Source organism: Gorilla gorilla, chromosome 14, assembly GCF_029281585.2.
Source record: "Gorilla gorilla gorilla isolate KB3781 chromosome 14, NHGRI_mGorGor1-v2.1_pri, whole genome shotgun sequence".
NCBI lineage: Eukaryota > Metazoa > Chordata > Mammalia > Primates > Hominidae > Gorilla > Gorilla gorilla.
This window is the reverse complement of record NC_073238.2, coordinates 85,478,850-85,550,938: the sequence shown is the minus strand read 5'-3', so window position 1 is coordinate 85,550,938 and position 72,089 is coordinate 85,478,850.

The window sequence follows — 72,089 nt, the reverse complement described above, 5'->3', positions numbered from 1 at the left end:
GGCACCTGTGTTGGTGCCTGGACCTTCCCGCCCTGCTGCAGTAGCCATTGTGCCTGGCTGTGTGTAGTGGCTGAAACCAGCGCTCATTCACTCACACGCCCTTTGCCACTCTGTGCCTGGCTCTCACCCTTGGCAAACATGGGATCTGGGCCAGTAGTGAAAGTCGAGCTCAGCCTTCCAGGCTGAGTGGGTGAATTAGCCCAGTGGCTGGAGCAAGCCTCAGGCAGAGGTGCCTCCAGCCACAGAAGTTTCTGGCTGGTGAAGTGACACCCTAAGGATCCTGTGGCATTATTATTTATCAATTAAACTAAATTTTTAAAAATTGAAAATCATTCTGTTGCACTCATTAATTATGTACATGGTATTTATTTGGGATGGGAAGACATAAAAAGAAGCTTCATTTCTATGGATCACCATGGTACAGAATGAAGACAGAGGTTACTGAGATAATGTACATTTTCTAAAAATTTGCAGAAACTTTAGGAATGGCTTTGGACCTTTTGAGAATTTTCTTATTTCCTTTGGCTGTCATCTGGATTATTGGGTAGCTACACAGTTAATTAAAGCTTCTTATGACAAATTAGATGCATGTGAAAACCTATACACATTTACTTTATAGGGAAATGGATTTTACATAAATAGGTAATTTATTTATAGGTAATTTGACCCTTTTCTCCAGATGCATTGAAGATTTTTTATTTAGTGTTGACCTTGGATAATCTGATGACTATATAGCTTGGGAATGTTTATCTTGTATAGTATCTAGCAGGTGTTCTCTGAACTCCTTGTATATGGATGTCTACCTCTCTAGAGATATTAGGGAAGTTTTCTTCAATTATTTTCCTAAATATGTTTTCCAGGTGTCTTACTTTGTTTTCTTCTCTATCAGGAATGCCTATAAATTGTAGATTTGTTTGTTTTATGTAATCCCACATTTCTTGAAGGCTTTGTTCATTTTGAAAGATTATTTTCTCTTTATTTTTGTTCGATTGGGTTAATTTTAAATACCAACTTTCAGACTCTGAAATTCTTTCTTCCGTTTGGTCTAGATTATTGTTAACGCTTTCATCTGTATTTGGAAATTCCTTCAGTGAGCTTTTCATTTTCAGAAGTTCTTTCTCTATTTTTTTCTTAAAAATATTTATATTTTCCTTCTTTATTTGGGTTCCTTTCATGGTTTCTTTGTGTTGATTTTCAACCTTCTCTTGGATCTCATTAAGCTTCTTTGCAATCCATGCTTTAAGTTTTTTATGCGTAATTTCTAAGTTTTCATTTTGCTTAGGGTCCATTGCTAGAGAGCTAGTGAAATCCTTTGGTGATGTCTCGTTTATATTTTTCATGGTGTCAGAATTCTTATGCTGGTTCCTTCTCATCTAGGAAGATGTTTTTTTCTTTTTTTTCAGGTTTTTTTTTTTCTCTCATATATATCCCCTCCTCCAGGAGGTGTGAGTATACAGTAAGTTGGTTAGGGTCTTTTGGCTTTGCTTCTATAGCCCTGTGCACTTCCATCAGCATGTTTTATATTGGCCTATGCAGTTTGACCTGAAGGCCAGTAGGTGGCTGTATGGGTAAAACCAGCTGAGGCACAAGCAGCTAGATATGTATTCAATTTTTGTTTACTGTGAAATGCTGTCTTTGTTTCAGGTGATGGGCTGGTCAGTGGAGTGCCCAGTACCCTGAACTTCCTGGTCAACAGTTGAGGGGGGCACAAATGAGCAGAGCTGGATTCCCGGCTTGCCCACGGATACCTCAATGACTAGTACAGCACCAACTCTGAACTGGTCTGGCTAAGGGAGCCCTGGTGAGATGCACCAAGGTCTCTGCAGGGGATTGAAGGGCTACACCAGCTGTATGTCCTAGATCGGCAGGAATGAGATCAGCTTCTCTATTACACCCCTATTCCAGTGCCCATTCCAGTGTTCAGATGCACACTCTTGTCTATCTCCAGGCCACTGTGTAGCTGAGCACCAAGGAAAATGTCTGTTTCATGGCTCTCTATAGGAGTCAGTGGTTTCCAGGTGGAACCTCTTCAATCCTCCTAATACAGACAGATTTATGGCTCACCTGTTCTGCCAAGGGGTAATGCTGCTGCTTTGTGTAGGGAAGGGGAGGGGCTCCACCTTTAGGCTGATGTGAGTTGTGATGGTGGGTCCACCCAACCTGTGGCCCCTGTTGGTGGTGGTCAGGTGCCAGCAGTGGCGGGCTGGGCTGAGATAATTTCCCAATTCCCAGGCCACTAGGTGGCTCACTGGATGGTGTGTACAAGTCTGAAATGGGCTGGACCAGGATCATGTCAGCCTAGATTTTGGGTACTGACTGTGACAGCGATGGCTGGGCTGGTTCCCAAGTCACCAGCAGAATTCTCAGGGAGGGACAGGAAGAGGCTCAGGTGATGGGCCTCATCTGGGGCAGTGGAGAGTGGCTGTGGGGCCTGTGGCTCACTCACACTTCCTTCCCACAGAAGTGGCACTGGACTTCACTGTTGAGGGTGCACAAAGGTGCCTGGTGTCCCTATGCCCTTCTTGGCCCATGGGCAGCAGGGGAAGAGGCAGCAGTGTCGGATGCTGCGCAGGGTGTATTGGCAGCCTCTGGGAGTTGGCAGCCTCTGGAAGTTTAGCTGCAGCTGCAGTGCTTAGGCAAGGGCAGGGCAAGTGCACTGTGGGTGCACTTGGGGACTCATTGCCAAAGTAGGCACGCCCCAGGCAGGGAATCCGGATCCAGTGCTGTGTATTGGTCTGCTCCCTGTGCATTGCACCGTGGCTGCAGGTTCTGCGTTAGGCAGCATGGAAGTGTCCTGGCTCCTCATGTCCCCCCGGCTTTTGGGTAGCAAGGGCAAAGGCAGAGGCAGAAGCCTTGGTGACAGTGACTGGGAAGGGCCTAGCAGAAACCTCTGGGAGTTGTGCTGTCAGAGCAATGCTGAGGAATAACAAAATGGCTACTTTATAGACAGAGCAGCCTGAGGGCTGCTGGTTGCCCATTTTTATGTTTATTTCTTGATTACACGCTAAACAGTGGCTGCATTTTCAGGTGGGGACAGGGTGGCTGCACAGCACCGGGGGTCCTGTAGCTGAAGCAGTCAAACCCTGCCTGAGAGAGCACAGCAAAAGCCTTGGCTTCCCACTCCTCCACACCACGACTGCCGAGTCAGCCTTTGGGGGGGGGGGGGAGGTCCCTGGAAGTGCCCCACCTGCCTGTTCCTTCCCTGGCCTGCAGATGGTGGGGGCAAACACAGCAGTGGTGGAAGCGACGGAGGGCCTATCTGTGGCCTCTGGATGTTGATCTGGAGCTGCGGTGTTCAGGCAGTGAAGGGCTGCTGCGCTGGGGGACGTGGTTGTGGGGGTGGGTACCCATTTGGCTGGACACAGTGGAGGCAGGGGATTCTGCCTTGCATTGTTTGCCTGCTCCTTTATACCATGGCCAGGTGGACGAAGATGCCCGGCTTTCATTCCTTTTGATCCCCAAGCAACAGCTGGTGCCAGGTTGCTTGGGGATCAAAAGCCTGCTGGATTCCACGTCGGCTGGAGCAGTACCTCTCATCAGTCTGAAGCACCTCCCTCTTTCAGTCCGGAGAAACTGGGGGATCGATGATGCTCTCCAGTGACTAGGATTGTAAAGGTCCATGTTGGAGTTGCAGAACTCCTGGTGTTCCTGGAAAGGGGTCCCGATCCACACCCAAAGAGACGGTTCTTGGATCTCGTGTAAGAGAGAGCTCAGGGCGAGTCCCTGAAGTTAAAGTAGTTTAATTTAGAAGGTAAAGGAATAACAAAATGGCTACTTCATAGACAGAACAGACTGAGGGCTGCTGGTTGCCTATTTTTATGTTTATTTCTTGATTACATGCTAAACAAGCGGTGGATTATTCATGCCTCCCCTTTTTAGACCACAAAGGGTAACTTCCTGATGTTGCCATGGCATTTGTAAGCTGTCATGGCACTAATGGTAGTGTAGCAGTGACGACGATCAGAAGTCACTCTCAGTGCCATCTTGGTTTTGATGGGTCTTGGCTGGGGTCTTTACTGCAAACTGTTTTGTCAGCAAGGCTTTCATGACCTGTATCTTGTGCCGACCTCCTATCTCATCCTGTGACTTAGAATGCATAACCCGTCTGGGAATGCAGGCCAGCAGGTCTCAGCCTTATTTCTGTCAGTGTGTATTTAAGATGGAGTTGCTCTGGTTCAAACGCCTCTGACACGGGGGCCTGTCACTCACTCATCCTTTCCCCTTATTAGGAAGCCTTTCCTGGCTTCATGTAGCTCCCAGCTGGGCAGTCTGCCCGGCTTCACTCTCTTCTGCTCCACATGGTTCCTGTTGCTCCTCTGGTGAATTTCAGAGTGCTTTCGTCAAGGATTCCCTTGAAGTGTTAGTATTTATTTGCTATTTTAACTCCTCTCCGTGAGAGAGGCACCCACTAGCTGCTTCTAGTCAGCCATCATGAACTGGAACCTATTAACTGCACATTTGTTCAAGTTGTTTCTCTTGGATAGGATAAAGAAGAACAGGATAAAGATGAGTAGGATAAAGTTGTTTCTCTTTATCCTACGCTTTACTATGCTTATGTACAAACAAAAATATTAATATTTTACCTCTTTTATAAGGCTTTACTTGATCTGGTTTCTGTCTATTTCTGCAGACTCCTTGCTAATCAGTTTTTCTTTCCCTGTTGGCTGATATCTCACACTGACCTTACTTTAGCCAACCTATGTTTTACTTCAGAGATTCCATGAAGGTTGTTTCTCTTTCCTCACATTACCAATTGTCTCTTACTTGCCCGTTACATTTTGGCTGAGATATCATTTTCTTAGGGAAACTTTTCTGATTACCCAGACTTAGTCATATCTCCCTGATATATGTCCTTATGATTTTTTAAAAAGTTCATAGCTAGTTAATACTGAAACAGTTATTTGATTAATATATGCTTCCAACTTTAAGCATGATTAAGACAAGAAGACATGATTGGTTTGCTCTTCATTTTATGTCCGACATCTGTATCGGGACTCTTCTTGATATTTGTTGAATAGAAGAATCCTAAATAAACAATTGTTATGGCTAGCATAAACTAAATAATTTTATATTTACAACTTGTAACTTACAACATATTTAAAATATTACAGAAATACTGTCAATCATGTGATGAGATAATGGGAAGGAATTGAAAATGTACATTAAGCAAACAATAACTCAGTATATGGTTTTAACATTTAATATAATTTCTTCCTTATCCCTGTGGAGCAAAATTGCAGACATTTTCAAAGATAAATACATTACATTTAAAAGAGACTATATCTCATTATTAAATAAATAATGTTAATATTTAAATTTTCTTTTAACTATATCTTGATGTCTTGTATTAATGAACTTTACATGTAAGATAAAACTGGGTTTATGTAACAACTTTTTCTCTTAATAGTTGGTGAGTAGCAAAAGTAATGATTCATGACTTCTAAATCTAGGATAGAAAAAGCAATGTCTCTTGGTCCTGGCTATCTTGGGATATTTACCCTTTAGACTAGCCACCGTGCTGTGAGACAGCTAGTTCATAAGTTGAGGTTCCACTAAGGGATCTGCTGAGGTCTCAGGTGGCATCCAGATTAAACTGAAAAAATATATGTCAGGAAACTTTTGAGATGACGTAAGCTCCAGCTGCTGTCTGACTGCAACTGCATGAGGAAATCTGAGCGAGAACTGGCTACTTGAGTCTATTTAACCCACAAACCCACAGAACCATGAAACATAAAAATAATAAATGATTATCACTGTTTAATGCCACTTGGTTTGAGGATGGTTAACAGAAACTTAGTCATTATCAAAGGAAGCGCTGGTGAAATCATAGACACTGCATTACATTATCCAAACTATAGTAAATACAGAGAAAAACAAAATAACCTCAATAACCAGTGGGGCAATAAGTGTTATCATAGAAGTGTAATTAAAGTTCAAGAAAGGGGAGAAGAAATATTTGAAATAATAATGGATAAACAAAGCCGTATTAGTCTGTTCTCACACTGCTGATAAAGTCATACCTCAGAATGGGCAATTTACAAAATAAAGAGGTTTAATGGACTTGCAGTTCCACATGGCTGGGGAGGCCTCACAATCACGGGGGAAGGCAAGGAGGAGCAAGTCACATCTTACATGAATGGCAGCAGGCAAAGAGAGAGAAGCAAAAGTGGAAATGCCTTATAAAACTATCAGATCTTGTGAGAGTTATTCACTACCAAGAGACCAGTATGAGGAAAATGCCCCCACGATTCAGTTATCTCCCACCAGGTCTCTCCTACAAGATACGGGAATTATGAGATTACAATTCAAAATGAGATTTGGATGGGGACACAGAGCCAAACCATATCAATAGCCAATTTTGCTTTCCGTGACAAATTTACACATCCAAGAAGCTCACCAAACCTGAAGCAGGATTAACTAATTAATTAATTAAAAACACTTCAAGCACATAGCAAATTTCTGATAATCCACTGATAAAGAGACAAATCTTAAAAGAAGCTAGAGTAAGAGAAATCATTATACATGGAGAAACAAGAAAAAGAATTACAGCAGATATCTTATCAGAAATTATGTATGTCCAAGGATATTTTTCACCGTAGTGAAAAACAAAACAAAAGAAAACAAAAGCTTGACAATTTAAAATTAAATACTAAAAATATATTATAGAAATGATGATAAAACAAGCCCTTTCCAAACAAGCAAAGGCTGAGAGAATTAATCACTAGCAGAACTGCACTACAGGGAAATTTAAAATAAGTTCTTCATGATGGAAAATGTAAATCTGAATACAGTGTATGCAAAGCATTAAAGAGTGTCTGATATGGTAAGTATGTGAAGAGCAGAAAAATGCATTTTCCTAATTTTTAAATCTCTTTTAAAGATAATTGGCTGTTTAAAGCAATAATAATGTACTGTGGTGTTTATCACATATGTGGAAGGAAAACATGTGACAACAAAAGCACATTAAAAGCGGCAAGAAGAAGAAATGCAAGAGTATTGTTTTAAGGTTCTCAGCGAATAGATTATGTGACACATTATTTGAAGATAGGCAGTGATAAATTAAAGATATATTCACAAATCATATAATAACCAATAACAACATAAAATAACGTATATAGCCAAAAGGGCAGTTTTGAAAACAACATCAAATCATAAAAATAATCAACAAGAAGGCAGAAAAAAAAGGGAAAAAGAAGCGATAAAAGAATTAGGACAAATAGAAAACAAGGAACAAGATGTATTGAAACCCAACAATATCAGCAAATCCAGTAAATGCAAATGCCATAAATATTCCAATTAAGAGGCAAAGATGGTACCATATTAGGTAGATGCATAAGATTTAACTGTATCCTATTTGTAAGAAACTCATTTAAAATATAAAGTCACATTATAAATAGAAGGATAGAAAACTAACTACCATGCAATAATAACTTAAAAAATTTGAGTACCTATGTTAATATCAGCCAAAATAAACCACAATTAAGAAATATCTGAAATAAAGTACAATGTTTCATAATGACAAGGAAGTCAATTCATCAAGAAAGTATAATCCTAAATATATATTAACCTAATAAGAGAAGTTCAAAATATATGAAGCAAAAGTTGATAGAGCTTAAAATAAAAAGGGATAAATCTACAATTATAGCTTCAGTTTCAACACTCTTAGTGATAGGGCAAGTAGACAGAAAATCATCAAGGATACATAAGATTCAAGGAGCATTGTCAATCAGCTTTACCTATCGGGATATTTATGGAATATTCCACACTCCAAAAGCAGAAGATGCTTTTTTTTAGGTGCACGAAGAATAATAAAACATGGATTACATATTCAGGGATATGTAAAAATTTCAATACGGATGAATAAATTATTTAAAATATGTTCTCTAACAAAAGTGAAATAACTGGAATACACAATAAAAATATATTTGAAAAAAATCCCAAATTATGTAGAAATCAAAGAAGACACCTTTAAGTAACCCGTACATGACAGAAGAAATTATAAAGAAAATTAGGAAATATTTACTATCAAATAAAAATAAAAACACAACATAGCAAATTTTGCCGGATTCAATTAAAGTTCTAAAGTAGTGTTTCAGAGTGAAATTTATAGATTTCAGTTTTATATTATAAAATAGCTGTTTAACTCAATGGAATAAATAGCTACCTTAAAAACTAGAACCCCCCCCCCCCCCAAAAAAAAGAGATTTTCACCCCAAGGCAAATAGAATGAAATATGTAATGTTATGACCAAAATTTATAAAATAGAAAATAGAAAAACAGCAGAGAAGAATCAATGATGTTAAAGCTGGCATTTGAAATAAAATCAATACAACCAATAAATCTATAGGCATATGAATGGATGTGAACTAAAAAGTTAGAGAGAGGGAGAGGGAGAAGAAAAAAGAGATGGAGAGAGGAGGAGAGAGAGAGAGAGAAGGAAGAAAGCTACCATAAATATCTTACTGATATTTAAAAATAATAAGGGGATATTATAATTTTATATCAATACCTTGAACATGTTGAATTAAATATTTAAATGCCTTGAAAGACACAAACTATCAAAGCTTACTCATGAAGAAATAGATAATTTAAATAGCTCTATATTTAGATGATAATACTTCCTTCTTCAAATTCCACCGGAGTATACTCTTCTAATAATTGATCCCTGTGTGCTCATAGTAAACTGGAAATAATCGATCCTCTTTGCAGTGGAAAGATTCCCACATAACCCCTATCCACAGATGTATCTGTCTATTTAGTTTATTTTGAACTACAATTTGCACTTGAAAAATAAAACTACCTTTAATACGATCATTCTTTTGGCATATCATCGTTCCTTTTCCATTCTAATATTTTCTGTAGTGAAGATTTGAAATAACTACTAGTATGATAAATTATTTTCTTAAATTAGGAAATATAATGTGATCTTGAAATTTCAAACTGTAAATCCATGTTTCAAATAATGTTTTTAAGTTGTATGTTTTAAGTGGTATGGGTCTAATTAGTATATAAGGCAGATGGTCTTTTGGCAGTACACCAAAGTTATAATTTAAATAAAGACTGTTTGAAAATCCTAGTTTGATCCTGTTCTGTTTTCTGTGGCATATGCTTCTTCTGATGGAAGATCAGAATATGTGATAAAGTGAATGATAAATAAGGACATATGGTATACATCTGTCCACTTTTAATGAAGTCCAAGTGTTTAATAATTGTGTGTAAATGCTTCAATTAATCCTAAACTTAGCAGGGTATTCTAGTCCTCACTTTTTTTGGTTGTTTCATAATTATGAAGTTATTTTAGTAACTGTTTTCTTCAGTTATTTTTTCAATAAAACTGCTCTCCACATTCTGGTAGATAATACAACAGAGTGTTTCATCTTGAGGACAGCAAAGTCAGAAAGCTTGGGTTCATATGCTCCACCCAGCAAATCTTCATTGAATCTATGTTGTTCTTTAAAATGCTACTTAAAAAATTTGAGTACCTATGTTAATATCAGCCAAAATAAACCACAATAACTCTTGGTAATATGTTGGTGATTAAATAAAATAATGCATGTTAAGGATTTAGCAGAGTACATTACTACCAATATTAATTAACTATTATTATATTATCATTATAGTTACTATTAATATTCTGTCACAAAAGGACATCGGTTGTATTTCAAGTAGTTTTTTGGTTTTATTTATTGATAAAAATTGTATATATTTATCAAGTACAGCATGTTATTTTGAAATAGCCGTATATTGTGGGATGATTAACTGGAACTAATTAGCATATGCATAGCTTCACAACTTTTTGTGGGGAAAACTCATAAAGTTTACTCTATTAATTAACAATTTGTAAGCAAACAATACATTGTTATTAACTACAATTATTGTGTTGTACAATAACTCTCCCAAACTTATTCCTCTTGTCTAACTGAAATGTAGTATCCTTTGACCAACATCTCCCCAACTCCCTCATCCCTATCTAGCCCATGGTAACCACTATTCTACTCTCTTCAAGTAGTTATGTCAAATATTTGCGGTCATTTATACCAAAACCTTGTTAGACATTTTTCCTAGGTTAGAGTGAACCTTTAGTTTTTCAAAAGATCAACAGTTCCTAAGTAGCAGTGACTACTGCAGCTTCACAGTGGCTTTGCCAACATTGCATATATTCAGCCTACCAAAAAATAACATGACCAATGGTCTTTAGTTAGTTTGTTATGTTAACAGCATAAGCCTGATCAGCATGATGTCAGTCAGTTGTGTCAACAAAGGATGACACTAACCTAGAGGGGTCAGATAATTGACACCATGAGCAATGGGTTGTTTCATCACTAAGGAGCCAATTCAAGACTACAGTGAAGTGGTTTCATACCTTCTATTCTACCTTAGTGAGTCAAGACTAAAATTTCCATGCCTCACTAGCACCAGAAAGGTGGATGAGAAATTGTCTCATGGGAGTCTTCTGTAAGAGACAGAGTCTCCCACGAAATAGAGAGGTAGATGAGAAATGTTCCTATGATAGTTCTTCACAAGACTGCCTACCTTGACATGTTCCAGGGAGAATCAAAAGCATCTACCAAGAATTAGGTGAGGGTGCAGTGGAGCTTTGCTTCTATGGCTTATATGGAGGCAAATAGGTTGCCACCATGCCATGGCAGACATTCACTTACATGTCTATGAATAATTTTTCCTTTTTTTGTATGAAAATAACAATATCTTTAGAAGATTATTTTTGGTTGAAATCTTATCTGTGTTTTAGGTTATTTTTTCTCTGCTGCCACTGCCACCACCACTACCAAATACATCACCACCACCACCACCATCATCACATAAATGTTTATATCATTCACTACCTTCCAGATACAATTATCAACACCATTTCATTATTACAACAGACCTATGTGGTTGGTATTTTTAAAATTCTCAAACTATAGGTGAGAAAAATGACACATAAAAGACATTAAGTCATGATGTATGAATGCCAATATGCAGTCTTTCTTTTCAGAAAAAAATATTCTTTTGAGATTCCTCAACTTTGATGAGGCATTAGTTCTACCTCTGGATTAACTGCCTTAAAAGCATATAGCCCTGTAATTAACTAGCCACACCAACTAGCTAATGAGGGAGGAGAAAACTTTTATTTTATCTTCGTGGTTTAGAAAAGCATGTTACTTAGAGGCCTGTCTGATGGGCAGACTATTCTTTCAATTCTTTAAATCCATGTGCACACTATAGTTATTTTTTCACATCTTGCTCAAGACCAGCAGAAACCTTACAACTTAAACTACATTATTTTTTCTTTTCTTAGTATTGCTTTTTATGAATTGCACTTGGCCTTTATATTATTGACCTTTTTTGAAATCTCTTATTAAAGAACTCTGCGAAACTCTTTGCTATAATTATGAGTCCTGTTAAGACTATTGCTTATATGTTGTTTTATCATCTTTTCATAAGCATATGAGAGAAATTTCTGCTTCCCATCATAGATAGTTTGCCCTTTTTTGAGTAACTAGTTTATTTCTCCTTCTGCTAATTGTGAATAATGCAATTCAGGCTTTCCAAACACCTTTTAAGGAAAATCTATTCTAGATATTGTTAATAGGTGCCTGGGGATTAAAACAAAACAAGTTATCCTTCTTGCTAACAAATGTGTTGGTTTAACAAAGAAACCAAGTTAATATCGGTTATTTCTTCTCCAGATTTGTCAAGCCTTTGTTATATATAAACTTGAATCTCCTAAAGTAGAGTATGTGTGTTGAAAATAAAAGTTGGCCTGTCCAAAGTACTTTTCTTCTTAGAGTTTCAGCGAATATTTTTGAAACTAACTTTATTGACCGTATTTTTCTTTAACCTAACCACTAGAAAAGTTAAAATGTTTTTTAACCTAACTGCTGCCTGATTAATTACTACATAGCCTTATACATTTTCTAATATTTGACTTAATTATAGTCAAATATTCCACCTAAGTTATAGTCAAATATTAGGACATGTATAAGGCTACATAGTAATCATGGCTTCCTATTTTTATTGTTGCTTTGCTCTGAGTTTCTCAAATAATTATTCTCAACTACAATTTATTTTTACCTTATATGACATACTTCAATACCTTAAATTCATTTTTCCAAATAAAAAATAAATGAATGATAGTATCATAAATGCTGAACTGATAATGTTGCTCTAATTACAGAACTGTATATATACTTATTATTACTTGTAGCCACCTGGAACTCACAACAGCACAATAATTGTTACATAGTTTTGGGTTTTTTTAAGTGGAGTTTCATTATCTGGAATATTGTGGAAATTGTTTTAAGTTTTAGACTTCACCTAAACTGTAGCATTGAGCCGAGTGGAGAAAAAGTAATTTTTTTTCTAATTTTTTAATATCATAATCAGATTCTGTAACAAGTATGCGTTATTAGGGCAATTGAATTATCTTAAACATTTTCAACTGCTACCACAAGTTCACAAAATTAGCCTCAGGCACTAAAAAACTTAAAAGCCAGTCTGATGCTGTTTCTTACAAATATTCTTTGAATTTTATGACTTGTCTCCCACATGAGGCGTAATAGTTTCAATGTTCCAATTAGTACTTGTGTATATTGCTATTACTTTGTCTCTTTAATCACATTATTAAGACTGTTACGGAGATTCCTTATAGAATCACACTTTATAATAGTGTTTCTGATTTGAATATGTCCTTTTTTATGTTGTCTGATTCTGAAACATCATAAACTCTTTTTATGGGTCCTTTGATAGTAGTCACTTTCCTTCTTTATGCTTCATTAGAACTTACAGTACTAAGTAATAAAGAAATTTCCTGAAGCTTTAGAGTTTTAGCATCAAGGAAAAAAAAATTGAAATTCCTTTCTCTTGTGTTTTTATGCTGGGACAAATAAAGGTATTTTTGAACCTATACTGTTTTTGACTACTTTACTGAATGTATACAACAAATTCTGCTGAATTGATATTTGCTTATGTGTTTTAAAACTTGAACCTAATTGTCATGTACTCTGGTAGTTCTTAAGACTCTCTCCTCTGTAAATCAATTTTTTATAAACCAATGGGTATTATTTTTTAAATAAATCCTTTAAGTATTACATACTGACATGCAAATAACATAATAGGGGACATGAAAGCATGATACCTAATGCCTCCTACTTCAAGATATTAGACTAGAGTAGTCTCAGTCTTTAATACCATCATTTCCCTTGAAAAGAAGAAGTTGGATAATTAAAAATGGAAAAATTTTGCAAAATATTTGTTAGATATCTTGACCCATATGAACTCAGAAATAGTTTCATAAAACCCTTTCCCAAAATAGAGAATTTTAGTCTTAGTTTTAAACCTTCAAATGCATAGCCAGTCATCTGGAGCAGGCCTCATACAGACTCCAACATGGACTTATTCTAATATATGCAAGAACATCTTTAAAGTCTTAGGTACATTTTGGTTTAATTTTGACTATCAAGAGCAGAATGATAAAAATTCTTTCTTTACCATTTAATTTCTTTCTGTATTTTAACCTTTCAAATACTTACATTAAAATAATTTTAGGCCAGGCACAGTGGCTCATGCCTGTAATCCCAGCACTTTGGGATGCCAAGGTGGGTGCATCACAAGGTCAGAGTTTGAGACCAGCCTGGCCAACTTGCTGAAACCCCGTCTTTACTAAAGATACAAAAATTAGCCAGGTGTGGTGGTGCGTGCCAGTAATCCCAGCTACTCAGGAGGCTGAGGCAGGAGAACTGCTTGAACCTGGGAGGCGGAGGTTGCAGTGAGCCAAGATTGTGCCATTGCACTCCAGCTTGGGTGACAGGGTGACACTGCATCTCAAAAAAATAAAAACTCATAATAATAATAATAATTTTTAAAATAGCTGCGTGACTCCCATTAATAAAAGAGACGCTTCTGAAAATCCCATCATCTTTACAATCACAATAGACATGCAGATTGATTTTGATGATCATAAGTCTTTTAGAATAGTACTTGGTACTGTTTTCTCTCTGCTTCCTTCCATTACTTTGAGTAGAGCTTGACATAGGATTGCCAGATTTAGCGTATAAATATACAGAATACTCAGTTAAAATTGCATTTCAGAAAAACAGCAAATAACATTTTAGTTATGTCCCATGAAATATTTGGGACACACTAATACTAAAAATAGGTATTTTTTTTCAAATGCAAATTTAACTGGGCATCTGGTAACCCTAACTTGGCACAGAAAGAGCACAGAATAAATATTAATGGCTTAAGTTCTCCAGGTGGAAAAGCGTGAGTGGAGTTAAAGCTGCTGTATAAGTGCTTTCTAGTTTGCCAAGACAGTTGGATTATCCTTGCCACTCTATTTCCATGTTAGCCGATGTAATTGAGAGTATACTCAAAAGTCACTTTAGTCTTAAAACTTTAATCTTAAAATCGGACATTTGAAATCTAAAGCGATAACTTTTATGACATTCACTTAAATTAAGACAGGAATCATACAGAGAATAATAGCCCTGGCCAATGTCAAAAATACTTGATCTCAGCCAGAGACATGCTCAGCTTCAGCTGAGCAAGTGGACTGTGAAGTTATACCTGTGGTATAAGAAGGAGAGGCAAGGACCACCAGAGGCATAGCATACAGTTGTAGAACAGTCAAGACACAGCTCATCATCAGAGAGCAACTTCAAAAAAGAAAATCCAACCAGTTAACATCAGTAAGAATAAAGAAAACCACCAAGAGCTGTGGTTTGTAAGTGTGGTTTTATGTTCATTTAAAGAGGTGAGAAAGTCTATTTTTAAAAAGCAGATCGATGCTATAGTGGAGGAGTTAAAATTACACTTGCCTGGCCCCACCACAGGATATACTATTTTAATGTATCTAGGACCACGTTATTTTTTTTCAGCTTTATTGAAGTATATTTGACAAATTAAAAAAAAAGTACACATTTAAGTTGTCCAAAGTTGTTTTGGTACACATATGCATTTTGAAATAATCACCACAAGGTAGTTAACATATTTATCACCTCACGTAGTTCCATTTATTTTATTTTATTTTACCTTATTATTGTTATTATTATTATTATTATTATTATTATTATTATTATTATTATTATTTTGGAGATGGCATCTCAATCTGTTGCCCAGGCTGGAGTGTAGTGGCCAGAACATGGCTCACTGCAGCCTCAGCTTCCTGGACTCAATCAATCTTGCTGCCTCAGCCTCCTAAGCATCTGGGACCACAAGCATGCACCACCACTCCCAGCTAATTTTTGTATTTTTTATACAGACGAGGTCTCACTATATTGCCAAGGCTAGTCTTGAAATACTGGACTCAAGTCATCCTCCTGCCTTAGCCTCCCAAAATGTTGAAATTACAAGTGTGAGCCACGGTGCCAGGCTACCATTTTTTTTCTTTTCTTTTTTCTTTCTTTCTTTTTTATTTGATTTTATGTTACTTATTTTATTTTATTTTATTTTATTTTATTTTGAGACAACAGGAGTTTCACTCTTGTTGCCCAGGGTGGAGTGCAATGGCACTATCTCCACTCACTGCAACCTCCGTCTCCCGGGTTCAAGCAATTCTCTTGCCTCAGCCTCCTGAGTAGCTGGGATTACAGGCGCCCACCACTATGCCCAGCTAACTTTTGTATTTTTAGTAGAGATGAGATTTCACCATGCTATCCAGGCTGGTCTTGAACTCCTGACCTCAGGTGATCCACCCGCCTCAGCCTCCCAAAGTGCTGGGATTACAGGCGTGAGCCACCGCACCCAGCCCCATTTTTTTCTTTTTTGTGATAGGAACACTTAGATTAAGTGTTAGCAAATATAAATTTATAATACAGTATTGTTAACTACAATCACATTGCTATACCTTAGATCCCCATGTATTCATTTTGTATAAGTGAAACTTTTTACCCTTTGATTAACATTTCCCCATTTCTTCCTTCCCAACTCTGGATAACTTGTGTTACGAGTTTCACTATATATGAAACGGTGCTAATCGCTGATTTTCAGGGAAATGCAAATAAAAACTACATTGAGATATCACCTCACACTTGTTAGAAAAACTAGTATGAAAACCTAAAAGATAACACATGTTGGCAAGGATGTGGAAAAAAAGAAACGGTGGCTGCACACCATCGGTGGGAATGTAAATTGGTTGGCCATTATGAAAAGTGGTATGGAAGCTCCTCAAAAAACCAAAAGTAGGACAGCTATCATTTATTAAAGCACCAAAGGGGGTCCACTTGTGTAATCGTTGTCAAGACCTCTGGAAATATCCACTCTGTTTAGAATATTTTAATAGGAGTATAATTTTTTGTACATCCCATAAATGTGTAGGATATATATATATATATATATATATATATACACAGACACACATATATATACATATATTTAGACACACAAACACACACCATACATGTGAGGTAAAGATTTACTATTTATAATATTTTTCTCCACTTGTAGTTTTAGGAAGAATTTATTTGTATCAGGTCAGGATCTTTCTCCAAGCATTATCCATAGACAAGAGGGATGAATGAAATATGGTCTGAGTTCTTGCATGCACTCCAGTGAGTTTATTTTACAATGGCAGGTGAATTTTACTTTGACTGTTACAGGGTTTTACATTTCTGACCCTTTCTCTCATTGGTTGATAGATGCTACTCTATTCTTATTTAGCTTCTAATGTTAGAGAAGAGAACATTAAAGTTTAATGCGATTTCCTTTGTTAGTAAGTTTTTCTTTCTGCCTAAGAAGCTGTAAGAAATTCTCTTTATACTCAGATTTCAGGAGTTACAAAAGGTTGCATTATAACAATTTTAAAATTTTCTATGTTTAATTGTGAATATGTATTACCTTACAAATGGTCTTTTAGGTAATATTTATGTGCTCAAGCTAGCAAAGAAAATTCTATCTAATCTAAATATACCGTAAGTAATTTAGAATAAATGCTCAATGAGAAGAATGAGTGTTCCCTGAGAAGGTCAGCAGGGCACTGAGAATAGTCCATATATGGTTGTACCTAACTTGGGAGATTCACCACTGCCCATTGTTTGTGCCTTGAAGTTGAGAAAATTATTTTGTTTGTGACCCAAAGTTGACCCCACACTGGATAATGCTTCAATCTGAAAAGATAAAACAGAATATAAACATAATAATTAATAATAAGTAAAAGAATAAATGGAAACACAAATTGTTGGAATTAGTTTAGCTGTCATATGTTTCTCCCTGTAGACAAAACACATTTAAAGCCACATTATCAGAATATAATATAGTTAACATCAATTCACTTAAGAATTAAAAATATTATTTATTGAAACTCTGCCTTGTGTCAGATACTTTCCCAGGTGAAAGGTATACACTAACGAAGATAGGCATGATTGCTGCCATCAAGAAGCTTATATTCTAGTGGAAAGTACAGATATTTTACAAATAGCAATAAACAGGGAGATAGATCGATAAATGAATGTCGTATTACTAGTACAAAGAGGCTTACAGGTTTTGGAGATCATAGAACATGGGGACATAACATAGTTTGGAGACAAAAGTATTCATGTCCTGAGAAGATGGTGTTCAAGCTAAGGTCTGAAAATGGTTAATTGGGTGAAAAGTTTAGAAGAAGCACATTTGAAAGAGAAAACTGCTTATGTGCAAACACCAAGGTAAGGAAGAATTTGGCTTTCAAGTCACTGAAAGAAGGCTCCTAAGGAAAATATCCCTTTCCTTGTATTAAAACAAAACAAAACAAAACAAAAACAAAAATGACAAAAATACTATAAATGCTTGATAGAGTATAAACTGTGCAGGGGCAAAAATGAAAGTGAAGAGACCAGGAATAAAAGGGAAAAAAGCCTATGCAAGTTAGAGTAGGGTTATATTAGAGCAGAGGAAGAGACATGAAAAGCTTTAGATCTATTTGGAAATGGAAAGCACAGAATGTAGAAAGTAAAGCAGATGAGAAAGGCAGATTGTATAAAGATTTTAAGTTTGGGCAAGCTAATGTGCGAATGTAATATAAATGTAGAAATGTTAAATAAGCATTTGAATATATTGCTTGAAACTTAGAAGTAAGATATGACCTAGCAACACAACTTCAGCACCACTGGTATAAAATGACATCTACACCCATGAGGACAGCCAAGATTTTCTAGTGAGTCAATAGAGAGTGAGAAATAAAGAGAGTTCAGGACTAAACCAGAGGAAACTTTAAAAGGTGGTAAAAGAAGTAGCTAGCAAAGGGGACTAGGAAGGAAAAGAAATGTAAGAGAGAAACAAGAAAAATGTTGGAAAAGTAGATTTTGTAAAAAGTGTAATGTATGCTTACAGAAAACTAAAGAGAATTGACATTATTTGAAGAATAAATTAATCTTTAATATGTTAATCATTACTATGAACTATAACTATATTATCGCAAGTTGTGATATATATATATAAATTGTGTTCCATGTTTAGTGTGAATATAACTTAATGACTAATAATTAATTGCTAAAATCAGTATAGATTGGGTTGATTGGTGAATTGAGTGATAGATGAAATAGAGACTATGTGTGTGGAATACTTTTTTAAAAAGCTATGGTAAAAACAAAAAAATATGCAGAGAAGAAAGAAAATGAAATGAATTTGGAGGACAAGTGTGTGCTCTTTTTCAAAATGAAAGATATTGTAGCCAGTTTAGATATTAGTTAAAATTTTCCAGTAGAGAAAACCAGTTTTTAAAATACAGAAGAGAACAAAAATGAGCAATTTAAAAGTGGATGGGATTTGCGGTGATGTGGACGTTAGAAAAGAGTTCACTCTCTGTGAGTAGAGGGAAAAATATGATGGAAAAGGTTACCAAAATGGCTTATATCTCTGACAGAAAATGAGAAATTTGAATTCTATGCCTATGTTTTCTGTTTTGTTTTTGTTTTTCTATTTCCTTAGCAGAGTATGAAGTTACGAGAGATATTCTGAGGAAAGGAGGGAGAATGAACTTGAGAAGTTAAAAAGTAGAGAATAAAATATTGCAGCGAATGAGAGAAGAAACTTACAAGAGAATTTTATTAAAATCTTAGGAAAACATTGAATGTCCATTTTAGGATGATGATCACGAATGTACAAAACTTCCAAAATTCCCAATTTTCTGATTTTATCAGAGAAGAGGGTCTTTTGGCTTCCATCAAGGTCATAGTGTTCCTGGCAGATATGTGATGAGGGGAGAAAAACAAGGAAGCTAAAGCTGTATGTGAAACGAGTGATTCAAATAAAGACCTGTATTGGAATGCCACTTTCACTGCTGGGAAAAAAAAACAAAAAAGGAGAAACTGTTAGTGGGTTAAGTAAGACAGAATTTTTTGTGAAAGTGTCAAACAAAGTCAGTCCATAGTTCATATCACAAGTTTTTTAGCGGTACGGATGAAAGTTTTCTAGCTCTTTATTTTGCCAACCTCAACATCAGTTTCTAAAGTCTAGGAGGTATGCCAGCTGCCACCATCACATCTACCTTCTAGCCACAAGGAAAGGGAAAAAAAGCAAAAAGAACATCTAATCCTTTCCAAATCCAAAATTGTCCCAATCCAAAATTTGAAATCATCACTTCTGTTCCATTGCACAGAACACATTTATATGACCAAATCTAGCTGCAAGAGAGCTTAGAATATATAATCTCTTTCTTATTGTCCTTATACCTAGCTATAACTATTACCAGTGACGAACGGGGAAACTAGTAGTCTCTGTCATAAGCACTATGGAGTATATGCTGAAAACATAGGAGACAAGAGAAAGGAGAGGATACTATCTAGGTAACAACTTTCTCATGTATTTACCTCACTTTTCTTTAGAGCAAAGTGTTCAGCAAATAACATACATTTCAAGTATGAATATTGCGCAGTGAAGGATTACCTCAGTGGGTTTGGAGTGCTCAAATCTGCACATTCTGAAGAAAATAATAAATTAGAAATGACATTTATATTGGATTCAAAAGGAGTATGATAAATTCAAAATAAGTATCAAATTTGGTGTATTATTATGAGTTTTTAAAATCATAACATGTTATGATTTTAAATCATTTTAAATCATTAAAATTTATTTAACAATAAAACCATGGATTAGTCCATAACAGGACTAAATTATGAGAACATGATCTAGCTTCAAAAGTTAATGAAAATATAATTAGTATTACTTGTGCCACATGTAGCTGAAAAGAGTTGTAAATCCTATTAATCCTTCTTAGTTCACAAATTATTGACCTGATAGGCAATAATCTCTTAGCTTTATTGTGTCAATTTAGCTTAAGCATTTGAACATTGTCTTGAGCTAAAAATTCTTCCTTATTACTTCAGTGTTTTGAAGAAACAAAGATAATTTGAAAATAAAGAACAGATAACTCCACAGGAAAAAAACTTTATAAAAATATATGTAAGTATATGAATATACATATATTGATATACACACAAATATATGATGTAAGAAACAAGATATGTGAATATAAACTCTTTGAATTCAAAATGAAGAAATTCTATCAAAAATACTTTTGAATTCCTGAGTATAATGGAATTATACTTATTAAAGTATACTTATAATTATTAAAATATATTAGGCATTAATACATACAATAATTAAGATTTTTATTTATTATATTATATTAGAAGTATATATACACTTTGGAAATTTCTTCAGCATATTCCAGTCAGTTAAACAGAGTGTAATATGGAAGTGACATATTGCAGTGAAATTAATACAAACTTGGGGTGAAGGTGTTAGGTTTATATTCTAGGGGTCTTTACTACCATCTGGATAATTTTGGTTGTATTTTAAATCTTCAATATTTTTATAATATCTCATCTGTAAAATTTGGTTGATAACAGACACCACACCTTTTGGTTGTGTGGCATGACTTACTGCCTCAAACTATCAGTGAAAACTAGTTGAGTCTGAATCTGTTAAGGAGTGCTGCTCTATATTTTTTGAATGTTCACTTAACCTTTAGAGTGGAGCTCCTGACTTGCTACTCTTGACGCTTCTCATCTTGTATCAGGATGTGTTTTTCAATGTTATGTTAACTTGTTGGGTTCTGTGCTTTAAATGCCATTCAGCTACTCATACATGTATGTATAATATCTCTATATCTCTATATCTCTATATTTATATATATTAGCATTTCTCTTTAAACTCACTAATAAAATATGATCTTGAAAGTAACATTTACTTAACCTCATTTGTCGTTAGGCCTTACAATGAAAACTTTTTAATTAAGAGACATAGCATAATGTTCATTAGTTGAATCTGTTTATAGTAATGAACCCACATCTAACACTTTTAAATACGTTGACTCACACAAATAGACTGTGATAATACTCATTTAACTTAGGATGAAAATGAATCTAGAAATATAAGTGATCACTAATATACTCTATAATTTTATCACACCGTAAGCATAGACTTTTATTAGCTTCAATTGAAGGGTGAATTAGAACTCTCTGAGTTACAAAATACAGGAATCCTTCTCAGGCTAACTTATGCTGAAGAAGAAATTAATAAAGTCAGGTAAAAGCAAGTTCACAAAACTATCATTACCATCGAGGGACAAATATTAGAGATAATTCTGATTGGCACAATCACTGTGCCTAAAAAAAGTTATCACTGCTGGATTGGTGATTAGCCAGGCCTGGACCGTATACTGTTCCCTGCGGCTCTCTTTACTGAAGAGAATATATAAAGAATAAGAGAAAAATTACAGTCACAAGTGAACGCAGATTGAAAAAACAAATGTGTCCTATTCATGGGAAGTCACCTGTCATGTAATATTTCAATGATGTTGAATAAACAACATGTGGCATTTTATCTTCTTTATCAAATTGGAAATTATATTCTTTGGAAACTGGAGTAATGAGCACCCATATAATTACTATATTAGATTTCGATTGCTGTCATAACAAATTGCTACAAATATAGTGCTTTAAACAACACTTAAGTATTTTCTTATGGTTTCTGTAGGTCAGAAGTCTAAAATGGTGTGACTGGTTTCTCTGCTCAGATTCTCATCAGACTAAAATTAAAGTTTAGGCAGGACTGTGGCCCCTGAATGAGACTTAGGGGTCTCTTCCAAACTCACTGGTTGCTAAATTTATTTATTTCTCACATCTTCCACATGTTTCCTTCCATTACACTCTCCTGTCAACCCCCCTTTCTGACTGCTTTCCAATAAAACTATAATTATATCGTTTATTTGTTTTGAAGTGCCCATTTGATCACAATGGTGTTTATGACAAAATTTAAACTCCCTGGCTTAGTCTATGAGATTATTAATAATCTAAGTATGCATTATTTTTCTAGCATGGAGTAGTGCTAATTCCTCCAGTGATACCCTTTATACAGGTGTAGGTGTCTATGTAACTGTTTGCATGTGCTAAAAGTGACAGAATCTCCTATTCTTTACTATTTTAGCACATGGACTTAAGGACTGAATGCAATCTCTTACCTACTTGTGGATAATTTGCACATACCATTGAAAACTTAAGTCAAAATGTGATTTTTGCCTTTTTGGTGCCTGCTATCTATATTACAATCAAACAAACAAACAAACAAAACAAAAAAACCTTAATTATTTTCATAGGCTTACTCACTTATTTCTATTATTGATGTATCTATTTGGTCTTCCTTGTTGCCCCTTAGGTTATCATTTCATATGAAACTTGGTTTCACCAGTACCTAGCCTAATAGGTATTTTTAAAATGTTAATTGAATTAATAAAAAAAATAAAAGTAGTATGGAGGCTGTGGCAGGAGAATCGCTTGAACCCGGGAGGCGGAGGTTGCGGTGAGCCAAGATCACACCATTGCACTCCAGCCTGGGCAACAAGAGCGAAACTCTGTCTCAAAAAAAAAAAAAAAAAAAAAAAAAAAAAAAAAAGAGTTGTATATGTATCAGCATGCCCATTTCCTATAGACAAGCTTTCAGGGCCAAATTAAATGATTTTGGTTGGAAAAGTGTGATAATAAAGGCTCCCCCAAAGATGATTAGATACTAATCATCACAACCTATGGATATGTTACCTTAAAAAGAGATTTAGCAGATATGATTAAGTTAAGGACCTTGAGATGAGGAGATCATTCTCAATTATTAAAATTGGGCCCAATATAATCACAAGAGCCCTTATAAGGGGAAGATAATGGAATCAAAGAAGAAAGAGATGTTACCAAAGAACCAGAGGTTGGAGTGAAGAGTGATACACTTTGAACACTGGGGAACCATGAGGCAAAGACTGCAGGCAGCCTTTACAAGTTGGAAAGGTGTATGGAAGTGGATTTTCCCCCAAAACCTTTAGAAAGATTGAAGCCCTGCCAATTTCTTGAGGTTAGACATCTGCTAGTAGACTTTTGTTGTTTTAAACCCATAGATTTGTGGTAATTTGTACATAGGCAATATATAATTAATATAAAGTAATTATAAGATGTAGAAAGTTACCTGACAATATGCCTACATCTAATCCCATTGACAGTAAAAAATACTTTCTATGTTCATGTTTACAGCAAGCATGGTCTTGCCCTGGAGACTTGAAAAATAAGTCCCATGAGCTAAGACACCACCTGCTTTAGACAATTCCGAATACCCAGTGTAAACATTTCTTCCTTGATTCCCTATATCATTTTACTTTTCATTTCAAAAATGTAATTATATTATTTCTTTGCTTAGACTATAATCAAGCTCAGTTTGTAAAAGTCAAATACTCTTGTTGTGGGAGGCAAAGTAAAATTTTTGTTTATTTTATCAGATATCAGTGTTATCCTCCAAATCAGAGTTTTGGAGTTACCTTTCTTACGCTTTTATGAGATATAACAAGTTGCATTATTAAATGGGTTACCTCTCTAATTATCAGAGTTATGACACATCATTTTCCACTTTTAAAACCATATGCATGTAGATGCTGTGGTTCTCCATTGATATCAGTATTTGTGGATTAAAATGCATGTTTTTAAAAAAATGAAGGAAATATGTAGAATCTTTGAGAGCAGGATAGTGTCCATGAATTTTTGTTTCAGATTTTAATTTTCTCGAATGATGTCAAGAATTTTACACTTCAATCTTTGCTCTCCTTGTTTTAGTTTGAGCTTATAATTTCTTGTTTATTAGGGAGAATTCTCACCATCACATAAATAAAGAACTATTAAAAATACATGAAACAGTCATTACATGAATAACATTCATAACTTCTCTTAAAATTTCTATGCCATGAAAGCTGTATTGGTTGTGTCTTTTGTAAGAATTAAAGTTGGTTTCAAAAAGCAAATGATAGATGATGACAAGGTTGAAGTATGGCAATACTAGGGCATCTTTTTGTTACATTGATATGCATTGAATGTGTGCCCTCTCAACTGTCATTTTCCTCATCTCATCATTTTCATTGCTTCCATTTTTTATAATAAATTCTCTACATATTCTTAGTCTGTTTCAATCCACCTTAATCCAATACGTTTGTGACTGTAAGAAGTTGTCATTTGAGGACACAGAGAGATGATGTCCATAAAAGGATATTTTTCCAGTGGTATAATTAACAATCTCATATGCACATCTCTAATAATTTTTTTAATAGCTGAAGTAAAATTTGTTCCAAAAAAGATAGAAATATAATTATAATTTTGTATTCAAATTATTTAATAAAATAGATTGTAGTATTCAGTCTGATCATCCACATGGGCAATAAGGATTAAACTAGCACTTCAGAAAGTTACTCCAGTTCTTAAAATTTTGGATGTTTAAACATTTTTATCGATAATTCTTACTAATGTTTAAAGTATTTAGTATTATTTATTTAGACCAATACTTACGGATCTACTCATTCTTTTAATATATTTAGAATGGGTAAAATTGTGAAAAATATATTTAGAATGTGTAAAAATTACAATATATTAAGAATGTATAAAATTGAATAGATGGTTGTTAAGGAATATAAAATTGTATACAAACTTCATAAACAGAATACACTAGCATTCCCAAATTTCTGATAATGAGTCTAGAAAATTTGCGTTTAAATTGTATATTGAAGCAATATTCTGCTAATGCTTTTGTATTATTTTGTCATTCGTCAGAAGAAATGTCAGCTCACTGAACAATGAACATTTAGGTATCTATCATAGTTCCACATGACCAACTTAATTTTGTTTGAAACTAAATATAATTTAAAGCCTAAGAATCAAATACATAATCAGACACCAAGTCATATACTCAGTTTTGTATTTCAATTATTAAGCATTTACTTTTTTTTTTTTCTGGGATAGGAATTTGCTCAGCCTCCCAGACTAGAGAACAGTGGCATGGCCATAGCTCACTACAGCCTTGAACTCCTGGGCTCAAGCTATCCTCCCGCCTCAGCCTTTCTTTCTTTCTTTTCTTTTGTCTTGTCTTTTTTTGTTTGTTTGTTTTCGAGACGGAGTCTCTATCGCCCAGGCTGGAGTGCAGTGGCGCGATCTCGGCTCACTGCGAACTCTGCCTCCCGGGTTCACGCCATTCTCCTGCCTCAGCCTCCTGAGTAGCTGGGACTCCAGGTGCATGCCTATACTTTTAGTAGAGAGGGGGTTTCACTGTGTTAGCCAGGATGGTCTCGATTTCCTGACCTCGTGATCCGCCTGCCTCGGCCTCCCAATTCAGCCTTTCAAATAGCTAGGACTACAGGCACATGCCACCATCCCCAGCTAAAAAAGCATTAAAAGTATTTACTTTAACATATGAATCTTTATTGTCCTTAGAGGTGAAGCAACATTACCTGTTGACCTTCCTCTCAGCCCCCATGTACTACTAAAAACACCACACAGAAGCTGCTTTCTACTTCCCAAATGCTCTCTGGGTGATTTACATATACTACATCTTTTAATCCTCACAAAACCTCAGTCACGTCTATAGTATTTTTTCAGTTTTTCCGATGAGAAAATTGAACTTTTAGTCAGATAAATGACCTCACTCAAGACCCTGCAGTTAGTGACTGGTGAAGCTAGGATTCTTCTTCCTGTCTACTTAATTTTAGAACGGTGATCTTGACTATGAAATTTTATGGCTTAGAGCTCTCAAAACTCTCTGTTCTAGGACTACACCTAGTTTAGGACAGAGCACATGTAAGAAAGTTTAACATAACATTTTGAAATTTAACATTGTTAGTGCACTACCCTCCAAGTGTTTCCCGACAAAAAAGTGCAAATCGTTTTTCTCAGCTACTTTTTAAGATTCTCTGTTGCCTTGTAGAATCCACTACCCCTTGACCTATACTACCTGCCTCTTTGTTGTTTGTATGAAATTTCCTGCCATAAGAATGAGTTTTCTTCAAGCGTATAGTTGGCAAGACTTTCTAATTGATTCTGAAAAATCTTCAAATCCCTCTACTGAAGTCTGTCAAACCTTAAAATCCCTGTACTTCCTTAGCTAAGGTGCAAAGTCATGCAGTGTGCCCAATGAGGCTGGCCACTTCCAAAGATATTATGTAGTTGTAAAAGACAAATAATAATTCTGAAACCAAAGTAGTGCTCGCTTATTGAAAAGGTCAGAAAAAGAAAAACAAAAGTTTTGTTTTTTTCTGATAGCAGAGGTTATGTGAATCTCACAAGTAAAGTCCTATCTTAGTTGAAAATCTTTCTTGCAAATCAAACAGGGTAGAATATCGGATCTTAAGAGGGTCTGGAACTGCTGTGCATGAGCCCAGGGAGGAACTCTTTCTTTCTTTTTTTCATTAGAGAAAAGAGAAGGGGAAAAAATAACACTTGGAGCTACAGGATAGTGGAAGACTGAAAACAACGTGAAGTCTTTTCTCGTAACATCTAAATCTCCAATAAATTCCAAAACTAATTGGACATTTAATGTGAGTAGATATTTTTCTAGAAACCCCTAAAGGGGGTGAGCTCTAAATCCAGGTCTATGTGGGACAGAACTGACCCATCCAATGAGAATGTGAAACAAGAAACTAGTAAGCCATGAGGAAATAGCTGTGATGAAACCACAGAAGTTAAACAGTGGGATTTGGTCTCCCAAATTATGAATTTAAGGATTAAGTCAAATTTTCAGTAATCTTCATTTGACCAGAACGCCCCAGCTAGCTCAGAATTGCATACAGGGAAATGGATTATTTTCAGTTATCAGGCATGTTTAAAAAAGACTACCATATCTCTGAAAAGAAGTGTATATAATATACTTTTATTCAATTATTTACAAGTAATCTGATTTGTATATCAGAGAAAAAGTCCCATAGCACTAAGAATAGATATATATGCATATGCCCACACACAAAAATAAGTGAGAAAAACGTCTTTTTGTTTACATGGAATCAGCAAGCATCTATGCTGTCGAGAATGATTTTAGGAAGAGAGAATAATCCAGAAAAAACAAACCACCTACAATAAAACATAAAAACACTACTACACAAATAGAACACACGATACCCTTAGCTCACACTTTTGAAATGATTACTATGTGTCAGGTACTATTTTAGAGCTAACTTCTTTAACCTTAGCAATAAGTCGCATCAAATACTATCTGAAATGAGGAAAGTATGGCACAGGAGATGAAAAACTTGTTAAATTTCAGCAAGTGTTATAGCCAGGATTCAAACTCCAGCCATCAGACTCTGGAATTTCTTAACCGCTGTGCAGAAGAACTTGGAAAAGTAAACTATAAGTTATGATTCATCCTTTATAAACATGGCAGTTTTGCGAGGAACATTGGTAGTAACGAGTATGTGAATTAGTTATTGCTAAGCCAGAGAATGAAGGTACCTCCTAGAAAAAGGATGGCAATACCTTAAAAAATTTATTCTGCTGCTTTCTTTATTTGCATATTTGCAAACTGCAGCATCTATAGAGGGCAATTATCTCCAAAATAAAATAAACATTTTATCTCTATTTCCATGGGTATTGCTAAAAATATCCCTAAACTATGCTATTAAAAAACTGGTCAAGAAATGAAGACCTAGTATAATGTAGACAGAGAAGAACAAGCTAGTTATACAGAAGCACTCTAAGAAAGGGAGTTATTGACAGCAATTTTACTATCCAAACAGGATGAGAATATAATAAGCTTATTTTTAATGGTACATGCTGTTTCTTTAAGTTTATATACCACATTAAAACATTTTACTATAATTTGAAATTCTGCTGTCTGTGATTCACTTGGGCAGTAAATGTGTTATTCTTTGTTTATAACATATTTATTTTAAGTTACTCCCTGGTAACTTTTCCTAATTGGAGAAGTTATTTTAACAGTTGTTTGTAAAATAAACTCAATTATTCATGTATAGTAACCAGTGAAACTAATTGACAATCTTTCTGTCACAGTTGATTTCAAACATCTCTGTAATGAATCCTGTGACTAATTAAATGCATAAATCCTTAGTAAAAGTAACTGCATTCATAAGACTAATATTAGGTAATTCTGTTTAGATATAGCAAGGAAGAAGCAATTGGAGAATTACTGAATAGAACATCAAAAATGACAAATCTAGAAGAGTAATTAAAAACAAAAAATACATAAGTAAAAATAAGTATTGGTATTTATTTTTCTTCTTGTGTATGCTTAAAATTATAATATTTATCTATAAAATCAAAATATAATATGCAGATTAATGAAATTCACAAAAATAAAAAGAGGAAATATTTAATAAATGTTAAAAATGAGAAATATTTAAAACTATACTGTGGAGGTAGATTATGTATAGGTATGCACACAGAGGTTTTTTTTTGTATGTAGGAGAAACTAAATCTTTTTCTCACCCTGTTTTATTAACATTTTATAATAATAGATTTATGTAACTGTTACTAAATAAGAAGAGACAGGAAAACAATGAAAATCAAATGAACATCATAACTCATACCTTTGTCAGGATGGACTATTACAGTTCCATTCAATGGCAACACTGACTGCAACTTTTGGAACACAGTACTAGCCTTCTACTGTAAGACCCAACTAGACAAATAGGCACTTGGGACTTGCTGCTTGGGTACTTCTCGTTTATCAAAAATAAATGCTGGTCTCATGGTAAACATTTGCTCCTTGATATCTACTTCTTTTTTTTTAATCACTTAAATAGTATTCTATTAATAACCAAAATGACTTTGTTAGAAGTACCTCAAGGTCATAACTTTGATGACTCTACTATGCCACAGTATATAGAAAATAGCCTTCTTTCTCATTTCGCAGACTTGATGATTCCCCCATTTGAAATAATCTGTCCTTTAAATTACCGGTTCTATTTTTTCCACTTTAATGATAAATTTAATGTTTTGTTAAATGAATTAATATATTTCTTTCCTCTTTGATTGCACTGATTTGATTTGAGTTTCTGCTGTTGGTTACCACAGTACTCCTGACTGCTCTGTAAATCCTTTTTCTTTTATACTTTGAGTTAGCATAGGCCCTGCTAAAATCTTAGCTTCAAACTGTTCACAACTTTGGTTCACATAAAAGACTTCAAATTACCCATGGTATCTTGGTCTCTATTTGCATGTCTTTTCAGCTTCTCTTCCCGCCACTTACTGTGAATTTCTTTAAAATACGAAATCTGGGAATGGGGAAAGTCAAATTTGTTCAATTTTGCTATCATCTTCTCCCTTGACCACATCCATCATGAAAAGCCAACTCACAGAACAAAGGATAACAGGTATATAGATGTATTAGTTAATTCTCACACTGTTATAAAGACATACCTGAGACTGGGTAATATATAAAGAGAAGAGGTGTAATTGACTCACAGTTCCACATGACTGGAGAGGCCTCAGGAAGCTTACAATTGTGGTGGAAGGTAAAGGGGAAGAAAGACATGTCTTCACATAGGCAGAGCACGAGGAAGACAGCAAAGGAGGAAGTGCTATACACTTTTAGACAACCAGTTCTCGTGAGAGTGAGTTCACTAGAAGAACAACAAGGGGGAAATCCACCCCCATGATCTAATCACCTTCCAACAGGTCCCTGCCCCAACATTGGGAATTACAATTTGACATGAGATTGGTGGGGACACAGCCAAACCGTATCACTCTGCCCCTGGCCCTTCCCAAATCTCATATCCTTCTCAAATTTCAAAACACAATTATGCCTCATCAACAGTCCCCCAAAGTCTTAACTCATTCCAGCGTTAACTCAAAAGTTCAAGCCCAAAGTCTTATCTGAGACAAGGCAAGTCCCTTCTGCCTATCAGCCTGTGAAATAAAAAACAAGTTAGTTACTTCCAAGATACAGTGAGGGTGCAGTCATAGGTAAATGCTCACATTCCAAGTGGGAATAATTTATCAAAACAAAGGCGACACAGACGCCATGCAAGTCGGAAACCCAAAAGGGCGATCATTAAATCTTAAAGCTCCAAAATAATCTCCTTTGACTCCAGCTTCTTTCACAGACTGGCATTGAGTAACTGAGGCTTTTCCAGGCATATGGTGCAAGCTGTCAGTGGATCTACCATTCTGGGATCTGGAGGATGGTGGCTCTCTTCTCACAGCTCCAGTAGACACTGCCACAGTAGGGACTCTGTGTGGGGACTTGATATGATTCGGCTGTGTCCCAACCCAAATCTCATCTTGAATTGTAGCTCCTATAATTCCCACGTGTTGTGGGAGAGGCCTGGTGGGAGTTAAATAAATCATGGGGGAGGGTTTCCTCCATACTGTTCTCGTGGTAGTGAATAAGTCTCATGAGATCTGATGGTTTTATAATGAGAAACCCCCTTCACTTGGCTCTCATTCTCTCTTGCCAGCTGTCATGTAAGATGTGCCTTTCATCTTCCAGCAGGACTGTGAGGCCACCCCAGCCACATGGAACTGTTAGTCCATTAAACCTCTTTTTCATTATAAATTACCCAGTCTTAGGTGTGTCTTTATCAGCATCATGAAAACAGACTACTACAGGACTCTAACCCCACATTTCCCCTCCAGTAGAAGTTCTCTACAAGGACTCTACCCCAGCAGCAGACTTCTGCCTGGACATCCAGGCATTTCTATACATCCTTTGAAATCTAGGCAGAGGCTTCTTTGCATCCACAGACCCAACACCATGTGGAAGCCACCAAGTCTTGGGGCATATGCTCTCTGAAGCAGTGGCCTGTGCTGTACTTGACCCCTTTTATTCATGGCTGGAGCTGGAGCAGCTGGGATGCAGGACACCATGTCCTGAGGCTGCACAGAGCTGTGAGACCCTGGGCCTGTCCCATGAAACCATTTTTCCCTCCTAGGGCTCCAAGCCTCTGATGGAAGGGGCTGCCATGAAAGTCTCTGAAATGTCCTGGAGGCCTTTTTCCCATTATCTCCGATGTTAGCATTTCACCTCTCTTTACTTAAGCAAACTTCTGCAGTCAGCTTGAATTTCTCCCAGAAAATGGGTTTTTCTTTTCTACCACATGACCAGGCTGTAAATTTTTCAAACTTGTATGCTCTGCTTCCCTTTTAAATATGTTTCAGTTTCAGACTGTCTTTTTTTGTGTATGCATATTGGCATGTACAGTTAGAAGCAGCCAGGTCACATCTTGAACAATTTGCTGCTTAGAAGTTTCTTCTGCCAGATACCCTTGAGGAAGTTCTAGGAAGTTCCAAACTTTCCCTCATGTTTCTGTCTTCTTCTGAGCCCTCCAAACTGTTTCAACTCTGCCCATCACTTAGTTCCAAAGACACTTCCCCATTTTCAGGTATTTTTATAACAATGTCCCACTTCTCTGCTACCAGTTTTCTGTATTAATTTGTTTTTGCACTGCTTTAAAGACATACTTAAGACTGGATAACTTACAAAGAAAGGTGGTGTAATTGACTCACAGTTCTTCCTGGCTGGGGAGGCCTCAGGAATCTTACAACTATGGCAGAAGGTGAATGGGAAGCAAGACATGTATTCACATGGTCAGAGCATGAGGAAGAGGGTAAAGGGGAAAGTGCTACACACTTTTAAACAAACAGATCTTGTGAGAACTCACTCACTATCATGAGAACAGGACGAGGAAAATCCACCCCCATGATTCAATGACCTTCCACCAGGTCCCTCCAAAACATTAGGAATTACAATTCAACATGACAGTTAGGTGGGGACACAGAGCCAAACCATATGAATAGGCTAACCTTAAGTCTGATTATTCATATAACAAGGATTTCTAAAAGCTGTGTGACTCATGACAGCTAAGAGCAAAGCTGTTTCCCACAGAAGGGGTAGATTTTATGACTGATTTGTCTAATATAAGCCATTGCAAACACTCTTTATAAAGATGTTAACCTTCCACTAATTCTTAAACCCTCTGAAACCTAATATCCATCCTCACCTTTCAACTTTTTTTTTTTTGGAGGTCAACAGACATGGCCTGTGGACAGATTATTCTAACTTTTGCCAGTCTTCTCCTTGTCTGATCTGTGTATAGCATTGGTCCTATGATTGAGAACCTCCTCCTTGAAGATCTTTTCTGAAAATTTCACAGCAAATATCAAAGAGCAGAGAATTAATAAAGGTAATAAAATTTGTATTTTAAGATATAACTTTGGCACAAAACAGTTTGAGTGGCAAGCCTTGAGGAAAAAATGTAAGTGAAAAAGCTATTGAGGAAATTATTTTTTCCTACTAAAATTTAGAAAGATATTGAAGTTAAGTCCTTCTCTTCTATGAAACAATAAGATAAACATGGAATTAATTAAAATCATACTTTTCCCTGAGGCTAGCAGAAAAGGATGGCTGCCATAAAGATGTTATTTATTAAAATCCAGAGAGAAAGGACATTTCATAGATAAGCATATAGACACGGCAGCTTCCATATCTGGGTATAGATGTACAATGGGACTTCATGGAAAATACATATTATAAAAAAAGGCTATGCATGAATTTCAAAGGTTTTTGCACTAAATAAACTTGTACTAACTTGTTATAACATACCTCAACAAGACTGAGTTTGCGACACTGATAAGACTAAAACATCAGCTTTAAAAAGAGTCCCTATGAGAACAACATGAATTCTGCTAAAATTGAAGCAAGAACAAACATCAAATTTATGGAAATGCTCAGGTAGAGGAATGGATGAATAATTTATATTTTATGTATTAGTCCATTCTCATGCTGCTGATAAAGACATACCCAAGACTAGGCAATTGATAAAAGAAAGAGGCTTTTTGGACTTATAGTTCCACGTGGCTAAGGAGGCCTCACAATCATGGTGGAAGGTGAAAGGTGTGTTTCACGTGGTGCAGACAAGAGAAGAGAGATCATTCAGGGAAGCCCCACTTTTTAAACCATCAGATCTCATGAGACTTATTCACTATCACAAGAAGAACATGGGAAAGACATGCCCCTATGATTCAATTACCTCCTACCAGGTCCCTTCCACAAAAACTGGGAATTTAAGATGAGATTTGGGTGGAGACACAGCCAAACCACATCATTCTGCCACTGGCCCCTCCAAAATCTCATGTCCTCAAATTTCAAAATCAATCATGCCTTCCCAGTAGTCCCCAAGAGTCCTAACTCACTTCAGCATTAACTCAAAAGTCCACAGTCCAAAGTCTCTTCTGAGAAAAGGCAAGTCCCTTTCACCTATGAGCCTATAAAATCAAAAGCAGATTACTTACTTACTAGATAAAATGAAGGTACAGGAATTGGGTAAATACAAGCATTCCAAATGAAAGAAATTGGCCAAAACAAAGGGGCTACAGGCCCCATGCAAATCTGAAATCCAGCAGAGCAGTCAAATCTTAAAGCTCCAAAGTGACCTCCTTTGACTCCATGTTTCACATCCAGGTCACATTGATGTAAGAGGTGGAGTCCGATGGCCTTGGGCAGTTCTGCCCCTGCGGCTTTGCAGGATATAGCCCCACTCTTGTCTACTTTCAGGGCTGGCATTGAGTGTCTGTGGCTTTTCCAGGTGCATGGTGCAAGCTGTTGGTGGATCTACCATTCTGGGGTCTGGAGGATGGTATCCCTCTTCATGCAACTTCACTAAGTGTTGCCCCAGTAGGGACTCTGTGTGGGGGCTCTGATCCCACGTTTCCCTTCTGCACTGCCCTACCAGAAGTTCTCCATGAGGGCCCCTCCCCTGCAGCAAACTTCTGCCTGTGTATCCAGGTGTTTCCATACCTTATATGAAATATAGGCAGAAGTTCCCAAACCTCAATTCTTAACTTCTGTGCACCCACAGGCTCAACACCATGTTAAAGCTGCCAACGCTTGGGGCTTCCACCCTCTGAAGCAACAGCTGGAGCTGTACCTTGGCCTCTTTTAGCCATGGCTGTGTAATACCTTACCTTGTTAGACTCTCCCTTAGCTACCTAACTTTGTTTTAATATGAATAGACTCTCCCTTAGCTGAGAAAACCAGAAGGACTCCATTTGGCTCCTTCATTTGCAAGACATCAAGGACTCCATACCCACCCCCTTCCTTAAGGAGTTAACTTGTATAAGCTGGCTCTCAGCATATCAAAGAGTCCAGTTAACTGATAAGGCACTGAGCAAGCTGGTGTCAGCAGTTCCCAACAATTTACTCAAAGATGGTACCATAAAGCCTCCACATTTGTCTGGTAGATAATGCCCAGAGCCCCCTCACCTATCACCCTATCACTTTATGATAAATTTAAAGCCCCTGCACCTGGAACTGTTTGTTTTTCCTGTAACCATTTGTCTTTTTAACTTTTTTTGTCTGTTTCTCTTCTGTAAAGTTGCTGCAGCTAGAATCCCCCTCCCCTCTCTAAACCAAAATATGAAAGAAAATCTAGCCCCCTCTTTGGGGCCAAGAGAATTTCGAGCACTAGCTGTCTCTCTGTCATGGGCAAATAAAGGACTCCTGAAATTGTCCCAAAGTGTGGCGTTTCTCTCTGACTCGCTTGGGTACAACAGCTGGGGCAGCTGAAACACAGGGTACAAAGTCTCTAGGCTGCACAGAGCAGGGGGTCCTGGGCCTACGCATGAAACCATCATTGCCTGTTAGGCTTCCAGGCCTGTGAGGGGAGTGGCTGCCATGAAGACCTCTGATACGTCCTGGAGACATTTTCCCCATTGTCATGGGGATTAACTTTTGGCTCCTTGTTACATATGCAAATTTCTGCAGCCAGCTTGAATTTCTCCTCAGAAAATGGGATTTTCATTTCTATTTCATTGTCAGGCTGCAAATTTTCAGAACTTTTATGCTGTTTCCCTTTTAAAACTGAATGCCCATAACAGTCACCGCTTGAACACTTTGCTGCTTAGAAATTTCTTCCACCGTTTACACTAAATCATCTCTCTGAAGTTCAAAGTTCCACAAATCTCTAGGGTAGGGGCAAAATGCCACCAGTCTCTTTGCTTAAACATAACAAGAGTCACTTTTGCACCAGTTCCCAATATGTTCCTCATCTCCATCTGAGACCACCTCAGCCTGGATTTCATTGTCCATATCATTATCAGCATTTTGGTCGAAGCCATTGAACAAGTCTCTCAAGAGTTCCAAACTTTCTCACATCTTTCTCTCTTCTTCTGAGCCCTCCAAACTGTTCTAACCTCTGCCTATTTCCCAGTTCCAAAGTCACGTCCACGTTTTTAGGTATCTTTTCAGCAGTGCCCCACTCTGCTGGTAACAATTTACTGTATTAGTCAACTTTCATGTTGCTGATAAAGACATAGCCAAGACTGGACAATTTACATAAGAAAGAGGTTTATTGGACTTACAGTTTCATGGGGCTGGGGAGGCCTCACAATCATGGCGGAAGGTAAAAGGCATGTCTCACATGGTGGCAGACAAGAGAAGAGAGCTTGTGCAGGGAAACTCCCCTTTTTAAAACCATCAGATCTTGTGAGACTTATTCACTACCATGAGAACATCATGGGAAAGACCTGTGCTCCATGATATAATCACCTCCTACCAGGTCCCTCCCACAAAAATGTGTGAATTCAAGATGAGATTTGGGTGGGGACACAGCCAAACTATATTATTTTACAAATGTTTCTGGGGCCAATGCCTCAAAGAAATCAACAGTTTAAAAATTGATAACTCTTTTTAAAGATAATCCCAGATATATAAGACTGTGTTGAAGATGAACCTGACAGCAGCAGATCATTTACATCAATTTGTGAGAAAAAAATTAATTTTATTTGTGCCCTAATCAAAGAGGACTGATTATAAACAGCAAAAATAGCCAACACTGCACACATCTCAACTGGTCCAGATTACACAATCGAGAGTGAAAAATTAAAATTGAGTAAACTTTCCATTCGATTGATGCTAAAACTGTTGTGCCCATAACAGCTGCAGACAAGAGCAAAACTTTCCATGGAAAATGTGAACATGTAGGATCAAGATCTTGAAGCATTTCTTCTAAGATTTATAATGTCAGATGAAATGTGACTTTACCAATATGATCCTGATGACAAAGCCACAAGCAAAGCAATGGCTATGAAGAGGTGGTAGTGGTCCAGTCAAAACAAAAGCAGACCAGTCAAGAGCAAAGGTCATGGCAGCATTATGTAGGAAGCTTAAGGGATTTTGCTTGTTGACTTTCTGGAGGAACAAATAAAGATAACAACTGCTTATTATGAGACTGTTCTGAGAAAGTTAATCAAAGCTTTAGCAGAAAAATGCCTGGGAAAGCTTCATCAGAGAGTCTTTCTTCATGATGACAATATTCCCACTCATTCCTCTCATCAAACAAAAGCAATTTTGCAAGTTTTGATAGGGAGTTATGAGGCATTCATATTATAGTCATGATTGGACTTTTTCTGACTTCATTTTGTTTTCTAACCTTAAAAAACATTTAAAGGTACCAATTTTTCTTCAGTTAATATTGTAAAAAAATTAAATAACATTGACATGACCAAATTCCCAGGACCCTCAGTTCCTTAAGGATGGACTAAATGGTTGTTGTTATCATTTACAAAAGTGTCTTGACTTTCATGGAGCTTATGGTGAGAAATAAAGTTTATATTTTTTTATTTTTATCTTTAAATTCAATTTTTCCACAAACTTTTTGAAATTTCTTTGCATAATATAGGTATGAGCCTAGAAAGGGTGCCCTTGTCATAAATGGTGACTTTCTAGGAAGGAGCAGAAGCTAGTCAAACCTTAATGATTATATAATTTGGCAAGATGGAATTAATAGAAAAATGTCCAAATGCAAAACAAATTGTTTGCTTCACAACTATCCTTTACACATCATGCCCCTATCTTGTCAAGAAACCAGCTGAAAAGCAGAGAGGACTCATATAGTCATATACATTGTGGCAATGTTTGGAATGTGTGTCCCTAGAGAAATTGCATATAAATGGGAACCAGTAAACTAAAACAGCTGAATCTAAAGCCCAGGTCAAATGCTGACATGATCAAAACGGTGGCGGCAGCAGCAGAAGTAACAGCAATAAAGTAGATGGAGTTTGGAGTAATCACGACTGGGCTCAATAGAATTAAAACCATAGCTCAAGTATAACACAATTGAACTTAAGACCTGAAGAATCTGAATGATTCTTTCACCCCCTAATCACCAGACTGAGAGAAGGGCTCAGGTTCTGTGCAGAAAAGTAAAATAAAAAATTTAAAAAACAAGACAAAGCATTCTCCTTAATTTTCTGACTACACTAATAAATTATGTGACGTGAAGGAAGTAGAAAAATGTGACACATTAAAAAGAAAAATTGCAATCAATAAAAAGAGGTACATAGATAAACTAGTTATTGAGATAGCAAGTGTACTAGTTTGCTCAGGCTGACATAACAAAACACCATAGACTCAGTGGCTTAAACAAAATAAATTTATTTTCTCACAGTCCTGGGGGCTAGAAACCCAAAGTCAAGGCTTTTGCTCTTTTGGTTTCAGGTGGGAGTTCTTACCTTGGCTTGTAGAAAGTTTTCTTATTGCTCTTTCCATGTATAGTCCCTCCTTAGTCTGTGTGTATAGAAAAAGAGGGACAGACGGTGAGCTCTCAGGTATCTTTTCATCTAAAAACATCAATCCTTTGGATTAATAGATTAATCCTATTGGATCACCATCTGTATGACCTCATTTAACCTTAATCACTTGCTTAGTAACTCATCTCCAAATATAACTACACTGGAGGTTAGAGCTTCAATATATGAATTTTGGAGGACAAAAGCATTCATTCCTTAACAGAAGAAAAGGATTTCAAAACCACTATAATATATTAAATATTTACACACTTAAAATGTGAAGATATAGTCTATTCAAAAAATAAATTGAAACCCTAAGGATAAAAACTGAACAAAATACTATTTCCGAAATCATAAATTCATTCAAGAGAATTAATAGCATTTTGGACCTAAGGAAAAGGTTATAGAATTTGAAGGTAGCTCAATAGAAGTTATCCAAACTGAGGCAGAAAGAGATGCATCAGTGTACTGTAATAAATTGTAAAGATAACTGGTGTCTCCAAGGAGAAAAGGGTGGAAAAAGTATTTGAGAAAAAAATGGTATTTTTTTCAAATTTGATTTAAAACATCAACTAATAATTCCAGAAGTTAAAACAGCAACAGCAGCACCAATATAAAGGGCAGCAGCATCAAGAACAAAACCATGATGGATGAATACAGAGAAAAACCGCATACAGACATACCTCAGCCAACTTTCTCAAAACTCAAGTTAAAGAGAAATTCTTAAAGCAGGCAGAGGTGAAAGAGACAAATTCTAAGGAACGACAATAATAATGATGGCTTAATTCTCCTCGGAAACAACACAAGTCAGAAGACAACAGAACGGTATTTTTTAAAATCAATAGAAAGACAAAGCAGGATAAATGTGAATAAAATCATGCCTGAGCAGATCAGAGTTAAATGACTGAAAAATTAAACATACAAAGGCATTTTTGAAAGTAAAAAGAATAAAAAATTACACATTACTTATATAAACATATAGCTAGACACATAAATGTTCAGAATTTAAATATACATACACATATAATTAAAATACAATACATTTCTCATCTAAATCTATGTGAAGGCTAGAAGAGAGTAAAGAGTAGAGGGAAAAAAATGCTAAAAGAAACTAAAATGCCAACCTAGATTTTTATATCCAGTATAAAAAAGTTTCAGATAGAAGAAAACTAATGTAATTCATTGCCAGCAGACTGATGCTATAAGTAATGCTAAAGTATATTCTTTATCCTGAGGACCTTTATCCCTACTGAAAATCCAGATTTTCAAGAGAGAACAAAGAACATCAAAAATGGTAAATATGTAGGTAAATGCAAATAACTATTTCATCTGAATTTCTTTAAAATACATATGAGAGTTTTAAGGAAAAATGTTGTAACATTTACTTGTGCAGTTTATAATCTAAGTACACAGGGCAATAATAGCATAGAAGATGACAAGGGGAACATATAAACTGAATGTTTTCATGTTTCTTGTATTTGTGGGAATTAGTACAGTCTAACTTCCAAGTAACTGAAAAAGTTAATGCATGTGTATCTTAATCCTTAGAGTCAAATGCCAAATAATACAAAATGTATAATTAAAAACACAATATGAAAATTAAAAGTATCATTGACAAATTTTATAATCCAAAATATATTAGGAAAACTTAAACAAGAAAACTAAAAGAGACACACAGAAAATATATAATGGTGTACTTTTATTTGACCATTACTTTAAATAATTATGGAGAAACAATCCAATTAAAGGCAAAGACCGAAAGAATGGACAAAACAAAATCAATTCCTAAATATGTACTCTCTACAGGAAACATACATTAACTAAAAAGCAACCAATAATTTGACAGTAAATTTTTAAAAGACATACTATGTTTAGGGTAAGCATAAGAAGTCTAGGATGGGTGTTAATATCAGTCAACATATATACTAAGAAAAAGATTGTTAGCAGGGAACTATGAAATTTTATGATGATAAATAATTCATCAGGAAAAGGTAGAAATTATATATGTAGATGTGAGTGGTTACCTGAAAAAAATCGACAGAACTAAAGGATGAAATGACAATACTACAATCATTGTTAGAGATGACGACCTCTCTTTTATCAAATGACAGAACAACTAGAAAAAGTCACCAAACACATAGATGATTGAACACTGTCCACCACATTGACCTAATAAATATATATGAAACTATATATTCAATCATTTCAGAATAATTATTTTGAATTCATATGGTTTACTATGTACTGGGCCTTAAAACAAATCTGGATATATCTAAAAGAGGCAAGTCATTCAGAATATAGTAAAAAAAATTAAATTAAAAACAAACATCAAAATGAAAATTAGGGAGTTCCCCCAAAGTATTTTAATTATAAAAACTCAGATTAAAAGTAAAACGTTGGGACCAAGATATAGCACGCAAAACCTAACCACATGGTAGCTAATCAAGTTATATTTTATCAAAGTTTGAGGCAAAGAATACTAAGTAAAGAAGGACATGTTATAAAAGTGAAAACATCAACTTATCAGAGATGCAACAATCCTAAATGTGTACACAACTACTACCAGATGTTCAAAATACATGAAACAAAAACTGATAGAACTTAAACAGAAATAAGTTAAACTACAATTACAATGGAAACTTTTTTTTTTTTTTTGAGACGGAGTCTCGCTCTGTTGCCCAGGCTGGAGTGCAGTGGCACGATCTCGGCTCACTGCAAGCTCCGACCCCCAGGGTTCACGCCATTCTCCTGCCTCAGCCTCCCGAGTAGCTGGGACTACTACAATGGAAACTTTTTAAAACATTTTTCTTTCAGTACTCAATAGAAGTAATAAAAAAAAACAGTAAGGATGTAGAAGATTTAAAGAACCTTATAAAAAAATTAAAAATAATTGACATTATGGCCACTATATTCAATAACCGAATACAAACTTTTTAAGCTTAATGAAAAATAAGCCAAATGCTATACTATAAACAGATACTAAAAATTTGCAAGAAATCGCATAGATAAGATTCTTTGATCATAATGAAAAGGTCATATTTAGAATGAAATTATATTGAAAATTATATTCGGAAAATCTCCATATTCTTGAAAATTAGCTAACACACTTCCAAATAACCCTTTAGCTTGGAAATGGCAAGACCAAAGAAATATTTTCAGTTGGATAATAAGGAAAACAAATAACAAAATTTTTGGAAAGCTGTTAAAGCAATTAATAAATCTACATACTAATATTGAGAGAAGAAAAACTGAAAACCAATGACCTGAACATCCATCTTAAGAAACTAGTGAAAGGAACATAAATGGAATATTATGTTACTTAAATGAAGGAAATAATAAAACTAAAATTGAAAATTAATGAGTGAAAACAGATAAGGAAAAGAAACAGATTGAAACCATTGAAAACATTGATAAACCACAAGAAAGGCTAACTAAAAAAATAGTGACTCAAATTATAAATATTAAGAATGTATAAGGAGCTATGATTGCAAATTATATAGACATCAAGACTATAATCAAGGAATTTTATAATAACTTGCACTAATAAATTAGTAATGTTCATGCGATAATTAACCAATAAGTAGTATTATTTAGGTAAAACAAACATTATTTGTTTTGGGCCAAGTTGCATTGCTTCTGGTTCTGCCAAAGAATGAAGAGACTTATATAAATAATCAGTTGGAGAAATCAGGTCAAGACTATAGATCTAATACCATCTCACAAATTGTGCCTGTCATCTCACTTCACTGCACTATATAGATTTGTTTAACTTACAGAAAATAATTTTTGCAGTCATAAAGGTTTTGTTCAGAAAAGCCCTGATAACCTCTTAGGTATGCATCTAGTTCCTTATATTCAACTAATATTTATAGTATTCCTATTTTGATACTTATCCTTTAATTCAATAAGCTATTATCTAATTGTTTCAATTACTTATTGAAATCTTCAAAGGTAATCCTTGGTAACTTATGTAGCAGTCAAGAAGTTTAGTAAGTTTAATCCTACTGAACATTACTACCTTTTCTAGGGCATTATGAATCTTGGGCCCTTCTTCTATCTAATTGCTGCCCATAGTAATTGGTAAATTTTTGTAATTGTATAAAAAGTGAGAAAAGCTTAACTCCCTCGGATGTTTTCTCTTCCTGTGTCAAAAAACGCAAATGAGATTTGGAAGTACAGTCGCTTCTTGGTCTGAAAAATCACACTAGCCAATACAGGACTAACCTACTGAATTAGCACTGTGAATATATACAAGATATTTTTGATAATTAAGAAAACCGAAGGGTTTTATAGTGAAGAAGGAGGTACACCATAGGAAGTAGAACCAACTTTCCCACTTTCAACTTTGAGGCAGTTCCCACATACAAATTACTTTCCTAGGCTTTCAGTATTTCATCACACCAGTTACAAATTGAAATATTTGAGAATGTGTTTTAGCTTCCTAAGTTGATAAATATTAATGTATTATGATCTCGTGTGTAAAGCTATGTCTTTTCTCATAACGGAAATTTGGTAAAACCTCAGAGATGATTGGATGTGTGGATATTTACTTAAGGGTTGGGGTGATAATTTTTAGGTGAGTAATCAAGTAAAGACATGCATAATTCTCACATTATTACATATTATTTCATAAAATTTTGCCTTCTTTTCAGTAAAATCACTAATTATGTTATTTTAATCAAGATCTTCATGTATTTTGTGTCCTATTGACAGAAATGCCAATTTAGATAAACTTCTGATTTGTTGAACTTGGACAGATTTTCTTCTGCTGAAAGAGTAGCAATTAAATTGTCAATATCATTTCTTAAAACAATATTTATATTGAGAAATGAACCATGAGTTTGACATATTATGTTTAAACATTATAATTAGGTAGCTGAAGATAATCAATAAAAAATTACAGAACACTTTACTATTATTATATGATCTTGATATATTTTATCATTATTTTTACACTTATTTAAACCAATATCTAGAGTTATAAAATATGTTAAGTGTGTACTTTTTTCAAATTTTTCAATGCTATGTGGGATATTATAAACAAAACCAAAATTAATCAAATATTGCTCAATTTGTTCAAATCTCTGACCAATGGGAATTATACTTTTACCTGTAATGGCAAGTGCTATAATATACTGAGATGACTGAAGAATATGTCTCCTTTGAAGTAAAACAAATATTTTTCCTTCCCTATTCTTTTCTTATTTTTTTATTGGAATGACATTTTTGTTCCATATTTCACGTATGATTTCTTTGACTTAAAAGTCCATTATCTCAAAAATACATTTTTTGAAAGTTAAATAGCAAAGTTAGACTTGTTGAGTGGTTTGTAAAATTTTCTAATGCTATTAATAAAAAGCAGCTGTTCATAACCACATAATTAGATAGTAAAGGGTCAAAATGAATTTCATTATGTCAAAGACTACAATTTACTTACTGTTTACTTAAAGAACTCTTGCTTTGTTTACATGTACTGCATCATGCATTTTGTATAAATCAAATCTAATTTTTGTAACAGTGTTCAGTTGACATTCTTTTTTTTATTGACATTCTCATTGTATATCTGAGAATTGTCATTAGGTCAAATGTTATATGGATTAACTGGCTTTAATTTCATATGTAGTATATTTTGTTTCCCTATTTTATATGAAAATACAAAAGTAGTGATACCCCAAGGACTCTAAATATTTGCACCACCCATTGAGAAGTAGGGATTCCCTTTACGAGAATCCTCAATGTGACCATATCTATGCACAGATATATTCATATTTTCTTTTGTTCTGTTTTTGTTTTAAGACTGTGTCTTGCTCTGTAGCCCAGACTGCAGTGCAGTGGCATGCTCATGACTCACTTCAGACTAGACCTCCTAGGCTCAAGCAATCCTCCCACCTCAGCCTCTCTAGTACCTGGGATCACAGACGTGCACCACCAAGCCCAGCTATTGTTTTATTTTTAACTTAAAAATCTTTTTTTTTTTTTTTTTTTGGTAGCGATGGGGGTTTCCCAATGTTACCCAAACTGGTCTCAAAGTCCTGAGCTCAAGTGATCCTCCCAACTTGGCCTACCAAAGGGCTGTGTTTACAGGCATGAATCATTGTGTTTGGCCATATTTTCTAAACATATAAATTATTCTTTTCCATCACTCTCAATTATTTGAAATTTTTAAATGTAATAGTAAAGGTATGTAATTTTATATGTGACTTTTCTAAGGCCAAATTCATTTTTCTTACTTCTCTCTTTCTCTCTTTCTTCCTTCCTAGTCCATTTCCATGGGTACTACATTAATAGAGTTCTTCAAATTAGCATCCCCAGATATTTTCTCATCCTGAACTGATACAAGCTACACAAGTCTAGCTTTCACTTAATGATATCAATTAAATTTTAGCCCCTTGTTTCACTATGTAGCTATGAAAGAGGAAGCACGTATCAGTTAAATTTATGATTTTATTCTCTGTTTTTCTTACTATAAATGATTTATTTTTTATAGCTCACATTCACAATAATTAGTGTTATGACTGGAAGACATTGTCCAATAAATTCTAGATTACATCTGATTTGTGCATATTACTTGATCAGACTAAAGATTTGTATAGAAATATGAACTATCAGCTTCAAATTAAGTCAGTCATAGTAAACTACCTGTTAATTGAGTCATTAGAGGGAAATGTGCTGTTTAGTTTCTCTAGGTTAACCAGGCAGAGCTCAAAAATCAGCAATGGTGTAATCCTATTTCTCCAGAAAAAAGTTCAGTGTTTCCTCCAGGTATTGGCCATTAGTGAGTACCTTATCTGAAGGGTGTGCCTAAGTGTGACCTTTTTTTGCTTGGAGGTGTTCTCTTGAGAAGGTTGGCATTATGTTTGACTTTTTCCCAGAAAGGGGTGGAGATGATAGCTTGAGGTTCTTTTCTAAATTGAAATTGGTTTTATAAACTGGTTGATGTGTGCTTTGCAATTGAAAGACCAAAAAAACGAATGAAATAACTTCATTCTTAAATTATATTGCAGTCACCTAGTAGACATATTCAAGAAGAAATAAAAAATAGCGGAAACTCACAAAATACATACACATACGAAATATTCTAGATGCTAATGAGTTTATCCTTCAGCTGGTTTTAACATCTATGAAGGCACCTTATTTAAGTTGTCAGGTAAGGCTATAGTATCCACATTAAATTTATGTTTAATGGTTAATCATTTTAAACATTATAAATATGTAAATAGACTCAAAATTTTAATTGATGAATGTATTTTATATGTTTGAAATAATTTAAACGAATGCATTCTGTAAATTTTAATTTTTTTCTTTTTTTCTTTTTTTTTTTTTTAGATGGAGTTTTGCTCAGTAGCCCAGGCTGGAGTGCAACGGTGTGATCTTAGCTCACTGCAACCTCCGCCTCCCAGGTTCAAGCAATTCTCCTGCCTCAGCCTCCAGAGTAGCTGGGATTTCAGGTGCCCACCACCATACCCGGCTAATTTTTGTATTTTTAGTAGAGACAGGGTTTCACCATGTTTGTCAGGCTGGTCTTGAAATCCTGACCTCAAGTAATCCACTTGCCTCGGCCTCCCAGTGTTGGGATTACAGGCGTGAGCCACCATGCCTGGCCCAATTTTAACTTTTAATTAATGCAGCAACTGAATCTAAACAAAACACATATAAAATGTCTGTATCTGAATGTAATTGCCTTGGTAATTCTGTGGCAAAGGATCAAAGTTCTATCAAACAATAGTTTAAATTCCAATTTTTAAATCGAAAGGTGTATTGAGATAACTGTAAATTTACAGGTAGTTATAAGAAATAATACAGAGATATTTTTGTACAGTTTGCCAATTTCCTCCCAAAAGTAACATTTTGCAAAACTATAAGACCACAACCATGACACTGACAGTGACACGATACACCCATCTTTTCCATATTCATGATATTTTACCTGTACTCATTTATGTGTGTGTGTTAATTTTCTCAAATTTTATAACCAGTATATGTCTGTGTATCCAACACCATAGTCAAAAACTAAAACGGTTCAATAAAATAATTTCTTATGTTGCCCTTAATAACCACACCCACTTTCATTTTCCCTCCCCATTCTTAATTATATTCAATCTCTGGTAACACTAGTTTATTATAAAAGAAAATTTGACAAGTTAAAAATAAAGGAGAATTACATCAACTTCATAAAGCGTGTTTTAAAAAAGCCTATAGCTAACAGCACACTCATAATGAAAGACTCAATCATTTCACCTTAAGACTGGGACGAGGCCAGGTTGACTGTTCTCACCACTCTTTTTCAACTTAGTACTAGAAGTTCTAGTCACTGAAATCAGGCATGAAGAGCAAATAAAAGTCATGCAAACTGCATAGGAAGAACTAAAGCTATTCCTATTTTCTGGTCTACATAGAACATCCTAAGGAATTTCTACAAAAATGTCCTACAACTAATAAATGAGTTCAGCAAAACTGCACAGTACAATATTGTCACACACAAAAAGTCACATTTTTATATACTAACCGTATGGAAAACAAATTAAAAAATAAAAGACCATTTAGATTCACTCTGAAGAAAACTGAATGCCAAAGTATACAAGTAAAAACACACGTATAGGATCTATTTGTGAAAAACTACAAAATGCAGAGATCGCGCCACTGCACTCCAGCCTGGGTGATGGGGCAGGACTCTGTCTCTAATATATATATATGTATATAACAAAATGAAGATGAAAGAAATTAAGGAATACCTAAAAAATGGAGAGATATACTGTGTTTATGGATTGGAAGTTCCAAAATAGAAAATATGTCAGTTCTCCTCAAATTGAGCTATAGGGTTAAAGCAATTCATATCAGAATGCTAGCAACATTTATTGCCAACATGGACAAGCTTATTCTAATATGTATATGGAACAACTCCAGTTTTAATAATGAAGAAATTTTACAAAGTAATGCAACTGTGCTAAAAGCTAATGAATTCATAAAAACCTCAAATGAGATATTTAAACTCAAATTTTCTTCATGTCCTCTTATAATATGGGCACTGTTTTGTCTGCTATGCTTATCACATTCTGCTGTTGATAGTATAAAATTGGCAGATTTTACCTGTTAGAGTTATCACATTTTACTATTTATAGCACAACATGAGGATGATTTTATTAGCCACAGGTAGCTCAGTAAGTCATCAACAAAAATCACTCACATAAAAGAATTTTGTGGAATGTTCTGTTTTAAACTATGAAGTTAGGTAGCATGGGAAAACTACTAGAATCACAGAGATGTGAGTAGACCAGTAAAGACAATTATGTTATTTATTTACATCATGTTAAAACTTTAAAAGTTAGCAATAACGTATTATAAAGAGAAGTACAATGTTTAAAAGTCCATAGGAAAAGGCTATTTTAAGTTTTTTTAATTTTTTAATTTTTATTTTTGAGACAGAATCTCACTCTGTTGCCCAGGCTAGAGTGCAGTGGCGCGATCTCAGCTCACTGCAACCACCGTCTGCCAGGTTCAAGCAATTCTCCTGCCTCAGCCTCTCAAGTAGCTGGGATTACAGGCATATGCTACCACGCCTCGCTGATTTTTTGTATGTTTAGTAGAGATGGGGTTTTGCCATGCTGACCAGGCTGGTATTGTGTTTTTTTAATGGCATTTTGCATGTGCCTGAGAGCAAAACAAGCATGGGATTTATTAAAAATTTGTAATGGGCCAGGCACGGTGGCTCATGCCTGTAATCCCAGCACTTTGGGAGGCAGAGGTGGGTGGATCACCTGAGGTCAGGAGTTCGAGACCAGCCTGACCAACACGGTGAAACCCCGTCTGTACTTAAAACACAAACAAGCAAACAAACAAAAAACAGGAAACTTAGCCAGGTGTGGTCACATGCACCTGTAGTCCCAGCTACTCAGGAGGCCGAGGCAGGAAAATCGCTGGAACCTGGGAGGTGGAGGTTGCGGTGAGCGAAGATTACCCCATTGCACTCCAGCCTGGGTGACAAAGCAAGACTCCATCTCGAAAAAAAAAAAATAATGAACTGGAATGGAGTCCAGACTTCCTACATACAATAAAACGTGCTGGCACTTGGAATACTGCAGTCAAAGGAGTATTATGAGTATTAAATTAGTGATATTGATAATTTTTTAGAGCAGTGCCTTATACATATAATCACTTATCACACTAATAAAAATAAATGTAGTAAGAATTATAACCTAGGAAGCTGGTAGAAATGGATTAAAATCTTGACTTTACCACTTCATTACATGACCTTGGACAAGCTGCTTGAACTCTTTGAACATGCTAGTATCATCTGTAAATTAAGAATGATGACATCTAACCAATTTTATAGAGAATAAATAACACAATGTTTTAAATACTTAGTACAGTGCAAGGTGCATAATAAATAAATGGTTGATGACCTCTAGATATTAGGTTCATATACACTATGGCCTGACGATAATATTTATTTATTTTCATTCATTCGTCATTCATTCATTCATTCATTCATTCATTCATTCAGTTGTATGGTTTTTAGTTATACACCTGCATTGAGTTAGTGTGTCCAGAGTTAGCTTAAGTAAAAAGAATGGCTTTTATAATTTTATTAGGGCCTTGAATTCAAGTGACTATGAAATGAGAGAAAGTAGCTGCAAAGCGTTCTCAAGAATGATTTTAGTCAAAAGAGCATTAGACTAAGACTCATGACACATGAGTTCTTAATCTCAGCTCAACTGCGTAAGTGTTGCCTCTTCCATAAATTACTTAACCATTCTGCATCTCAGTTTTAGCATCTGAAAAAAATACGTGTATCCTGGTATCAGTTTTGCCAACTCTCAGAGTTGTGGAGATGATCAAAAGAGACAATTAATGCAAGTTTGTGAATTTCAAATGTCATGAAGCACCGTATTATAAAGGGTGAACCATGCTGAGTAGTTATATGAACAAACCTAATAGCTAACATAACAAATGCCTGAACAACCTCTTTCATAGGAAGTACATCTGGTGGCCAGATGAGGCATAAATAGCAATAAGAGCATTAAGAATAAGTATTAAAACATTTTTTTTTCAGTAGGAGGATAAGAAACACTATAACTGCTAAAGCCTGCTGGTACAGCTGTATTACAAAGTGAATACAGTAATTTGTATGGGACAAAATACTATCACTATGAAAAGTCCAAGTCCCTCTGATATACATAAAAGGTGATATACATAAAAGGTCATCTAGGTTAGCTAATGTAGGCATCCTGAGTACAAATGCCAAAGTACTTGTCTTTTTGGAGTGAAATAGTGAGAACCATCCAAGCATGATGCCAATGTAGAAAAAGGGAAAACGAGAGAGAGAGAGACAGAGAGAGAGAGAGAGAGATTTATGCATATATATATTTTTTCTGTACACAGATGATAGATATATGCACTTTTTCTGTAAAATTATTATCATAAAATTATAAAACATTGTGAAACACTTCAACTAATTAAAAAGCAGGTACTGACAGTATTGATGGGAAAGAGTTACATATATGATATGTTACCATCATAATAACTTTGTATTCTCTAATCCCACTCATCTCAGAATACAACTTTTAAAAACAGGCTGGGAGGGTATGATAAAGTTCTCAGCCAATGATGGACAGTAATATTCAGTCATATAAATGTATTCAGTACTAAATGAATTAAGGTGCCTATTACACTTAATTATAGAAAAATTAAATAATAACAAATTTTGATTTTTAGGAGAAAAATGCTGCTTCAACTTTTCTTTAATATGTTTAAAGGACACAGAAACTTCTGAAATACAGAGATATCAAAACTAATAATTATATATTTTTCAGAAAATAATAAAAGTGACATTATTCAATTCCATTTTAAATAAACTGAATTTTCTAACAAACACATATTTTAATCTAATAAAGGATTGTTAAGGGTCAGGCCATCATTATATTAACCTGGAACTTAAGATAAAATACACTTGTTGAATTTCAAAGATGTGCCTTAAAAAACTAGCGTAGGTGGTAAAAAGATTACTGAGAAATTTCTCTGGCCATATGGTCTCAGGGGAGTTAGTAGTTTTTGTTGTTGTTGTTCAGAGGTCACTTCAAATTGCTCAACCATGATTAATGTAAATTCGAAGCTAGAAACATAAATGACAACACAAAACATTAAAATCCCATGAAGAGTTTAAATAACATTTGAAATATACTTTTAAAATAATATTATTACTACATATTTTAAATATAAAATATAAAATTTCCACTATTAAACACACACAAACATTAGAAAAAAAGGAAAACAGAAAAATCAAAAGACTAGAGGAAAAAATACACTCATATTCCCATTTTAAAATCATTACTAACATCTTTGAAAAATGAGTACTCTCATACACTGATGATAGAAGGGTAAATTATATCCTTTAGAAATTCCATATATTGTAAGATTCAGCTCTGATATGGTTGGAAAATAATGTGATAATTTATTTCCATCAATAAATAAAAATTGCATAAAACACTCAATATATCAGATCTCAAATGTTAATATTTCCATTCAAGTTTGAGAAAAATGATTCACTTCTATTGAATATTTTGAAAGATTTCAATTAATATCTATAAAATATTTAGATTTTTTTTCTTTCTGTGGAGAGAGTAAAGCCAGTACAACTCAAAAATAACTTATTTCTGACATTATATGTATTATATATGTTAGATTTGGATGACATCATATCCTGCATAAAATAATGAAGAATGCGATGCCCCATTAATTATTGTATTAATTGTACTGGCAATCCTCAAACAACACAAAATATAACAAACTCAGAATAAGCAGACCAAAAGCAAAATATCCTAATGTGTGTACTTAGCCATCTGCCTCTTTATCTAAAATCTTTGCCCCAGAGAAAATTTCCAGAAGTCACTTTGAAAGAGTTTATATATGTCAATTATGGCTGTCAAGTATCAAAGGCATGGAAGAGAAGCTTACAGTTTATAGGCTATGCTGATTCACAGCTTGAACAGTAAAATTTTTATTAAATGGGGGAGGGGTAGGCGAGCCAAGTTCCCATTTACACATTATTCTCGAAGGACTTCTGAAGCTATCAACTTTCTTACCTTTGTGTTTTCAATCTATACAATGTGTAGTTTTGATATAAGGGAGAAGACGATTGAGCCTCTGGTCCATATTTATTTTACCAGCTAAGATACCCAGGGACAACGTGCAGATTTATATATCAGCAACTCATTCCTTCATATATTTATTCAGTCAGTTTTGAAAACCTACTGTGTGCTACACAAGTATTTTCAAATAACCTAATTATTTTGACAAAGATTGTCAGTTATTTTACATTTTTCATTTATTTTTAATTAGAAAACACCTGCTGGTGGAGCAAGTTTTCCATTTACGGTTAGCATTTTCTGGAAGAATAGTTTTAAAACACAAATTAGTAAATATTTATTAACAAGTCATTGAAATTAAGCCTTATTTTCTTTAGCTACATTTTCCCTTGACCAATGAAATAAAATGTGGAAAAAAATAAATATAAAAAATTTAACCCACAGACTATTTCATATTGTAGATATGTCTTATAAAATATGGGCTACATAGCAAGATGCACCCAGTGTATCTTTGTTTAGAATCATGTTGTATCAAATATCACCTCTATTTATGAAACTTCCATAAAACAGCGAAACTAATTTCTAATATATTCAATTCAAGGGGTTAGTAACAGACTTCAGTACTTGTGTAACATTCCCACTAATGGGACAACAGAGACAAAGTCAGTTTGTGTTATAAGAATAAACAATAGGAGCTAAAACAAAATATTTGTTTAATTAAGTGAAATGAATGCATTTTGATCGAATTTCTGCCTTTTTAGACAATCTTAAATACAATATCTGACACATCTTCGCCAGTCCCATGTATTTCTGCTCATCTCTTAAAGCAATATATTGACTGCTCTTTGTTACAAAATATGCTTTTAAAGATTTTTTCTTTCATAATAAACAGCTTTGGATGATATAGATAGAACAAAAGCCAGTCATGTTTATGGTCCTGTGCAATAAATATAATTCTTCCTTTTGGGACAAAAAGCAGGCATGATGAATACCATTATAAAATCAAATTTCCTCTCCTGAAATGCAACCCACTCTGTGTGCAGACATCCATCTTGTCTCATTGATGTTGCTGCTGAGCAACATGGAAGCAAGGGTAACTAACACCAAGGAGCTGATCTCATGTTGCTTTCTCTGCCAGGAGTCTCCTCCACCCAGGAGCCTGGTGCCTTCTATCAGTATCCTGGAGACTATGGAAGGCTAACTCGTTAGCTTGTAAGTAGGGGGATATATCAATCCCTTCACGGTTCTTGAGGCGTACAGGCCAGAAACCCAGGTAGATAATGTAATAAAAGGATGACTAAGATATCATAACTGATTTTGAGAAGATTGACCTGTCAATTATTACGGTCCATGTTATGCAGTGATTTGTGGATGGAATTGCAGGATCACAGAAGGAGGTTTTTTCTCTGTGCTGCCTTCTAGAGGGGATGACATGTAATGGAGAGATGCCATATTTTATGTATGTTGCTCGTTCTTGTACTGAGATGTGTTTACATTCTTCTTTTTTTAAAAGATATTTATCTTACATGAATTTATTTATCAAGAATGGATTTTCAACTTTCCCAAATACCTGACCAGGGTGTACGGGGATAATATTTTTTCTCCTAAGACAATAATGATGGGTAATATAAGATATATCCTAATATGGAAACATCATTACGTTTATGAAATAAACCCTATTTGGTCATGGTTTACTACACTTGTAATATGTGCATTCTCTTCGTGAAAATTTTACTAAGAATTTCTATGTAAATATCATAATAGGAATTGGAGGTTTGGGTTGTAGCTATTTTTTCCATTGAAACGTGTAAGGTTTTAATATTGATTATTTTTGTTTAATAAGAACTTGGAAGGTTTTTATTTTCGTTTTTATATATGGCATGCAGTATGTGAAGATTTATATAACTTGGACAAATTGTTGAATTTATCTCAACTTGAAATTTTTGGTAGAGTTTTCTGGTGAAAATATCTGAGTTTAGTGCTTTTGGGAGGAAGCGAGGAGGTAAGAAAAAGTAAAAAACAGGACTTTATAGTACTCATATATTTTTCTAATTTTTCTTGGGAAATTTGTTTAAGTTTGCTAACTTCAGGAGTCATTTTTGGTAAAGTATATTTTCCTAAAATTTTCTTAATTTTTCCACACTTTTCATTCAAGTTTAAAATATATATATATAGATGATAGATAGATAGATAGATAGATAGATAGATAGATAGATAGATAGATAGATAGATATAGGTTTAACTGTTTTATTAGTTTTTCTGCAAAAAGAACCTTCAGAAATGATGTATAAGTTTTAGTATATTCTCCTATGTGCTAATTTTAACCTTTGTATCTGTATCACTTCTTTCTTATTTCCTTAGATTTATAGTTTTTCTTTTTTTTGGATTGTTATTCTGTTTGTTTTTAATTTACATTTCATATTTGTATAACCACAAAAACTATATTTCTCTGAGTTGTGATAAGAATACAGTCAGGAATAAAACATATGTTTGGCATTGTGAAAGTTGATTACACAAATTTGGTCATTCTTATTATACCTAATTGAATCAGAGTGAATGGACCAGGAGGAAAAAGCACTCCAGACACATAATACCAGCTCCAAAAATTGAACTTTTTGCAAACTCAGGTGCTGAAATAGCCTGCTGTAACCATCAGACCATTTTTACCTGGTAGCTGCTGAAAAAACCTGCCTGGGCTATAAGACTAGTTTTACTTGTTACCATCACTCACCAATCAGAGCTTGACCGCTCCCCAAAGCTTCTCTAGTGACAGTGAGATTTCTTTCAAAATAATACATAAAATTTATTTCTAACAAAATCCCACCCTTGTCTTTGTTCTTTGGACAAACCAAAGACCACTCTGATCTGCTTGTATTCCACAAACTGCAATTCTGTGATTCCCAAATAAAATGTTTAATTTACCTTTAAAAATTTAATGAAAGGACTGTATATAAAAGTGTGGGATTAGGGAAAACATGTTTATTATTTTGTACTGTCAGGGCTTATAAGGTTTACATTATTTTTCTGTTAATTTAAAGCACACATTAGTTTCAGTCTAGTTGCTTTGTTAATGCATTCATTCTTACTCTCAGTCCTTTTGCTGTAGTTTTTGCAATCACATGTCTATTGTTTGAAGTTTGTTGTTTAGCAACTTTCTCAATAATAATTTGTAGCAATGATATTCCCTAAGTTCTTGCATGTTTGAAACTGTTGCCATTGAATTTGAGTGGCAGTTTGTCAGGAACAAAATATTGGTTATATTTTCTTCCTTTGAGAATTCTGCATATATTAGTCTGAGCACAGAATAAAAGTTTTGACCATAGAAATGAGAATATTTTTGTCTTAATGCCAAAATAATTTCTTTACATTTGAATTACAGAAACTCCTAGAATATGAATGAACATTTGTCATGCTCATCTCATTCATCCTAGTATACAATGTGACCCTCCATATTTTCATGGTGTAACATTTTGACAAATAAATTGAATTTTACTCTTAAGCTGCTCCCTTTGTTTCAGTTTTCTTTTTTGCATCCTCTAAATAGTCATTCTTTGTTTCCGTAGGTTGTCATTTTTCATCTGATCTACTTTTATTATTTTATTTTTTATTTGCACATTTCTGTCATCTCTATCTTCCATATCCTGTATTGTTTTACAATGTCTATTCTCTGTTTCTTTTTCTTTTTTCCTTTATTTCTCAGACAGATGCTTTGAATACTTTCATGTGCATTTCATGTTGCATTCCTCTTATTAATTCACCATCTGTTCTCTCAGATCTTGTATTTATTTTTGTGAATTTGCTTTATAGAAATGATTGCATTATTGGGAATTTTATGTGTTTTGTTTTGTTGTAATGATTCATGGTTTAAATTTTCTCAAAGATTTTAATCACTCCATACTATTTTTCTTTCTGGTAAGGATCCTTTACAATTATTATTGTTTTTTATCTTAACCCTTTCCCTCTTTTACATGTAACATCTTTGTATAGATACTGTATTGGCTTAAAAAATATTCACCATTAGAAGAGGTAGATTTCTCTAGCCATTTGCTTTAGTTCATATTCAGTGTGGTTTATTGATGGTGGTGGAGTTGAACAGGGTTTTATTCCAAAATTCTTGAAACTTTCCTTATGGGAGGTGATTTAGTGTGTCTTTTTAAAAATCTTTGTTCTTCCTTAGCCAATGGATACAGAGAATATGCTTTTTTATTTTTTCTTAATAGTTCACATTTAAGGTATACAACATGATGTTTTGATGTACATATACATAGTAAGATGATTACTACTGTCAAACAAATGAACAACCATCATCTAACATAGTTCCTTTTTCGTCGTGGTGGTAAAAGTAACAAAAATCTACTCTTAACAAATTCACAGTATACAACAACTGTAGTTCTCGTGCTGCTCATTAACTCTCCAGACTTACTTATCCTCCATAACTCAACCTTTGTACTGTTTGATTTTCATTTTCCCATCGACTCCCACACTCTACCTATGATAACCAACAGTGTACTCTCTGTTTCTATGTATGCAAGATTTTCTCGGCTTTTTGTTTGTTTAGTTTTCACCTATAAATGAGATTATGCAATAATTTTCTTCTGTGTTTGGCTTATTTCACTTAGAATAATGTCCTCTAGATTCATCAATGTTGTTGAAAATGGCAGAATCTCATTTTTAAGGCTGAATAATATTCCTGTGTGTGTTATATAAACACACACACACATATATATATATATATATCACATTATTCATCTATTGGTGGACCATTAGTTTGTTTCCATATCTTGGTTATTGTTAATATTACTGTGATAAACACAGGGGCACAGATGTATTTGTGAGGTGGAGATTTCATTTCCTATGGATATATACCCAGAAGACAGATTGCTGCATCATATGGTAATTATACTTTTAATTTTTTTAGGAACCTCCATGTTGTTTTCCGTAATGACTGCCCTAATTTACATTCTCAATGACAGTGTATGAGGGTTTCCTTTTCTCCACAAACTCACCAACACTTGTTTTCTCTTGGTTCCTTGATACTAGCTATTTTAACTGATGTAGGTAATGTCTCATAGTGGTTTCGATTTGCATTTCCCTGATTATTATTATATTTTTATTCAGAGAGTCTCTTTTTATCCATTGCATCATAGTTAGACTGCTTCCTGCGAGTATGGCTTGTTGATTATATTCTTCAAACAGCTTTGTATGATAGATTTTATTTGGGGGCCCCAATGTATCACACATCCCATTATTCATGCTCATAACAATGTGAAAATTACAGGCTTAAGACTCAAGAAACCTGGCAGCTTCCACCTTTCAGTAGCATTTAGCCCCCATGTCAGAGGCCTCTCTATGTTAAGGCCATCATTCTATGAGAAATCTCAAATGCCCATGGGAAGAGGACCAATGGAATCAAGGCCCTGGGAGCAACAATTGACAGCCATGTGATGAGGTCGTTTTGTCCCTCTCTGTCATCTCAGCAGTTCAGCTGACACCACCTGTAAAGAAGAGATGCCGATCTGCCCTCATCATGTAATCATGAGCAATAATAAAGTGTTGTCGTTTTAAGCCACTAACTTTTAGGGTGGCTTGTTGCATTGTAATGAAAAATTGAAACGACTACTTAACTGGAGGGGCACTACTATTGCCACTTCTATTCCTGCTATTGGAAGCAGTAAGTATAGATTTGGATCTCAGTGTTGAAATTTACCCTTAAAGCAGTACAATTTTTACATCTGATAGCTGCAACTGCTAGCTCCTTTCATTGTTATTTCTCTTTTGGTGGCATTTTCTTGTCATTTCTCCCTGCATGGCATCTTTCTATCCCTGTTGTTTCTCTGTTGATTTTAGCAGCCCTTACACCTGCTTCATAGCCTGGGATTGTAAAGAAATGAAGTTGTGTTTTTATATACTGTTTTCTTTGTTGCTTTTAGATGTTTTTCATGAGTATGATGAAACACTGCCTTTATGATACCGTGTTCCAACTGGAAATGAACATCTGTCAACAGACAGCCTTCTTAGGAATAAGGTACATTAAGCATTCTGGATTCATTTTAGCAGACTTGTTTTGTGGTTGTTTGTTTTGCTTTTCTCCTGTACATACTGTTTTTTTTTTCAATCTGGCAGAAACTTATCTCAAACCCATTGGCTCAAATTCAGAACCAATTTTTATACTGACACATTGAGATTTTGTTTCAACAAGATATGGGAAATATCCTCGAAGCAGTCCCTGAGCCAGTGGACAGCCTTGTTCAATTCCTTTTCTTAATGTTGTAACTTTCTCCTCCACTCTCCTTAAAATCAGATTTCATTTTATGCAACAGCCTAAGGATAGGGGAGGGTCATGATCAAATTTACAGTTTAGATAACGAATCATTTTGGCGTTCTTTTCCCCTCAGTGTTGCCTGCTCTAAGATTTAATCTCAGAAGTGTTCTTTTACTTATTTCTGTCTTAATCAAAAAGAAGCTCTGAAAGTCTTGAGAACAAATATTTCATCTTCCCCCATAGAAATTTCTAAATTAAGACATAAAGAAGATATTAACTAGCATTAGGTAATAATATAAGAAGACAGACAGATGAAGGGAGACATAGCTAGGCCCCAATACTAGAGGAAGAAATTAGAGGAAAATGCTAAGCTACCACTTCATCTTTGCCAATGATCAAAAAGCGAGATAAAATACTTATTAAAATTGTAATTTCTTCCATTAATATTGCAACAAGCTAATGAATTCTAGCAGATGTATATTTACCCTGACATATGTACCCTTTAGAAAATGCCTAGTTCTTTTGTCTTTTCATCAATTTTGTGAATAATAATGAATGGAATAACCATGATAAACATTTTACAATTTTATTTAACACTAAATATTTGATAGGGAGTTTTGAGAGACTTAAGCATAAAAAAAGATAACTAATGAAACCAATTCATTCTTCAAAGTGATTTATTTAATCCTCACAAAAAGTCTGCTGTGGAGGCAGGGCAGCAATAGTGCCTTGCCCAAGCTCAGACTGCCGTAGCAAAATATCATACACTAGGTGGCTTAAACCACAGAATTTGATTTTCTTAGTGCCCTTAAGGCCGGACGTTCCAGATCAAGGTGCTGGCTAATTCAGTGCCTAATGAGGAGCCTCTTCCTAGTTTGGAGATGACTGCTCTCTCACCATGTCCTGACATGGTAACGGGAGAAAGAGTTCTCCAGTCTCTTAGCCTTTCTTCCTCTCTTGTAAGAACACTCATCCCATTAAGGGGACCCGAACTTCCTAACCTCATCTCAACCTAGTTACCTCCCAAACATCCCACTTCCAAATACTATCACATTGGTGGTTAGGGCTTTAATCTATGAATTTTAGGGAACGTGATTCAGTATACAGCATGCAGCACTTGCAGCTAAGGTAACAGAGACCCCCAGAGAATAAGGTGGGGTTGCAGCACAGCTTAATAAATTGAGGAACTTTCTTATTCCTGACACTGAGTCTTACACATAAACCAGATTTAGCATATATTTATAAAATTGATCCAATAATACTATAAAAATATCCTCAATTCATGTTTTTGTACACAGAGCCCTACGGGCAGATATGTTTAAAGGCAGCAACTGTAACTATCCAATAAAGTGAGTAAATCACAAAGATAAAGAAGAATATACAAACATACAATCATTTTATTTCAATAACATCTGTGTTTCTATCACATTATATTAATTCAATTTTATAAGCTCTACAATTTTATTGAAATATATAGAAAAGTGTTTTGTAAGTAGAAACCATTATATTTAGAGATGTAACTATACATCATTTTAATTACAGAGGCTCTTTCATAGCAAATCTCAGTGTACCCTGATTGCATCCTGTTAAGTGCCTAAGCACAGATCTATAGAATTTATCAAAAACAATCACTTGACCAGTTCAATGCCATTCAAGGGACCACAAAGAATGAAATGCTGTCTTGTATGTAGCCATAGAAAAGGATTGAAAACTCTGAAATAATATAGTTGTATAATACAGTATTAGTGATTTCCTTCTTCCTGGACAATGAGCATAGGCTGAAAGAAATATATACTTTGATTAATAAGAAGTAATTAAGTAGAAAATCATAACATATTTTACAAATCTAGCAAAGGCAAATTAAATACTATAAATCAAATGAAATTAAAGATACTAAAATGCCAATTCCAGCAGAACTGAAGGAAAGACTGGAGAAAAGGAGGTATTTCTTCCAAGCCTGACAGCATGATCCCTGCAAGACAGAACATCTGAAGTTAAATAGAAGATTCTTCATACACTTAGTGTTTTTTTAAATAAATTATATTATCATTGTAAAATTAGAGATGTATCCAATTATCCACAGATGCTAAGAGACATAATGGAAATGATGGGAAGAGAGTCCATGAAATATATACCCAGTAAAAACTGACTTGAGTTTGGAAGATTTGAAGACAAACACAATTTTAATTTTATTAGTATACATAAGACAGATTTCATTTCCCCAGTGACATATAAAAAAAGTCTAACAAATCCCAAATCCCTTTACCTCACCCCAGCTGTTAGGTGACTAGGGAACCAGAAATTCAGATATTTGTTTGTACACACGACTATAATTCTGTGCTAGCTTTATTTGTATGCATTCCTGTATTAGTACAGTCCTGATGTATTTTACTTGATAAATTTTTGTGCAGGGCTTAAAGCACATTTTTCGACCACATGTTGGAACATTTGTGCACAAAAAATTCCCATCTTTATGTTTGAAATTTATGGGAACACAATTAAAATGAGAGGGGTCCAAAGGTATCAAGATAATTACATTTTTCTAATCTTACTAAACAAGATAAATTACCTGCAGGCCCTCTTATAAAAGATGAAATCTTCATAATAAGTGAATTAATCAAGCAGCAGCTTGCTACTGCACTTGCATTTATAACAGAAATGATTCAAAGACTTATTTTATGGGGAAATTAATGGAAACAGGCTTTTCATTCTTCTGCACCAATTGAAAACCTCAGCAACCAGCTGCCCACTTGTCAAGAAAACAGAAAGAAGCTGGAAACAAAGATAAATAAAAACACCTTTTTCCTGGCACTTTTGAAGAGAAAAAGGAGCTCTCATTTACAGCAGCCATCTGTTTGTTATTTAATATGGGTGAATTACATGCTGTAATGAGTTTGTTTCTGCATCACTCAGTGCAATGGAACACAAGTTCACACTCATAATGTGCAGCAGTTTTTAAAAGCTAATCATTTAATTGGACACAATCGTCAATGACAAATGGAGATGTAAAAACTCAGCCAGCTGTAGAGTGAATATGTAATCATTGTGAAATCATATTATTTTACACGCTTGAAGACTCCTTAATAGTATCTGATGTTGGTCATCACCGCAGACTCTGAAGAATTGAAGAAACATGGTGAAAAACAGCCTTTCAAAATGGCTTTATATAATTAGCCCATATAAATGCCTGTGTTAGAACTACCATTTGACTTAGGTATGTGAAATCTGTCTAAAGTGTTTATTACTGTCTTAATTTTTGATTTGATTTTTATACATTTTTCATATATGTATGTTTTACTAGGCAAGAATTATAGTTCAGGAGAAGCTTGGGTGATTTTTTAAAAAATCTGCTTTAGTAGATGCATCCACTGATTTGTTGCTCTTGCATATGACATCACAAACAGATAAACATGGAGACTTGGGAGATTGCATGCCAACAGATTTTTTTAAGTCCCACACATACACAAAAGCTCTACTTCAGGAAATCAAACTTGAGTGCTTACACCTGCATGCGTTACAATAATAATTTAGACAGTGCTGCCTTAGTCTGTATTAGAAGAATAAAAACCTTCATCACAAAGAATTTAACCTATGGGTTCTCCACAAAGACTTATTAGCAAATGTCCACAATGAGAATCATCTTCCAACTTCTAGGCATCCCAGAGAAATAAAAACAAAAATGAAGTTATTGATCTGGCCATTTTTGTACTTAATCATGCAATTGGTGTATGTTTTCTAGATTACATTATTGCTGAGAACTTTATTACAATATGTATTTTCATTTTTATTGTCCTTCCAATAATGTTAGTCTTAGTGGAAAGTTCTCATGACTGAAAAAGGAATTGAACACATCAGTATATAATCAATTGGATCAAAAATCTATGAAGCTATCTCTAAACTTCACTTAATATTAGATTTTTAAAATACATTTCAGAAGAGTAGATAAGAGATAACCATTGTTTAAAAAATACCTTACTATCCTAACTTTACAAAATTATTTCAACCGTTATTACTCAATGTCAATTAAAACCAAAATATTTATGTCTTTTATAACAATGTATATCTCCAAACATTATCTTTTATTGTTATATAAGGTTCAGTAGCTCTTGATATGCTTAGAATTATACATGTTCTCATTTTATATTCAAATAAAGTTTTGTTTTCTGGGTATGCTAGCCCTTAAAAAACAAATGCAATGACTTTACATGGTTTCCTTTTTTATAGTCCTTAGTAGCCTTTAGCATGGTAACTTCTTAAAAAGTGTTGTATAAACAAATTTGTAGTCTGTTAAAGTAAGAGCAAGCAAGCTTTGAACTCTTACAGAATAGACACATAAAAAGGGGGACATGTTTTAATGTTTTCCTTATATTACTATTTATATATAGAAACTCTTGACATCAGAAATAAAAGACAATACAAAAATTGTAAGTCCACGACCAAGAAAAAAAGTCACATTAATTAAAATAAAGAAACACAGATGTTTCAAGACAGAGCAGAACAGCAACTTGAACATACTAGAATAATCACCCAGGAAATAAGATAAAGACAGATGCCTTGTAAATTAAGAAAAGAGCCCAAATATGCAGTGCAAGTATGATCTGAAAGAAACCAACTGTCACATTCTTTCTAGTAAATGATTAACAGACAGGAGAGGAAAGCTGAGTAAATCAAGATGTGAAATATAGCATCAATGAAAAAACTCAAAGTAGGCCCCAAATGTAAATTTACACACGTTCAATTAGCTAGAAAATTATCTTGAATGAATCTCATCTAACCACAATGTTTTAAGTTCCATTCATTTGGACAAAGCTCCTGATGTGAAGAAATGATACATACCACAGAGAAACTTTTTGGAGCAGAGATCTATGGACTTCCATATCTCTTGATATGGTTGAAATTCGATGTGTTGAAATTTAAATTACCCACATAAGACAATGCCTCATTTTTTATTTTGCTTTTATTTACTCTCAGAGGACACTACTTGCTATGGGAATCAAAGAAGAATACCCAGGGAAATCATAGCTTTAAAAAGCATAATCAAAATTGATTCCCAAGATCCCTTGAAGTGTAAGGAAGGGAGAGAGTGCTCTAGGACTTCCGTTCTTGGAAGGCACATGTGATTACAACAGCCCACAGATGAAAAGCCTTTAATAGCTCTCATGGCCCTGCAAGTACACTAACACTGAAAATTCCAACTAGGGTACATGTAATGCTTATCTCAAATGTTACTTTTTTCCAAAGCTTCCAGGACATTTTCAGAGTTAGTTATACTCCCTATTGTGCCCCCACAGTACATCGTAAATTCATAGTATTTATCCTATTAGAATTCAGTCTTTATCTGTTTCAGTTCAAGGAATTGTCTTATTCTTTAATTTTTAATGTTTTTCCCAGTGCCTAACACGTAACAGTGATTATATAATAGATAATTAAAATATTCATAAATAATTAACTAATTTATCATTAATTGAACTGAATCTCCTAAAGGCAAAAATTGATTACTATTTTTTTTAATTCTACTATATTGTACATAGTCAAGTATAAAGCAGATGCTCAATAATATTTGTTGATTAAATAGCAAACGGCTACTTGGACAGATGATGAATAATTTGTAGACGTTTCATAGATGCATAAGTACCAAACACATATTTCAGGTCTTGTTTTTCATATTTAAGTAGAATTTCAAATCTTGAAAACTGAAGGAAATCTCCAAACAGCTAATTTTATGCCGGAAAAAATTGAGGCCATATGGCTAAGATCAATTATCCAGTCATCCGACTAGATAACCCTGACTCCCACACAATGTGTAGTCTACATCAAATGGTCTTGAGACTTTAATTTTATAGACCTGAACAAATGGCATCCTTTTCTCTGAGTTGAGAAAATTAAAACAAACAAGAGAAAAGGGTTTACCAAAAGTCCCTACCTAAAATACGAGTCAACATAAACAAAAATTTTTAAGTAGCATTCACTTCTCCATAAAAATAGCAAGATGATAATTATACCAACTCGTTTATAATAACCAGTGTCCTTCAAGTAAAAATATGCAGAATTTAAAATATGTCAAAATTTATAAAATCATCATAATAAGAATTAGGTACAGTATAGTATGTAGTAGTGACATTTCTATAATATTGGATAATGGAAGTAATGTAAATATAAATTCATAGTTTCTAAAAATCTTCTATATAAGTAAAAGTTTAAGGCAACTTTCTTTTTAAAAAAATTTATTAGCTGGCCACAGTGGCTCATGCCTGAAATCCCAGCACTTTGGGAGGCCAAGGCAGGCAGATCACTTGAGGTTAGGATTTCAAGACCAGCCTGGACAACGTGGTGAAACCTCGTCCCTACTAAAAATACAAAATCAGCTGGGCTTGGTAGCAGGTGCCTGTAATCCCAGCTACTGGGGAGGCTGAGGGACAAGAATTGCTTGAACTCAGGAGGCGGAGGTTACAGTGACCCAAGATCACCACCACTAGACTCCAGCCTGGGTAACAGAGTGTGACTCTGTCTCAAAAAAAGAAAAGAAGAAAAAAAATGTTTTTCCAAATGATTACATATCATATTCTGTGAAAATAATGTGAAATTCCGCTAAATAGTTCATCAATTGATAAATCTAGGTAACATAATTATTCATCTAAATTCATAATATAAAAATGAGAAAATGGAATAAAAAGATTTTATATATAATACACTCTGTAAAAAATAAAACTTTAAAGTCAAAGGAGAAATTGAACACTTTACTATCAAGAAAGGATCATGACATTCAACTTATTGTAAAGGATCATGCCACTCAACTTATTGTAGCTTGGCAAGGTTAATATATTGAAAATATGAACCATTGTCCAGATATAAATATGTACAATAACCTGTATACATAAAAGAGTGCACATAAAAATGCTCTACGTTTTCCATATGCTGTCGTGATTGTGATAGCTTTCAGTTTTTCCCCACTCTTTTTATGTCATAGCTCACAAGAAAGATAATATTTGTATAGAAAATTTAGGTAGATGGATAAGGTCTTTGAGGAAAGTGGCCCTCCAGAGACTCAAGAGTTTTATGTTCTCAGCAGAACTGTTACCCATTTAAAGAACATAAGTATGTCTTGGATAGGAGTTCTTTTGAGTTATTCAGAAGGAACAATATCTTTGAAGAAGACAAAATTATTATGAATTCTTTCAATATTTGTGTACAACTCTTTGAAAAAAAACAGTGCTACCAATTATATATTTTTCTAACTTATTTCATACAGAAGTAAAATGCATTTCTACAGATGTTATTTTATTTTTAAACAAGACTGATGAATAATTTGTAATGAACTATAGGGATGAATCTCCCTCTTCTTTAGCTGTTAGAGATTATATGATTTCCAGCATATCAGTATGGAAGAGCACTACTGATTTTGATTCTTGTAAGTTTTAACTGATACATAAGGAAGTTAAAGAATTCCAGATTTTCAAAATAGAATTCCATCCGATGCTCTGATCAGAGGAATGTTCCCTATAAGTGGAAGGCTTTCAGATTTGTTTGCCTCTCTGTGAGTATATGACCCAAGATATCCTATGAGCACCAGCATGCCTAAAGATGTGGTAGTCATCATCATTCTGAAGGTGATGAACTGTTTAAAACAATAGCAAATATATTGCAAGGATCTCCTGATACATAAAAGTAGTGTTAGGAGAAAAAGAATGAGCTGGATAAATAAAGAACATTTCCTTTATGTTTATTCCTTGAGTCCCTGTATGGAACAAAGGATAGCATCTTTGTAAGAGCCCTGCTTCAACCTATTATATATTTTATTCCATGCATGAGTCAGTAATGCATGATATTATTTTCCTTGAAAAATAGGAATGGATATGTTCTCCCCTGTTGCCAAAGTTAAAATGTTCAGTTTATTTTCAATCTGTATTTTATGCAGCTATAACAAGCATAAAACACACTTCCAAGGGGTGTAGAATTTTTTTTCATATGCCAAATTCATTGCATTATAAAGTTCCAACAATTGCTAGCCATTTAGCCGACTCTTATTGTTTAACATTTATATAGAAATTTACAACTACCAGTGGGCTTACTTTTCCATGGAAAGTAAGGAAATTTACCTTAGTTCCCACCTAAATTTAAATGCCCTAAGGTAATAAAGATATTGTTCAGAGAGTAAATTATTTCCTTTAACTGAGGAATTATAAAATCATTTATCATAATGTCCAGATATTTTTCTAACTGATATTGTAACTCATCCATTTAACTGTCATGGAAGCCCCTGCATCTATGCTTCTAATTTAAGTGAAAAGAAAATAACTGGGTGGCCACAATATCTGAGTTCAAACAAAAAAGAAAGCAAAGATTAAACATAATGTATTTGTGGCAGAAAAACAAGTGTGAGACAACCTCAGAACTACACTGTGTAACTGACATACGGAATGTTTTCTGAAGAGTCTTGTTTTCAGATATTTTATTTTTCTACATTGTTCTGAGTACTGGAAAGATTTGTCCCCTCCAGTTGATTAGTATAAAGAACGACCACGACCAGTACTTTAACAAAATTACTTTTTCTTAAATAGTACAGAACAATGGGTAAATTGCTATATATGAGTCTTCTCTTTTATATCATCTCCCTAACCTTTTCTAATTATTTTCTTCTAAGATTCAGGTTTGATACTCACAATTTAAGTTTTCCAAAATTCAATGGACAATACAATAAACAAGAAGCAACATACTAACTTCTCTGCTTCTGTTTTATCATGAGTTTAATTTTATTTTTTTCCCAATCAATATATTATTATTTTTTAAATTATCCCTTGAGAATGTGATTCATATATTGACAGATAATTTTGCCAGTTGCCAAATAACACGGCTTTTAAATCTCCCCAAGTGGAAATTTTAAGTAAGAAGAAATGCCACTGTAAAATAAATTTTAAAATGTTACAAATAAAAACAGAAAAAATGCATGTGAAGATGTAAGCTCCAAACTCGGTCATTTAAAATATGTGACCTCTAGCAAGTTATTTTCATATGTAAAATGGTGGAAATATTATATATCTCAAGATATTATTGTGAGGGGTAAACAAGATGACATATGCAAAGCATGTAAGCACTTAACAGTTTGTAGATCAAAATTTTGGAGTGAGTACAGCAGGGGCTAAGAGCATAAGCTTAGTCAGATTTGGGGTCTTACCTTGAAAATGTAAAATCACAGAATATATGTTAAATATGCAATAAATCACTGTATATAATATATATGTATATATATGTATGCACAATTTAAACATATAATATGTACATATATGTATATGGATTATATATATTTGTATACACATACATACATATACTGTATAATATATAAATATATACACATAGTATATTTATATATAAATATATACACATAGTATATTTATATATAAATATATACACAAATATATATATAGAGAGATAGAGATAGAGACTGAGACAGAAGATAGATAGAGATCTTCAACTTTAGCCTTTCCTCATGGCTGTGCTTCCATAAATGTGTATTTCACACAGGTGTCAATCAAAATCTGCTTCACTATTTTGGTCCCAAAATCGTTGGCTTATTTTTAACCACAATATGTTGGACTCCCTGGTTAATGCCTTGGGTTCACAATCTTTAAGCCCTCCTATGTTTCTGACTCCAAGCAGCCACTGCTTAAACCACCCTTTCATCCCGGTTAGCTAGTGAAAACATCTGTGCCTAGACTCCTCTTGATCTTGATATTCCACTAAATATCTGTTTGCTGCATATCTCCTGACATTGCCAAGTACTGTGCAAAAATTTGTTGAGAATGGCAAATATTTCCATTCAGCTTTTCTTTGGAGATAACACTAAATGATGAAATCTATAAGCTCCTATAATTTGCGTTATCTCTTCTTGAATCACATTCTTGTGATCTTTTTATTATTTAAAAATTTGAGTATCACCTATGCTATCTTTATCTTTCTTAGACTATGTTATTTTTGTTAGACTAATGTAACAATAATATTACCTATGTTACTTTTCCCAGTTCTTGCAAATTCACATTAAGCTTTAAAAATAAAAAAATTAAAGTCTTTCTGTGAACATTTTGATTATTTTTAAGGCCTAGGTACATGAAGACGTACCTACTTCAGAAATGAGCAATGTAGGATGAATTCTTAAGCAATTGATTTCTATTATTCCATTTCTTAAGTTCCCCATTAATCAAACAAACACAGCTTTTTATACCAATATTAAAATACACCACATTGTTTTCTCATATTTCTCTTTATTTTTCATCATACATTATGATGATGTGAGTATGGATTTTGAATTTGTCTCCACAGCTCTGCCTTTGAAATAATGTAATACAATTTATTTATTAGAAGAATAAAGTGCCTAAGACTTTTGACTGACTAATATAATTACTCTTGATAGGACAGCAAAGAAGAAACCTAGTTTATTTTCATGTTTGCCAGCATACCTAAAATGCCAACATGGAAAGAGCTCAGAAGAAAAATGCTGGAATCTTTCAGATGTGAAAGGGAGTAGGATAACTAAAAGCACAAAAAAGACAGCAAAATCAATAGATGTGCTGATCTATTCACTTTTATTACTGAACTTTGGGGTTTTGAGCTGAATTTCAGCTATTTCACATGTCCCTAGATATAATGAAGGGATGATATAGACTTCAGTAAGTTATGGGGTTTATCTCATACATGTGAGTGCCTCATAACTTATTAGTGCCTGAAGCTATAATGAGTTATGTTACAGTTTTCATACAGAGCCTCCAAAGCTTGTAACTCACCAAAACCCCGGGCAATTTCATTTATTTAATGCCTTTTTATATTGGAGCTTCTAATCCAGAATTTGTTAATTTTTTTCATAGTTACTGGGTAGTGTCCCCTGTGGTATGTTAAATTCAAAAGGTCACAAGTCCCTATATATTTGGCTGAAGTGAACATTCTCTGCCACAACATCTAAAGAATAATATTTGGGGGTGGCACACTAATACATCATGTCAAGCTGACATTTGTATCATGAAGTTTACTGTTTTCCGGTGATATTGTTCATAATATAAGCCTTTGACTTGTTTGCAATCACAAGTTGGTAGGATATAGTGTTCTGTTAAGCATCTCTGGTGGTGGTTTGCAATGAATATGTGACTGCTCTACAAATTTTCAGAGATGTTTTGCCCTTTCATTTTGGTAGGAGTATAGAGAAGATGATAAAAGGCTCTATTCATCAAATGTTGTTTCTGTGGGAGTATCTTCAAATTTTCCTGGATTCTTTTTTCAGGTGGCCAGATGTGTATATATGTGGTTCATCATTCTGAACAATAGCCCTGAAGAAAATTGCATTTGTTGTAACTGATTCCTTAAAAAGTTGTATTAAAAGTGTTCTTTTGAACATAATAAAACAAGATTGCTTTTGTTCAGATTTGCTTTTTCACTGTATCACAGTTTTTAGTAGGTTTTGCCATAGAATGTGACAGACAACAAATAATGAAGAAATTCATTAAGCGCTAAGATCCGTAATTTTTTAAAGTAGTTTACAATTATTTTATGAGAAACCAAAATCATTTAGCTTAATGAATAAAAGTGTTCTTGAAAGAATTCAGCATTTTATTTTTTATAGCCCTATAAAGGAAATAACATTTTAAGACCTAAAAACAATGACTTCTTGATTAAATATGGCTACTTTTTTTATTATTCCTTTCATTAATGGTTACCTGTCTGGAGGAATGTATATGTGGAATTCTAGCCATAATATACACTACTTATATATTTTACCATACATAGAATAAGTTCTTACCCCCCTTAGTATATATTTAATAAATGCAAACCAATTTTACACGTAGCTGAAAAAAAAATTAAGAAGGACTTTCTGCCTGGGAACAATATAACACAGTCTATCCCAAAGTCAAATGTAATTATTTTTGAATCTTCTTTTCTACTGGAATATCTATACATCTTCTTTCCTCTATTCCTGTGAGTATTTGAGAGATGACAGAATTTGTATCTTACATTTTAAAACCATTCATATTTGCTAATTCCAAGGAAAAGTCCATTTAAAAAAGACCTAATTAAAATAAAGTAGTTGAAATCCCTGGAGATAACTAGTTTTTCCTTTAAGAGATCGGCTGTAATCCAGGAAAGGAGATAAACACCCATGTCATAGAACTTGACAGATGTAAAATTAAGTTTTTTTAAGTTAAATAATTTTTATAATGAGCATATATTCGTAAATAAACTGAAAACAATTTATCTACTATTTTCCTTATTATGGATGATCTCCCTCTAATAATAATTTTGTTACTTTAAATTTTATGTTTGTTTCTAAGTGTCGGTCATTTTACATTAGGGAGTAATTTATTATACTACAAATGCAATATAAAACTAAATAATGTAATGACATGCCGACAAGCCAACAAAAAGACATTATAAAGGCAAATGAAAAAAGACATTCTTTAGTAAATACTAAGAACCAAACTACAAGGAAAATAAGTTGTTTTCAAAATAAAGTGGCAAGCAGTTTGAGTCTATTTTCTTACCTCCATTGTCTTCTTGCCACTTAAAAATAATCAATTAATTAGTTAAATTAATTAAAATCTATATAGACTTGCTGAGTACTGGCTTGAACCAACATTTTAGTTTGCCTGCTGATTTTAAAATAAAAATGAAATCAAGACAAAGTTTTCTTTTTTTTTTTTAAGAAATAAGCTAAAATGGAGTATGTCTTTACCTGGAAGTATATCTAACTACCAGCTCAGTTATGTAAGTCATTTTCAAAGTCCATATAAATACAAGTAGGACACAGTTCATACCTGGATAAAATAAGAGTAGTAGGCATATTTAATATTTTAGGAGCAAAACAGAGAAATGTTAACAAAAATATCCATTTTAAAATATCTTACAATACTTAGATTATGTGGTCATTTGAGATTTGCTTGTAAAATGTATCTCACTAATCCAGAATATTGGCTAATCGAACTTACACAAAAAGTGCATTGAACAACCTGCGAATGGAAAAGATTTATAAAAAAAAAAATTTAAAGATTAGAGTGCAAAATTATTGGAATTAAAAATGTTAAGCCCAAAATTAAAACTGAAAATGAGGCCAAGAGAAGTTAATGCAATTTGGTCAAGGTTATAAAGTTTATTAAGAATAATAATGAGATTAGATATCCTGGTATATTTCTAGGAATTTTTGTCTCATAATGTAGCGAAAAATAAGGACTTACTTCTTAAAATGTTGTTTAACCAAAATGTATTATTTTTTATATGTATGTCTTACAAAGCACTAAGTGAAAATTTAAAATATAAAGCACGCATGCGTGTGTGTGTGTGTGTGTGTGTGTGTGTGTGTATGTGTGTGTGCCTAAAACTAAAAAACATTAAGGAAAATACGGAGTAGTATATCCATATTTGTGCCATTTCTCCAGCCTTAAAGGAAGACATAGTAAGATTGATCATGGTACCAGTGTAATCCTAATTATATGTCATTATTTTTACAGGTACCTAAAGCCAAGATGTTTCTTGGAAAAATTTTTTGAAGCTGCTATAGGATCAGGGGTACCCACTAACTACTTTTTCTTGATGAACATATCACGTCATTCCTTTCAATTACCTTATATTTCTTTTAACTTTTTAAATCAATTAATTAATTACTTTATTTATTTATTTTTTGAGACAGGGCCTCTCTCCTTCATGAGCCACAAACTTGGCTCACTGCAGCTTCCACCTCCCGGGTTCAAGCGATTCTCCCACCTCAGCCTCCCGAGTAGCTGGAATTACAGGCACACGCCACCAGACCCGGCTAATTTTTGCATTTTTAGTAGAGACGGGGTTTCACCATACTGGCCAGGCTGGTCTCAAACTCTTGGCCTCAAGCGATCTGCCCGCCTGGGCCTTGCAAAGTGCTGGGATTATAGGCATAAGCCAACACACCCGGCCTATTTTAACTTTTAAGTTCAGGGGTACATGTGCTGGTTTGTTACATGGGTAAACTTGTGTCATGGGGATTTGTTGTACAGTTTATCTCATTATTGACGTATTATGCTAGTATCCCCTGGTCAATTTTCCTAATCCTCGCCATCCTCCCACCCTCCACCCTCCAATAATCTCCAGTGTGTGTTGTTTTCCTCTAAGTGTCCATGTGTTCTCATCATTTAGCTCCCATTTATAAGTGAGGACAGGCATTATTTGGTTTTTTCCTCCTGTGTTAGTTTGCTAAGGATAATGGCCTCCAGCTCCATTCATGTCCCTGCAAAGGACATAACCGTATTCTTTTTATGGCTGCATAGTATTCCATAGTGTATATATAACATATTTTATTTATCCAGGCTATCATTGATGGCCATTTAGGTTGATTCCATGTATTGGCTATTGTAGATAGGGCTGCAATGAACGTATATGTGCATACATATTTTATTTCTATAATACTATTATTTAGAAACTGATACTAGTCAGGAAAAAAAAAAAGCAGTAGGGAAAAATTCGTTACTATATACAAATCTTTGTGGCTATGTCTCCACAACTGAACTGAAAAGCTGTGATCTAACTCGACTACCTTGTTTTCTCATGGACTATCTGAAATAACGTACATATTTAGAGAGGATAACTCAAGAGAGGAGTCCATAAGAACTCTGAGGCATTTATGACATATTCCTGTCATATGATAATGAATGCAAGTCTTCAAAAATTAATCTCTTCATGAACTCTTCCTCTCATGTATATGTATAGACAAAGAGAACGATGTCTTTAAAAACAGATCATGTTTCATAGACATATTGTTCTTTCTGTGTGACAAACAGGGCAAAAACCTGTTGCTAAATGTGCCTCAATAATTTTCATGAACGTACACACATAAATGATAGACCTAGAAGTATATCATAGATATCTCTCTATATATGAAAGAGAATGAGAGAGAGTGAAAGAGACAGAGAGAGAGAGTGTGAGGGAGAAAGAGAGAGAAACAAAGACAGAAGA